Source organism: Vulpes vulpes, chromosome 1, assembly GCF_048418805.1.
Source record: "Vulpes vulpes isolate BD-2025 chromosome 1, VulVul3, whole genome shotgun sequence".
NCBI classification, from domain to species: domain Eukaryota; kingdom Metazoa; phylum Chordata; class Mammalia; order Carnivora; family Canidae; genus Vulpes; species Vulpes vulpes.
Window position 1 is genome coordinate 179,711,423 of NC_132780.1, and position 72,089 is coordinate 179,783,511.

The 72,089-nt window shown below is 34.1% G+C and overlaps 1 long non-coding RNA gene across 1 annotated transcript; it reads left to right on the forward strand.

The window, feature by feature from the left end:
- The first annotated feature begins 3,203 nt into the window (after positions 1 to 3,203).
- LOC140597718 (uncharacterized) lies at positions 3,204 to 49,358 on the forward strand. Its single transcript, XR_011999577.1, has 4 exons — positions 3,204 to 3,288; positions 11,490 to 11,596; positions 47,030 to 47,239; positions 47,767 to 49,358. It is a non-coding gene; the product is annotated as an uncharacterized lncRNA (long non-coding RNA).
- Positions 49,359 to 72,089: the final 22,731 nt, after the last annotated feature.

Here is a 72,089-nt window from a genome sequence, read left to right on the forward strand (position 1 = left end):
ATCCATAGATCCAACTGGGAACTGAAGTTTATATGAACTTGCTCTCATCTTCCAGTCATGCCTAATTTCCAACTATGGCATATTGACATTGCAACTGTAGGACATTCTGGAAAAATCTACAGCATGAAGATGGTTACCAAGGTTGAGAGGGAGAAGGGAAGGATGAAGAGGCAGATCGCAGAGTAATTTTATGGCAGTGATGCTACTTTGTACAAAACTATAATGGTAGGGCACCTGAGGGCTCAGTTGGTTAAGCTTCTGCCTTTGGCTCAGGTCATGACCCCAGGGCCCTGGAATAGAGCCCCCTGTAGGGCTCCCTGCTTAGTGGGGAGCCTGCTTCTCCCTCTCTCTCTGCTGCTCCCCGGGCTTGTGCTGTCTGTCTCTCTCTCTCTCAAACAAATTAATAAAATATTTGAAAAATGAAATACACATTAATAATAAGATACACATTATTTTGCATTTATCCAAACCAATAGAATCTATAGAACCAAGAATGAACCCCAATGTAAACTATGGACCTTGGGTGACAATAATATGTCATTGGAAGTCCATCAGATGTAACAAATGTACCACTCTAGGAGGAAATGTTGATATGGCGAAGGCTATGTATGTATGAGGGTGGAGGTATATGGAAATTCTCTGTACTTTCTATGCAGTTTTGCTATAAACTTAAAACTTCTCTAAAAAAACAAATCTATTAAAAGAGAAATAATGGCCTACAACCATTGCTTATCAAAAGGACATTTATTATTATTTTTATAAACAGGGCAAAGCATGTCTATAAAACTTCTCAGTAGAAATAGACAACTAAAGGCTGGGACAACCCCAAAACCCATTGCCCAGTATTTGTTACCATAAGGCCCCCTCAGCAGTGGTGAATTTTCAGGCTAAGTCCTTCCTCTAAACTTTGGAATGAAGAATAGCAATAGGTTGGTAGTAAAATATTTATCCTATTGTTTATGGACAAAACACACTTGACTATGTAATTTAGGCAAATGTCTTTAATCAAACAACATTGCTTCAATCAAGTTGACAATGAGTATGAGGCTGCCAGTAAGCACTGTTGTTCTTACCCTTTAATTCCCTTCATAAATCTCCACTATGTAGTCTTATAGTTTAAAATCCAATTATATATTAGAAGTCATGGAGAAATTCCCTATGTCAAACTATGATCTGCTTCTCTTCAGCCCTTTACATTTCTGAAGTCAAGCTTCTGAATAGATAAATGAGTTGAACTAAGTAGTTTGATGAGACCTAAATAATTTAGCTCTAATTTTCTGCCGCCATGGGGAGACATTAAGGCAAGTGGGTGAGTTTGGTTTTCAGTTGATTTTTGTGGAAATTACACATTCTGTGGAAATACATACTTGTGGGTGAAATTCCTCATCCGTAGACCCAACTGGGAACTGAAGTTTATATGAACTTGCTCTCATCTTCCAGTCACGCCTAATTTCCAACTATGGCATACTGACTAGAGACACTGAGTGTATGCAGATAAATCTATTTTAAAATCAAATGCCATATGGGGAAGAAGGAGCAAGAAAAACATCCTTAGAAGGGTGATGTAGCATTCTGTGGCATGGCTCGCAGTGGTGTGAAAGTAGCACCATATGCCATATGCTGATTGTTAACCATTTCATTAATTAATGTGTAACAAGAATAAAAGTCACCTCTGTCACTCAATAGTACCGATATGAAAGTCCTGCAGTTCTATATTTGTTAAGTGAGCAGTTTACTTTTCCACAAATAAAAACTAGGGTTGACCATTACACTAAACCTAAGTCTAACCCATCAAAGTCTTCATAGCCTATCTGGATTTTCAGGCTTTTTTTCAGATATAAAAACATGAAATCCCAAAGTTTTCATCAACATGGGCTTTTCTGAAGTAAATGAACCAATGACTAGAATTTTATGCATTTTTCTTCTTAATTGAGTTTTCTCAAACTGGCGGTTTTGTGGCTTTTTTTTTTTTTATTTTAATTTTTGTTTTTCTCAATGAGCTGACTTTGGATCTAAAGTCTGGCTACAAACTGTCTGAAGTTCTCATCAACTAGGCCATCTGCTCCAGCAAGCACCATACACATTTGCATCTGATAGATCTCTTTGAGTGTGCTCTGTTTCTATTTCCATCTATCAGGTATGAATGAAACTGTATCCTCTTAGTTTTGTTTATTGCTAATTTTCCTTGTGGGACATGCTATAAAATGCCATATAAATCTCATTGGACAATATATAAAAAATCATATGATAATTACATTTATCAGACTCCTTTGGAATCTAGCTAATGGATAGCATTTATTCCCTATAGTTTTTTTTAACATTTTATTTATTTATTCATGAAAGACACAAAAAGAGAGAGACACAGGTAGAGAGAGAAGCAGGCTCCCTGCAGGGAGTCTGATGTGGGACTCCATCCTGGGTCTCCAGGATCACACCCTGGGCTAAAGGCAGTGCTAAACCACTGAGCCACCCGGGCTGCCCATAATCCATATAGTTTTAAATTCAGTTTTACTTTAGCTTCTTTAATAATACATATAATCTTATAGGCAAGTAAAATTTCAGGTAAAATCTAGTCAAATCTAAAATAACCATTCCAATCTTAGTAGTTCAGAGTTGGCCCATTCATATAAATATAATTCCATTTGTTTAGTACATTTTGGGGTTTTAAATTTTGTTAAAACTTGGAATCATGATAGACACCTATTCTTTACTGTTTTCCAGTAAAGAAGTAACTCTCTGGCATGCAGAAACAATTTTAGGCATGCAGAAACAATTTTAGGCAAGAGAATATTTCCTGTATTCTGTAATGGAAAGATTTGAACTCATGCCGGTTAATCACTTTTATTTTGTCTCCCCTTGCTGTCTTTAGCACAGATGATGTTAAATTTCTTTCCTTAAGCCTCTTCAAGGCTGTTCATTTGGCCTTCTGTCTAAAATCTTCCTTTCTGTTTACCAGGTTGGGATGTTACTTTTTTTTCTGCAAAAGTTAAAATTATGGTTTTATTGACTGTGAGTTGAGGAAGTTTATATTTTCCTTTTTTTTCCTGAAGACAACAATTGATCAGAGAAGCACAAAATGATGTTCTAGCTCTTTTTGTCCTGATTGCCCAAATGGGCAATTTCTGTAATCTTAGACTTTGGCTCTCTGTACTATTGATTGTTTCAAAATGACTGCTGGATAGGAGTTGCAACATAGGTCAATGCAGAACTATTTCTTAACCTGAATTTAGCAATCTTGTTTTTGAGTTTGGCAGTGGAATTGAAAGACATCCTGGCTTCCCTGAGAAGGTATGGCTTACAAATGGTTATTTTGTTCTTGCAAAGGTAGATAACATTTTTATGAAGTTATAATGGAGTAAAGTTAAATGTGTTGAATTGGAAATGATTCTAATGCTAAGCTGCATTACTGAAAAGAAACCAGCAGACCAAAATTGCTTATCATTTTTTATATTTATAAATTCTTTTGTGCAACTGATTTACTGTGGCTTTTGCTATTTATGTTCATTCAGTTTCTAAGTGTCTGGAACTTGGAATGGGGCTGATGAGTCACATTAAGCGTTCTCATACTCTGGGACAGCAAAGATGTAACAGCACACTTAATTGCACTCATTTAACCATTAAGCCTTGTTTCCAAGGGCTCTGCCAGTTGTCAGGTGCACTATATTACAGTCCCACATGGCATGTGACATCTTTGCTACTTGCTGCATCTGGTTAGAGCCCTCCAGTAAATAGTGGTATCTAAGCTAGTGAAAGAGTCCAGGTGTAGGACAATGATGCTCAAGTAAATGATAGTGAAGCATTGGAAAAATAACCCTAGAGAATACTTTACATCTGATGAGATAGGACAACACTTTTTCATATTAAAATGATCATAGTCATATTACATAGTTGCATTGTTTATTTTAAGAAATGTGAGTTTTGGCCATTTTTCAAAGGATTATTTTTGTAGTTACTAACCATAAAGGATTCTGTTAATTTAAAAAATTTTCAGTGTAAATATTTCTAGTCAGACTTAGAGCTGGGTTAATGAATTGGTAGGCTTAAATTACTGGGATTTCACTAGAACTTAGAGATTTCTCGATTCATACTTCTTCCTTCCTCTCACCAAGAAGATGATTCAGTATAGATAAATGATCACTAAAACCTCAAGGTTGCTTTTTGCCTTTTCTTTAGTTAAAACTATAGCTACAGTTTTTACAAGCAAAATAAAAGTGTTAGTAGAGAAGATAAGCTTATTTATTTCTTCTCTCTGCATATCATTTTATTCAGAGGAAGCCCTGTCATCCCCACACAATCTAAATTATTAAAGTACTTAATGAAAAGAAATTCACATACCTGATAGACTGATTAAAAGACTGTATAATTTCTAGTCCATTTTTTACACTTTCAAGTGACTTCAGAAAACAATCAGATCAGGTGGAGAATGGGAAAAGAAAAAAGAGCCTCTTAGTGTATACAGGAAAGATTAGAGGTAAATAAAGTGTTGTTGGCAGCCAGGTGTTTTCCATCTTCATCAAGGAGAGAACAGCAGAAAAGGCTTAAGCTGCAATGGGAGGGATGGAAGTTAAATATAACACAAATGCAAAAGTAAAATGCAAGAAATAGCAACTGGAGAAAATCTTGGAATTTATTCCCCCATCCCCCAGAAAAAAAATTTCCTTCTCTCTCTCTCTCTCTCTCTCTGTCATTTTAATATTTAATACCAATAGAATCTATCAGACATCAAACATATGAATATAACTTTTAATCAACTTTGTGATGGAATTGATGGAAACTCGATAATTTATTAATGACATAGGGTAAGATACAATGCCCTGTAGAGAGAATACTCTGGTTTAGTATGCCACCTATTATCATGCAGCAAAAAATTGAGTTTTAGTGAAAATTATATTCAACTTTCCATTAAAGGGTAATATTTTCAAGAGGTTTTAGAATCTATAATAAGAAATATATGGCCCATGTTTATGGCTATTAAAATCTATATTTAAATTTAATTAATTTCAAACATTTTAGAATAAATAATAAATGAAAATGCTTTACTTAGCTATTTAAATAAGCATTGCACTAGAACACCTAAAATACAGGCAGGTCTCATATATGTGTGTGTATGTGTGTTGTAATATGGAAATGGATTTCTCACAAATACATTACTATAAGTTAGTCTGTCTAAGTACCTTTAATATCATCATGTTCTTAGGTTGTGTTTAATCAAGCTATAACCTATAATCACAATGTATAACAAAGTTTATTCTTTCTCTTTTGTCTCTTTATCCCAATTCTTCCCCCCTCCCTTCACTGCATCTTTCATATCGAACACATTTGATAATACATTTAGTCTAAGTTATTCACTCTACTAGATGGTGAGAATACAGAGATGATAAAAGTTAGTTTAACCTCCAAAAAAAGCTTATAGCCTGGTGGAGGAGACAGGCTTATAATAGAGTACAGTAAGATATGTGCTATAAAATTCAGAAGGCTAGAATGTGATGGACTATCCAAAATGGATAAGTAACACAGACTAGAGCTATCTATGGGGTAGAAAGTATCATTTTTTGACTTCAGTCTCTAATGAGGAACTATGTTGTGAATATGGACTTAGAGGCAAGAAGAACATCCTCTGTGGTTAGGTTAGAAGCTGACTTACCTAGTCTTACCTACTACCTGGTTTCTGGAGAAGAGGAGGAAACCCAGTGGAACAGAGACTAGAGAGAAGGTGAAGGCTTACAAGTGAGGTTTGTAGGTGTTTTGGAAAGGTACTTATAGGAGCTCCCACTTTTCACTTTATAAACCTCCAGTAGCAGGACCTTTTTCCTGGTGTAAAAATAGAAATATTTTCTCTACAACTTCCCCTTTTCCTTGTACAGGCAGTTCATGTTCTCCATAAAAATAACATATTAACAATCATATTAAATCAAAAGGGGTGATAAGAGTCCATCCTGTAGCACATCTTAATTTAAACACAAGAAACTGTTCCATTTTTAAAAATGTATATTTTTTATTTTAACTTGAATATAGTTGATACACAATGTTACATTAGTTTGAAGTATAGGGCATAGTGATGGGACAACTCTATACATTGTGCTTGGCTCACCACAAGTGTTGCTATTATCTGTCACCATACACTATTACTAATACCTTGGACTATGTCCCCTGTGATGAAACTTGTATTCCTGCTACTTCATACCATAACTGGAAACCTGTATGTCCCACTCCCCTTCACCCATTGTTCACATACCCAAACCCCTTTCCCTCTGGCAATCATCAGTTTCTTCTTTGTATTTATAGGTCTGATTCTGCATTTTGTTTGTTTTTTCATTTGTTTTGTTTTTAGGATTCTACATATAAGTCAATTTATATGGTATTTGTCTTTTATTCTCTAATTTATTTCATTTAGCATAATATCTTATAGGTTTTTTTTAATACCTTATAGGTTTATACACTTATCTCAAATAGCAAGATCCCATTCTTTTTTTATAGCTGAGCAATATTCCATTATATCCATCTGTAATCTATATAACATCTTTATTCATTCATCTATTGATGGACATCTGGGCTGCTTCCATATCTTGGCTATTGTCAATACTTCTGCAAAAAAAAAAAAAAAAAAAAAAAAAACAAAAAACAGGAATACATGTATCTTTTTGAATTAATGTTTTCATTGTCTTTGGGGGAATACCCAGTAGTGGAATTACTGAGTCATATGGTATTTCTAATTAAAAAAAAAAAAATTTGGAAGAACCACTATACTGTTGTCCACAGTGGAAAGTTCACATTCTCAACAACAGTGCCTGAGGGTTTCTTTTTCTCCACATCCTTACCAGCACTTGTTATTTCTTGTGTTTTTTACTCTACTCATTCCAACATGTGTGCAATGGTATCTCAGTGTGGTTTCTATTTGCATTTCCCTATTCATTAGTGATGTTGAGTGTCTTTTTATGTGTCTGTTTGCCATCTGTATGTTTTCTTTGGAAACCCACTGAATGGGAGAAAATATTTACACATGACATATCCAGTAAGGGGTTAATATCTAAAATATATAAAGAATACAAGCAACTCAACACTTAAAAAAATCAAAAACAAAAACATAATCCAGTTAGAAAAGGGCAGAGACCTGAATAGAGATTTTTCCAAAGAAGACATACAGATGGCCAATAGTAACCATTCCATTTCTCATCTTCCTGAGTCCCTATGGATTTTTCTTGATGGTTTTGGCAAGGATTTTGCATGTCCTTGAGACCCTGCTAGACAGAAAGTTATTCAATAGCCTCTCTCTGTCCTCTTGTACTTGAGGAAAGCACATAGGCCTCAAGAGACTTTCTAAGAGATTTTGCTGCTAGCAACAATGGGCAAGAGAAACAATAAATGCAAAGGGAAAGTTTAAAATTGTCAAGAAATCTAACTCTGCAAAAGTGGTTTCTGTTCTTCTAACTTGCTATATGACTTTGGGCATAGTACTCATTTAACCATGTATTTTTAAAAACTGACTGTATATCATAAAGTAGTATTTCCAAACCCATGATTTTATTGGATTATTGAATAAATTAAGTACCAAATCTTATTTATTAAAAAAAAAAAAAGAAAAAGAAAACAACTTTTTATTGAGGCCCTAACCTGGCTCTTTTGGGAAGCCTTTACTGCCAGGATTTAGTGCTCTTGCATTCTTCTGCAGGACGTGGCAAAACTTTGTGATATTTGTCATTCCATTTGTTGACAAGTTTATGTAGTTCCTCTAGCTGGCTGGACAATTATCTCTATTGGCTTTTTGTGTGTCCAGACTGGAGATGTATTCTGAGGAAAATGTTCTTTGCAGAAAGAGGAAAGCCTTCCTTTTCTTTTCTGTTTCTTTTTTCTTTCTTTTTTACTTTTTTTTTGGGGGGGGGGGGGTTGCGGGGTTTTTTTGTTGTTGTTGTTGTTGTTGCTGTTGTTATTCACATAGTAACATCTTTACTCCCCAAGGCCACTTAATATGCTCTGTGATCCAGGAAGTTTGGCTCTTCTCTAGCCCCTGTCACCATTCTTCTCTCACTTGGAAACTTTTAGGTGAAAAAAAAAACAACCCAGAATGAGACAAAGTCCTGCAAAGGTGCTAATGATGTGTCATTAAATAGAAAAAGACCAAAGTCTGTGAGTAAAAAAGGAAGGGAGGAAATTTCAACTCCTGGCAGTGGAGAAAAGGGGGACTATCTCTGGCCATGGTAAATCATTTATAAACAGAGAATGTGAGAAGTAGGAACTACCTGTAATCTTTATGCTATTTAGAAGTCTCATTTTCAAGAATTGTACAATGAAAATGAAATCGCAGTGAATGGATAATATTTCATAACTTTCATTAACTTCTTATTCTACTTTGAAATCATAGAAGGATAAAATTTATTCCACAAATAAGAAATCTGAGACCAACTCTCAGAAACTTATTCTTTCTATTGAGGAATATACTTGCTTTACAACCAGATGATGTAGGTTCACTGCCTTCCGTACGACAGAAGCTTATATTCCATTTGGAGAATCGATAACTTCTATGAATGGAGGTCACCAAATGACTTCTTGACTGAAATATTTTTACCATGGACTCGACTGAAATATCAACCTATGTACTATCTTGTCATAATTATTCTGTTAGAAGTAGAAAGACAACATGATTTGTTAAAATATTCAGAGATTCAAATCCCAGTTTTACAGTTTTTTTGTCTCTGAATAATAGAAAAACTATTCTGCTTGTGTGAACTTCAGTTTCTTCACTATAAAATAGAAATAATAAAATATGTACCTTAAAAGATGTTTTTTTTAAAGGTTTTATTTATTTATTTGAGAGACAGTGAAAAAGAGAGAGAGCACAGGAGCAGGAGCAGAGGGAGAAGGAAAAGCCGGCTCCCCTGCTGAGAAGGGAGCCTGACACAGGGCTCAATCCCACGACCCTGGGATCATGACCTGAGCTGAACACAGATGCTTAATTGACTGAGCCACTCAAACGCCCTTAAAAGATGATTTTGAAGATTACATTTAATATACTTGAAATCTGGGCAGCCCCAGTGGCTCAGTAGTTTAGTGCTTCCTTCAGCCTGGTTGTGATCCTGGAGACCAGGGGATGAGTCCCTCATTGGGCTCCCTGCATGGAGCCTGATTCTCCCTCTGCCTGTGTCTCTGCCTCTCTCTCTCTCTCTCTCTGTGTCTCTCATGAATAAATAAATAAAATCATCAATATATATATATAGATATATATATATACACACACACACACACACACAGACATGAAATCTTTAACACAGCACCCAGAATCTAGCAATAAATATTACATAGTGTCAGTCATCTATTTTCCAGTATGTAGTATTACTTTTCTAAGTTTCCATATTAAAATGCTAAAGTCAACTGTATGCCAACGATAAAACAAATAATAAATATTATCTGTTTATGTTTTATCCTGAATGTGTTTATGAAAGTACTTTTCTAAAGGCCCTCATTTAATCTAAGGGCCTGAAATCACAGCAGGCCTAAATTTTAACCCTTGATGCTAGAAATATTGAGGGACGGTATCTACCATGAATTCAGATCTGGTGACATTTACAAAGGGCTGATTGGAGGATGTTGAGTTTGGGAAGGACAAAATACTTCAGAAGGGATGAAGTCGAGGTCAAGATGCCTTGATACTCTACCAGACTTAAATCACATCATGCAAAATGATCTCAGAGTTTCCTTAATAACTGTGACAGTGGATAGGAAAACACCTTCCATGACAATAGAGAGCTAATGTAACAACTTTCATCTTTGTGAAAAGGAAAAAAAATAAAACACTGAGTACAAAACTGATGGAAGAACAAAAGGTAACTAAGACTATACATCATAAACACACCATGGGTTGTGAAGTAAAATTCAGTTAAAAAAAAAGTCTCCTTGTGTTATAAAATTATTATATCATGAATGCTACTAGCAGCAAAATCTCTTAGAAAGTCTCATGAAAGTTGTGTGCTTCCCAAGAGGACACAAAGACAAGCAAAACTCTGGTCAAAACCATCAAAATAAATTTTTAGGGACTTAGATAAGACAAAAAAGGGAATGCTGCACCCTCACATGGCTTCACATTCCTCACCATGTGAACACAGAGAGAGCTCTAATGTCTGTTCCTCTTCTTTTTTTTTTTTTTTGTATATTTTTTATTGGAGTTCGATTTGCCAACATATAGCATAACACCCAGTGCTCATCCTGTCAAGTGGGGGCCCCCCTCAGTTCCTATCACGCAGTCACCTGTTCCTCTTCTAATAAGGATACCAGATACCTACTCTATAGGAGTAGTGCTCTACCCTTTTATGACTTCATTTAACCTTGATTACTTCCCTAGAGGTCATATCTCAAAATACAGCCACACTGGGAGTTAGGGCTTCCATGTATGAATTTGGGGTGAACACAAATAACCTTTCCATAGTCCATTTATATTGGCTTTAATAAGTATATTAAGCTGGCTTCCCTTAAAAGCAGAACTTGGGACAAGAACTGGGATATAAGTACTGAGACAGGAATTTATGAGATGAGCTCAGGAAGCAAGAGTGAGAGTGTGGGGAGAGTGAATCTGAAAATGTTGATGAAAGAGTGCACTACAATGCTACCTTAGGCAAGGTTCTCCTTTCAACCATGATATCTAACTATTATAGAATATTCCAGAATTCTCTATCTGAAATACAGCAGACTAGAACATTTTTATCCACTCTCACCTCCTTCATTTGTTGAAGGACCACCGTGAAGCAGGTAAGAATGCTCTTGTGCACTGCCAAGCAAACCCCCTTTGAACAGAGAAGGCCTTAGCACAGAAAGAAGAAAGACATGCGATCTGAGCTTAGAATGGGATGCTGACAGCCAGCACAAAGTGAAATGGAACTGCCACCTGCATTACAGCTGATGCCAGAGGTGGGCCAATGGAGCACATGCACCAGAGGCATCTATTTAATGTTTGTCTTTGCTTATGTACAAGTGGGCAAAAAGTAAACTGGCCATATTAGCCAGTTAAGGCTAACATGTTAGCTCCAGCTAAGGAGTACTTTTAATGGTCATATTGCCTCTTAAAATTAGAGGAATAGTTTCTATATGTGAAGTTTTATTAGTATGAAAAAGGAAAATAGTATGGATATGAATTTCAGTTATCTATTATTATATACTGATTTTAAAAAACATGTATTTTATTATATTTCTCATGGTTCTGCAGTCCTAGACTATGCTGAATGGTCTTCTTGCCCCTTCTGATGTTTGCTAGAGTTTTGTTCTTCTGAGGACTACAGAGCTGCAGTAGTTCAACATGGCTCTCTCCCTGACTGGCAGTTGACGTTGGCTGTCAACTAGAAGTTTGTTTGGAGCTTTGGGCCAGAGCACATATGCACAGCTCCTCCCTGTGGCTTGGGCTTTTCATTACAAGGCATTTGGGTTTCAAGAAATAACCAGAAAGAAAGGAAATTGAAGTTTTCAGACTTTCATAATGCTCGTTTATACTCAAAACTCTTTGAAAGGTACTCCTTTGCATTGTATCATTCAAGACAATCACTGGACCAGCCTGGATTCAAAGAGAAGACCATAAACTTCACCTCCTGATGGGAGGAGGAGCATGCATGCCCAGGTAAGAATATAATTATATGCAACCATCTTTTAGCCCTAGCTATCACAATAGGATAACAAGGCCTGTGTATTTTCTTGAGAATTAAAACCATTCTTTTTCAGGGTTCTATTATTTTGTTAATGCTTTGCTAAATCATCTATTCATAGTAGATGTTTTAGAGGACCAAAATCCTCTTCTACACTGATTAAGAGCAAATGGGGAATATCCCAGCAGGATTTTTCAAAGTACAGTATTAGTATCTTCGTTAGAATCCCCACCATGCTTTTTAAATAATATGGATTCTTAGGCACAAATCACCTAATGAGTCATGGCCTTTAGAGCCGTCCAAGAAATCAGCATTTTAAATAATGCACACTTGGTATGTGATAAAAACTGCTACTAGAAAGACACATTCTATGTCTCCCTTTGAGAATAAGAGACAATCACTGGGGAATGACAGCTATTCTGTACCCTGAAATCTTGAATAGACATTTTACGTAGTATGGAATGAGAAGCATGTATGAAGTTCTATAAACTAGGCAGAGAACAGTGTTTTCCAGGAAGCAAGTCCATCAGTCCAGAGGGTGTTTAGAAGAAATAGGATTATGGTATGACTACATTAATCAATCTAAAGTCTAGAAGAAGACAGATTGTGAAAGATTAGAATATCATACTAAGTAACAAGCTTCATGTTGAAGATAAAGGGTAGTCATTGAAAGGTTTTAATAGGAAGTGTCATATTGAGATGTATGATTTAGAAAGATTATTGTGTCTACAGTTTAGGCAATGGGATAGAGATAGAGATCTGATTAAAGAGAACGACAGTAAAGAAGATAACTGATAATGGCCTAAACTAAAATAGTAACCCATGTAGGTAAAGGTAATTAAACCATTAGAGTTGTTTACATAAGAATAGATCACTTTCCTCATAGGAAGATTTGTACTCCCACTAATGGTTCTATGAGGACATCCAACCAATTTTGAAATACAGATGAATACACGTAATATCGAACCCATCCATAATCTTTAAAAACATACTCTCTGTGTTGCCAGATTTTATGGAAAATTGTACAATTAGGTACTCAGACATCAGATACTCTTCTAAAAAGACTTACCTTTTTTTTCCCCCTGCTGCATATCCAAAGGAACATCAGCTATCAATGTTCTGGGAAAGATACAAAGCCTATCTTCTCAGTCGATTTTATGGATGGGCAAAACCACACCCCATTTGTTTCACTTTGTTTTTCCTATTCCCTTTATGGAACTTTATGAGGTATAACCATAAAGTAATGGTTTTCTTATGTAGCTCGTAAACTAACTCTGAAGGCAATTCCAAAAGAGATTCAACACAGTTTTGAGCTATGGCAGCACTGTTAAAACGGAGGACAGCCTCCTCGGGTGATTACTCTGAAGAGGGCAGCACTCATTGGAATGTATTTCTCCAGCATGTTGGCTCTAAAAACACCCTTCTCCCTATCTTGACCCTCATACACCTACTGACTTTTTAAGTCTTCAATACAGATTTTTAAACTAATTTATGGTTATGCTTTATTCTAAAAGACAAGTGAGAGTTATATTAAGGAACCTGTTTCTTCCCTTTAAGCAAAAGTCAAATAGGTTTCTGTCTGGAGGGCTTTTGACAACCTCTGTATTCCTGACGGACACATAGCAGGCCTGTGGCTCATTTGCACACCCAAGAGAAAAGAATGCAGGGGAAGCATCCACACTGGGCTTAGAAATGCTAAGGGCAAAAAGCAAGATCCCAGCAAATCTTGGAACAGTCTGAGCAACATGAAATATATGCTGACTCCAAATGTGTATTTCCATTCTTAGAAATGAGGCAGTCCTGATCCCTTGAAGAAGAAAGTAAAGGAAATCAGACAACTTTTATTGACTTGCGGAGGGGCTATTCACAAGGGTAGCACACATAAATCTGTGCATGGCTCTAAGCCCTTGCTTCCTGAGTATATACAGACACACCATTGAAATGCTCATTCCTTCTCTTGGTCTAAGAAACCCCGAGCCACTCTCTAAACTTTTATTCTCTCACATACCCAAGAGGTTGCAAACATTACCGACGTCATTATTCTGTCTCCTTCCAAATGCCTTATGGTTCTACTCTCATCAAGGAAGTCCTAACCCCCCACAAAGATAGTGCCTCCCCTAGTAAACAAACTCCAAGTTGCACAAGCAAACTGTGGTATTACAAATTGATACCCAGATTCTTCCCTCAAAGAGTATTGGCCTCAAAAGTAATCAGGTTCCAGTTCTTGTTATTGCAAGCTCCAATGCAAACTTCTGAATTTTACAATGCAATTCTGGTCTTACAGTATCCCCTGCTTCAGTAGGTGGGAACACAGCATCTGTGCATTGTAAGGGTTTCCTGTTTCTTCTGGAATCTGTGGGTATCCACTAGAACTAATGTTACAACAGTTTTGTGTGCTTAAAAGCATGCCGTCATCCATACCCCTTTTCTACGCTCCTAGGAGAATTGAGCTTAGCACTGGAAAGTTAGTGATAGCAATTATAATGAATTATGTATAGACGACAGAGAAGAGTGCTGTCAAGAAGCAGAATTTTAAAAGCAAAGGTGGGTATTCTTCAATGCATACATACACACTGGATTGAGGTGAGAAAACATCGAAGTATAAATTAATGAAAGATGGCTTCAGACTTGCCAATAAATGAGATTTCTGTTCAAAGCACTCCTTTACTTTTTTATGATAAAATGAGATATGTATATGATAAAATGGAATATTCCATGCTGGGAAGATGTGAGGAAGTGAACTTAAGCAGCACTAATAGTCTGTTTATAATGGAGTAATTTAAATATTGTACCTCTTAAACATACATTCTAATTTTTATGAGTCTATTTTTTAGCATAAAAACTACTTCTTGCCTACTTTGTACGTTTAAGCTTAGATTCACAAAGAGCATAAAATATAAACATAACACAGATACATATACCAATACATACTTCCTATTCCCCTCATTTCCCTGATAGTAAATCTAGAGCAGAGTGATAATAAGGAGTACTTTGAAATGCAAACACCACATAAGTGCAAGGCAGATTTTTTTTTTTTTCCTTGAAGGGCTGAGAAGTCATATTAAAAATCAGGAAGCTTATAAGATAAGCAAGGCAGATGATTCCAAGGCGTATTCATAGGACAAACACGCGCTTGGGTGTTTTCAAAATAGTCATGCTACTGCTAAAAAAAGGGTGTTTCAATGACACACTTTGTTATCAAAAACTTCATTCAGCTTAGAATTGTGTTCCATGATTGGATTTCTCCCTTCCCATCTGACTTTTGGTGAATAGGCTAAATTTACTCAGAGAGTCTAACACCCTGCAGTGTGGTTCTCCCAAGCAGAGGGCTTCAGCACACTTAGGGAGGCTATTTAGTCAGAGTTTGAGAGCTCAGATTCTGGTGTCAGACTGCTTGAGTTTGAATTTCACTCTGGCACTTTTTAGTCCCTAAGAGACAGGAAAGTTACCTATCTTTCTGTGCCTAAGATTCCTCAAATGAGGCTAAAAATGGATTCTACTTTGTAACACTGTTATAAGGAACAAACAGCTCAATATATGTGAAGGACTTAAAACCGTAACACTTAGGAAGTATTCACATAACCAAGCACACACACACACACACACACACACACACACACATACATGCACATGTATGTTTATGAGCTACTGTGATGCTACTGGTTGAGAAGCTTCAGTGTCTACAGAAGTGATTTATATATCTGAAACCTGAAAAGTGGCCTAACAAAGGAATATGTGTTCTTGAGAATACAATAGTTCCTCCTTATTGGTGTTTTCAGGTCAACCACAGTCCGGATGATCCTCCTTTTGATGTATCGTCTATAGATCAATAGTAGCCTAGCTCTGTGTCACAATGCCTGTCTCATTCACTTCATTTTATCTCATCATGTAGGCATTTTAATTATTTCATATCTTCACAAGAAGAAGGGTGAGTACAGTACAAGATATTTTAAGAGAGGGAGACACCACATTCACATAACTTTTATTATTGATGTTCTATTAGGTTTTTTAAAAGATTTTATTTATTTGAGAGAGAGATCGAGAGAGAGAGAGAGAAAGAGAGAGAGAGAGAGAGCACAAGCAGGGTGAGGGGCAAAGGGAGAGGCAAATTCCACTCTGAGCAGGGACCCCCATGCAGGACTCGATCTGTGGACTCCAGGATCATGACTTGAGCAAAAGGCAGCCACTTAACTGACTGAAGTACTCAGGCACCCCTATTTTATTAGTTTTTAGTTATTGTGTTAATCTTTTTACCTAATGTATAAATTAAACTTTATCATAAATATACACGTAAATATATGTATATGAAAAAGCATAAATAGGATTTGGTACTATCTGCAGTATTAGGCATCCACTGAGGTTCTTGGATCATATCTTCCATAGGATGAGAGGAGGGGAACTACAGTATCTGGAAAACACAGAAAACACAGAATACATCTAACTTAGATGTTACCATTTCCCCCCAGTTTGCTGTAAGTTACTACTATTCTGGTCCAGTGCCAAGGAGAGCCAAACTTTATCATTATCTCAGGCTGAAATTGTTCAAAGTAGCTTTGTTCCCTATGACTTTCTAACCTAGGTATCACTGTACTGAGATAATTGAAAAAGTATAGGCTACATTTCAGATGATGGACAGAATTTTGCCTGCTTATGTGTCACTTTCAGAATCTTTAAGGCATTCAGAGACAAAGATGATATTTTATCAAATGCTGATCATTTTATTGTACTTAAAGGTTTTTATGAAAACCAATCTCACTACTTTGTATCACACATTTTTGAATGTTTGACAAATATTTATTGAGGATCAATTAAGAGCCAATCACTAGGAGAGATAACGAAAGTACACAGGTGAAAAAATTTGCTCTCCATCTTCTCTGAAATGTAAATATAGTAATAATATAGTGGAGTGACTCCTGAATACTGTTACTATCTACCTTACAAAACCAAGTCCATGATACCTGAAAAATAAAAGTCTACCCCACATTAGTTTACATACTAGGATGTATGCAAGTTGAATATTGATCAACTAAATACTTTTTAAACTAGAATGATTCTTAATAATTGACTCTATAAAGAATTGATATTATTCAAAGTATAGTGGTAAGATGAAGTTGTTGAATTTATGTTTAGAGGATTTTTTATTATTTATTCATAGAAGTTAACAATTATCAATTAATTTATATATTCATTAAACTTAAATCTAAGACTAAATTTTAGACTCCTAAAATTTGCTTTCATGTGATGAATAGCAGCTTAATCCTTTTATATTCAGAGATTTGATTTTTCAAAAGGCCATGATTACAAACATATCTTCATTCTCTTGCCATATGCAATTCTAGAGTGAAAGAAAATATTTCATCTTGAGATGTTTCTGGTTTATTTTAGTTTATATATTATGCACCCTCATATTTAGCCATTTTTAAAATGCCAGTTTTCTATAGGAAATCTTATTTATTTTTTGGAAAAGCTACTATATGCACTTCAAAAAGCTAGTAAATATACTTGTACAAAATTAAAATTATTTAAAAAAATCAGTACTAAATTTTATTTCCTTCCCTGCTCTCACAGCTCAATGACTCTTTGCAGAGAGGGTCACTGTTGCCAGTTTTTTGTTTATCCTTTTAGAAATTATCTATGAATTTAACACACACATAACTATTTTGTTTAAAAAAAATTTTTATTCATTTATTCATGAGAGACACAGAAAGAGAGGCAGAGATATACGCAGAGGGAGAAACAGCCTCCCTGTGGGGAGCCCCATGCAAGACTCAATTCCAGGACCCTAGGATCATGACCTGAGCCAAAGGCGATGCTCATCACTGAGCCACCCAGGCACCGTCCCACCCCTCCACCACATAATTATTGAACATAGTTGTTAATATATTACATGCATTGTTTTGCACCTTGCTTTTTCACTGAATATAATTTGGAAATCTGTACATAAGTTAAAGTAAAGTAGAAGTGCCTCATTCATTTAAAAGTTTGCAGTATCACTTTAGAATGACCCCTAATAAATTCATGTCCTCTGTGGTCCATTGTGCCTGAGTGTAGGCAGAACTTGCTTCCAACCAACAAAATACAGAAAAGTGATGAGAGGCACTGCCTTGATTCAGTTACCTTATGGCAAAAGTGAAGGCATGTCATTTTCCTGATTACTTTTCTTTGTATAAGAGTCTATCTTGGCAGACAGGAACTGGAGCTCCCTTTCTAGCTTTGAAGAGGTAAGCTGTGGTGCTGTGAGAAGGAAGGCAAATGGTAAGGGCCCGAGTGCAGGCCTAAGTGCAGAGAGAGGTCCCTGTCAGCAGATAACAAGAAAAACAAAAACTCAGTCATGCAGCTGCAAAAAAAAATTACTTCTGCCTACATTGATCTGCTTGGGGTTAGTTTTCCCTATCAAGCATCCAGGTAAAAAGATAGTCTGACCAATATTTCATAGCCTAATGAGACCCTGAGCAGAAAATCTGACAAAGCCATGCCTGGACTCTTGACCCACAGAAACTCTGAGAAAATAAATATGCATTTGTTTAAGTAACTGTGTTGACTTAAATTTTTATACAGCAATAGAAAATCAGTACACTTGTTGGATCGTTATATGGATGTGCCATTATTGATCGATTGACTGATTGCTACCTTTTTGAACTCAAGGGCAAGCAGAAAGTTAAATTAACAAAACTCCTTGTTTTGTGCAATGCTAAAATCATTAGTTCAAAGTGCTTTTCCTTTTATTCTTATTTTATCACTTTGTTTTAACCATAATTCTCACTCACATTCTCCTCCCACCAACAGGCAACCATTTAAATGAGTTTGATGTGTATTTCTTTTTGTTAGATTTTTATTTCTGACAATTATGTACATGAATTTGAAGTTTGCCTAGATGTTACTGAGCTATTTTTTCTGTTAGCCAGCATTGTTTTTATGAATGAGATGCATGTTTCTATATTAGCATCTATTTAATTGTTTCTCATTTAAATAGAATTCCATGATGTGCTTATACCACATTCTTTTCTGTTTCCCCAGTAATGGATATCTAGTGTGTCATGCTTTTCACTGGCACAGAATGTCTTAAAGATGAACATTGATGCTTCCATTGTGAGAATTTCTCTAGGTATATACCCAGGATTTATAGGGTCTTTTTTATTTATCTAATCTTTATAGATTACTCTTCAGAAGGAAGATGGCTGTCATTCCATACGATATACTCTGACCAGCAGTACAAGGAGTTCCTTTTTCCTGTCACAACCCAATTTATGAAATCAGAACAATCTAGGCACAAAATGGGACTCACCATGGTTTTAACTCCCATTTCCTTGAGTTCCAGTGAGTTTCAGTAACTCCACATGCTTATTCACCACTTGCACTTATCCATTTTTCAAGTGCCTACCCCTAACATTTGTCTAATTTCTGCTGATTTTCTCTTGATGTACATAGATTATACAAGCAAATTGTAGATTTTGGTGGAAGAAAAAGGTAATATGTTTCTTAATTTACTGTAGCTCATACAAAAAAACTTAATTAGTTAGAACTATTATAAAGTTCTGAGATTAGCAAATGGTGGTGAAGAACTGATACTTTGAGTTGGCTGATTTTCTTATTCACATTCCCATACCACATTGCTTTGCCTTTGATAACTATATAGTAATGAATGATAACTGTGTCCTCTTGAAGTTTGTCTTCACTATTGAAAGTCCTTTAATTTCCACTAGATTCAGCTATTTTTCACACACAACCTCACAAAAACTATCAGATTCGGTGGGGAGGGAATGGATTGAATTTGTAGGTTAATCACGGAGAAATTGGCACCTCACAAATATATGAAAAAGGTATATGCCTCCATTTATTTAGAGCCACTTTAATTTCTATTGGTGGTATGTGTAGTTTTAATCAAGAATTCTTACACATTTCTATTAGATTTGTTCCTAAGTATTTGATATTCTTTTAAATCATGTTTATTTTTGAATTGTTTTCTTGTGAACGTATAGAAATGCAATATATTCTGTATTGCCATGACATGTAGCAACCCGTCCAAATTTACTTATTATTGCTAATGGTTTATAGGTTCTTCTGAACTTTCTAAATACATAATCACACCATCTGTGGAAATTGAAATTTACTTTTAAAAATTTCATACCTTCAATTTTTTTGTTGGTTGCACTGCCTAAGTTTGCCAGTAAAATTGTGGATAAAAGTTATTATGGACATCCCTCCTTATTACTGGCTCTGAAGGGAAACATTAAACATCTCTCAGCATTATATGTAACATTAGCTATTGGTTTTTAGTAGATACCCTATAACAAATTGAGAAGAAAAAATTTCCTTCTCTCAGTTTCTTGAGGTTTTTTATTTTTTAATCAAAATAAGTGTTTTTTTTAATCAAAATAAGTGTTAGGGGCAGCCCAGATGGCTCAGTGATTTAGAGCCGACTTCAGCCCAGGGCCTGATCCTGGAGACCAAGGATCGAGTCCCACGTCAGGCTCCCTGCATGGAGCCTGCTTCTCCCTCTGCCTGTGTCTCTGCCTCTTTTTCTCTCTGTCTCTCATGAATGAATAAATAAATAAATAAATAAATAAATAAATAAATAATAAATAAATACTTTAAAAAAGTGTTAAATTTTTTTAAATATATTTTTTGCCTCCGTGGAGATGATTGTTATTCTTTTTTTTATTCTGTTGATAGTGTAAACTGTATTGGTTAATTTTGAATGTTATACTAACTTTAAATCCTCAAATAAATCCCATTTACTCAAGATGAATTATTCCTGTTTATATATTGCTGGATTCAATTTGCAAATATTATGTTTGGTACTTGTGTCATGCTCATGAGAGATATTAGTCTGTCAAATTTCTTTGTTGTAATTAGGTTTTAATTTCAAGGTTATGATAATTTCATAAAATTAACTGGGAATTATATCTTCTTCCTCTACTTTCTGAAATAAGTCATTTGAGATTGCTATAACTTTTCTTTTTCTTCTTTAAATGTTTGAAAGTGTATAACAGTGATACCATATGGGTCTGAAGGTTTCTTTGTAGAAAGATTTTTAACTACAGATTTAAATTCTTTACCAAATATAAGAATATTTCATTTCTTGTGTCAAACTTGGTAATTTGTGTTTTCAAGAAATTTGTTCATATTGTTCCTTTATCAAATTTATTAAAGACGTTTATTAATAAAGATGTTTTATTTCTTAAAATATTTCTTAAAATATTTATTTCTTAAAATATTTATTTCTTAATCTCTTAGAGGATCTGTGCTCATATCCCTTGTCATATATAATACTAGTTAATACCAGATAGGTGAAAATTCAAGAATTTGTTAAAACATTATTTACTGAATACTTAATATAGACTCAAGTGCTATTCTAGACACTGAGGATTCAGTAGTCAGAAAATCAGACAAAAATCCTGTTCATATGATGCTATGTTCTAATGAGCTCACATTAAAATCTAAATGTAAATTTGCCCTTTTACATAAATCCAAGATTTCTTATTGTTTGACAATTTCTTGTTTCCTCTCCAGTATGAAAAATGAATTGAGCTAATATTAAAAAGTCCATTTTTTCCCATCTCATATGATTTACAGTTTGAAACCGGATGTTTGTTTGTTAGACTTTCAAATTTAGTCTGTATTTGTTATGTTCAGTTGCTGTCCAGCTAAAGTGTTCTGTCAGTGTTTGGGTAGTGCCTGTAATTGAAGAGAATCACTTAGAGTGGAGAAGGATTTGGGAGTCCTTCTTTCTCCCTGAAGTTTATTTTGGTGGGGCAGCCCACTGTGGCATAATAGGATGTGTGATGATCAGCTGACAAGTTTGCCTAAATGCTGTGAAAATAGGAGTAAGGGCTGCTCTGCAGTCACTAAAGCATGCTTTCTGCCTGACCTGGTGATATCTCAAGAATTCATGATCTGTGTGCTCACATGGGCCAAACATGGGTTTCTGAAGCCATGACACTTGATATAGGTGATTCATTTCCCAGGCTTTCTTCCCTGGGCTCCAGTTCCAAAGAAAGGCTGTCACATTTACCCTTGGCTGCTATCAGCAGTTTACTCTGTGAAATCTTTTGAGTGTCATTTAATTTGGTAAATTTCATGTGTGTGTCTCTCTCTAATAAACCCTATGTCTTCTGCACTGCATTATGTAAACTTCCAATAACTTCTTTTTGTTCCTGCCCTAACCTCAGGATTCAGGGTAGAGCTACCCTCACCCTCTCCAGGCAATACTTAAGGCCCTATGAAGACATATTTATATTCTTCTGTCATTCAGAGATTTCAAGCAAGAGTGTTCCAGGACCCTAGAAAAACTCCCAAACTTCCGAGAACATTCTTTTCGGCTTTCATCTTTATTGGAAGAAATATTCATCAAAACCCGTCTCCACAATAGGTCAAGGGAAAGAGAAAAATGTTCCTATCTGTATTTAATCTTTGAAAAGTCTTCATTCTCAGAAGGCTTCTTTCACATAGGTTGCTTTGTATATGTGCTATAAGAAAGATAAAATAAGCAAATATATCCTGTTTACTCAAATGATTATGTCCTGCACTAGAATCTAGCTTAATAGAACTTATTTTCGTGCAATTTAGTGTGTCTCCTCTTTAAAATGAAGATAGGGCATGAATTACAAGAAAAAGAAAGTGGAACTGAGTTTAATCTCCCAAGTCATTGGTACAAGTAAATACGTTATATACTATTCCATTTCAAAGAGTTAAGAGTTAATATGAGCAGATCATGTTCAAAAAGTAAATCAAAAACAGGGTCAAGGTTCAGGTTAAGAAGCAGAAAGCAGTAAGAAAATGAGGTCATGAGCCAGGGAGTTCTTCAGGAGTCAAATACCTGCTGTTCAGTCTTCAGCATGGGCTAGGGGACAGGTCAACCTGCCTTGGAATAGGAAGTGATCCTTTTAAAACATGAAAGCTATTATTTCCTCAGTGGCTGAAGAATTTCAAAAAATGTCAGCTTGGACCAAATTTGAACATTGGTAAAACGAAAACTACAATATAGACACAACACATAAAACGGAGAGAAAAACCAGGGCCAGACATAAGTGTGAACTGGGTAGCTGGTGGAATATATCCTGCATATAAAGTTCTCCAAGAAAGTGGAAAGAGTGTGGTGCAAAGGAGAAAAGATAGGATCTGGAACAGAAGACATAAAATAAATTCTCAAGCTGATCCTGTAAGAGGCTGTGGTGGTTTGGGGCTTATAATTTGATCTCGTCAGGCTTCATCTCCCTCAGAAGTAAGAAGAGAGAAAACCAAACACCTATTTACAAGATCCTGTAAGAAATAACATAATTGCTAACAAAGCTAGTTATGGCCATTTTCTCAATTTGTTTTGGCATTTCTTTATATTTTAAATTAAAGATAGTTGGTATAGGAATCTGCTGTAGGAAGACAAAAAATTAACAAAATATGTAGCATTCTTCACAGGCTTTAACCACTAGAAGGAATGACATTTCCATGTATAAATAGTGGCCGAGTGTTGGTTTGTGAGGTCCTGGGGAACTTCCCAAGTGTGATCCCCCATTAGTGGAGAGCAAGGAAGACAGAAAAAAGAGGCAGGCCCACTCCAGATTGGTAGGTGGCAGGTTTATTAAGCAAGGAAACTTACACAGGGGGCTTTTCTTGGGTCACCATGAGAGGCAAATAGATCTTCATATCCCTCTGGCAACTCTTAAATGTAGATGCTGTAACTACCTTCACCCACATACACTATCCAGATGGTCCCAATGTCACATCACTATCTTGAGGCTATGACCTTGGAGCAGCCTCTGGGGGTGAGAAATCAAGCAGAATTCACATTCCAAGGACAGTGGAGGAGATGAGGATCCTCTGATCCTCTGAAGTTCAGCTCTTGGGTCAACTGTGGTCATGTCCTCTGGATGACCTTGCCCAACATGGAGTCCACAAATTCATGTCTTTTTGCAAGGCTTAGCTTTCATCTATTCCAAAGAATTTTTAATACAATTTCTTTAAAAAGGTATTTATTTTCCTCCAATTATTTATTCAATTGTAAGCTCTAGTTTTTCTCAGACCCCCACAAGTTATATGTATAAAATGAGTTCACCATTGCCATTACCTACCCCATTTCCTGGACTGCGAAAATTTCATTCTTCTACTAGTTTCCTTTCCCCACATAATTTTTTGAAACCCCAAAGGGATACTTATATTTTCCACAAATCTGTCTTGGTGCTTGCTTGGTTTTTAATTCCCCAAGATATTCTAGCAATAGTTCTAGAAATATAAAAGTTACCTAAGAGTTTCATTATCAACTCTTCCAGGCAACTCTGTTTCTGCTTACTGATAGTTTTTTTTTTTAAAGATTTTATGTATTTATTCGAGAGAGAGAGAGAGAGAGAGAGAGAAAGGCAGAGACACAGGCAGAGGGAGAGGCAGGTCCCATGCAGGGAGCCCAACGTAGGACTCAATCCCAGGTCTCCAGGATCACGCCCTGGACTGAAGGTGGCGCTAAACCGCTGAGCCACCTGGGCTGCCCGGTTTTGTTTTTTAATTTACTGATTGAGTTAAAGGAAAAAAAAAAAAAAACAACGAAAGGAGCAATCTGAAACCTGCTCTCAGAATGACCAACATCAGAGTTTATAGAGCTCACTCCTGATCTGGCCTGAACACCACACCACTATGCTTCAAATCTATCATCTTTCAGTTCAGGAGATATCATTTATTCTTTCCACCAAGAAAATGCTTTCCATTATTTTGCAGAGCAGTGAAGTTTTTCTAAAGACTTTTCTGTAGAAAAATATACAAATTTTATATATATTTTGCCTTACTTAAGATGAAGCAGAAAACTCCTTATGTCTTCAGAGTTAGCATAGTCCTAACCATCAAATATTTAGAAATATTAATGCACAGTCTCAGAATGCTGTGACATGATAATCATTAGTAAGAATCTACTGGTTAGACCCTGGAATCATTATGGACTCAAATTCCTAGTATTAAAGATTCTGAATCCCATTCCTGTTCTTTAGGTGTTCACACATTAGTTAGAAAGACAGACATGAACATAGATGCAGGGCAGGGCAGCACGTCATTTCTGGAACAGAGGCATAGACCAGACAGTTGGTGCTCAGAGGAAACACTAAGCATTCTTGGGGTCTCCGGAATAAAGTATACACCCCCAAAGTCTGTACCTATTGAAAGATGAAGGATCACTTAGCCAAGAAGAACAAGGTGTCTCAAACTAGGGGAATATCTTATGTAAAATTACAAAGAATATGTTATGTGTAATTGGACACAATGATCATTTGATGTAATATTGAGTATGTGGAAAATGTGGCAGGAAGTGAGGCTGCAGGGTCAAATCAGGGTAAAAAAGTAAAAGCTCTTCTACATTATGCTCTAAATTCGACCACAGTCTTCTTAGGGTCAAATATTACATTCTTGGTTTTCTTCCCCCCGTAATCAATTATAGTTAATGAGAATGGACCATAAAGTTTTTATTACTTACATTGACCATAGATACCGGAGGAAAGACCACCTTGGAACTGTAAGAAATTATATCTATTATTTTTATTAATTTTATTTTACGAAATATTATAAAATATTTAAGACATTTGTAGGAAGATAAAAATAATATAATATAAAAAATACAAGAAATACGCTATGACAAACATAATATAATTTAAACCACTGCTTTAATCCTCCTTGGTAGTATTTTCTTTACTCTTCACCCAAAAGTAATACAGAATTTCACTGACTTAAAATTTGAATTAACCTGAATTTGGTATTTTTTCTTCAGGTATGTATAAACTCTCCCTCATGTTCACACAAACACATACATATGTGTAGATGAATGCATGCATGTATACACATGGACAAATATAATTATGTGCATAGTTGCATGGTTTTTAAAGTGTTTAGCTATGTATACATTCTTCTGCAATTTACTTCTTGATTTTCCTCAATATTTTGCATGATTCATTAATTCAGATGAACACATGTAACATTGTTAATCATTTTCATGATTGAATAGTACTCTATGGTGGATTATTACATGCTATATATTCACTCTTCTGTTAGAAATTTCGGTTGCTTCCAATTATTTGCTCTAGTTAGCAATGCTGCTGTGAATATTCTTAGATATATTTTTGCCCATGTGCGTATATTTTGTTACATTCTATCAAAACTTATGTATTACATGAAATAAGGTATTTTTTAAATATCAAGTGTGCTATATAACTAAAATGGAAGACCAATGTTTTTCTTAAAATTGTATACATATATATTCCTATGACCTCAAACCTCAAAACAAAAGACTTAACAAATTGCACAGTGGTCTTCAAAGCTTGTCAGAGGTTATAATAAAACTTAGAGCTTTACTTCATTGGGTAAAACAAGGTACACATCCATTCTTCAAGTGTGCCTGAAGATTTACCTTTATATCGAGGTTACCTTTATTTCTAAGATCATTACTTACAATATTCCTTATCAGTTTTTTCCTGTTCTATATTTAATGAAGTCTAAAGACACTTAAGTGTTTATTATTCCAGGAGTGGTTGTTTCATATAATGCAGTCTCACAACTCACATCAAAAATCAGTCTAGTGGGTTATAATTTACACATTTTAGGATCTATAAAAACTGAGAGGATCCAGTTATCATGCTCTTAATTGTTAATATATTTTTATAATATCTTCTAGGTATAACTAACCTTTAGCTATTACAATGACCATACAAAATACCTCCCTTGAAGAATAACAACTCAAAGCTAATTTTTTTTCTATGTAATTTTATGAGAACAGGTGAAATATCACAGGGATCTTCTTCAAATATCTACCATAGGAGATAATTTGACACATGCCACATTTTGGGAAGCATTAATCTTTTCTTTTATATCCCAGAGGGAAAATAGCTAATGAAAATATTGTGACTAACCTTATCCAAAATGCTCTAGTTTGATTTTCATGCACCCACAGCTAAACCATAGATAGTGAAGTATTAAATGTAGAATTAACTAAACCAATTTAACCAAATATTTATTGAGTTACTTCTTTGTGCCACACTCTATTCTAGGAACCCTATACAGGGAATAATACAATGATGTCTGGCCACATGGAGCTTACATTCTAGACTATTGCCTTTTACAGCTCTATATAGGTCTTAGATAATATCCTAGCATTCTGCCTTAGGTAATATTGTATAGTTTTAAAGAATACCTTTCTTAGCATAAATAACAGCATATTTGAGGGCAAATTCTTTTCAGAAATGTTTCTAAAAATTTTGTCTTCTACCAGTGCATTGTAAATATGATAATGGCTGATAAAAAGGAAAAATGCTGACAATATGTAAAATAATAGATGACTTAAAAACTATAGACAACATAACATATTCAAGTACACAATTTTTAAAAAAAATTCCAAAACCATATACAATATATAAATCAGAGAGAATGTATGTGCCACAGAACTTTGTTAAACGGATGACAGTTCCTCAGAAAATTAAACATATAATGTCATTATGATTCAGTACTTTTAGGTATATACTCAAGAGAATTGAAAACAGGGATCCAAGCAGATATTTGCACACCTGTGTTTGTGGGAACATAATTCACAATAGTCAAAATGTGAAAGGAACCCAAATATTAATCGAAGGATGAATGGGCAGACTAAATGGTGTACATACATAATGGAGTATCACAAGTGTTAAAATAGGAATGAAATTCTAATACTCACTTCAACATGGATGAACCTTGCAGACATCAGGCTAAGTGAAATAAACCAGACATACAAGAACATACCTTACATGATCATATTACATGATCACATTACATGTAATATTAAACATTACATATTACATACTTAGAATTGTCAAATTCACAGAGTCAGAAAATAGAATGGTAGTTGCCCAAGGCTGGCAAGGAAGGAAGGTGGGGAGCAATTGTTTATAGGATATAGTTTTTCAGTTTAGGAAATTGTTAGTGGTGATGATTGCACACCATTGTGACATACTCCATGTCACCGAACTGATCACTTAAAAATAAAAATAAAGTGGAGGGAAAGCAAGAAACTACTGACAGACTTTTTATAAAAGGAGAGAAGCGAAAAGAGGCTGGAAGGCAATGGGGATCCAAAGGAAGTAGTTTGGTTTTAATATGAAAAAGCCAGTGTGTTTTTGAAATATCCAGAGTACAGATAGTGAAGAGAAAGAAAACCGGCAGTAACTAGGGGAGCAGAGTTTGGTTGGGAGAGGGGCAGGAACTCTAAACTGTATCATTTTAGGAAGCATGAAAAGGTCATAAACCCATAAAGAAAACAAGGTAGCAATAAGTAACTGATAAGAGAGTCAAGATAGTGGACGTCTAAGGGTGAAAGAGTGGTGTGGTCAGAAGTGACACATAAGGAGCTTCCGGGGTAATTGTCCTGCTTCTTGATCTCAATGATAGTGTGCTTTCTATAAAGGATTGAATGTGTGCTTTATAGTTATTCGGTAAATCTCATATTTAGGTATATGTGTTCTATTCCCTAATATCAAAAGTAAAACAAAAACAAAAACAAAAACAAAGGAGGACTAATATCCCTAATGGACATAGAGTACTTAGCAGATTACTAAGGAAAAGATAGACAGTCTTGTTTATTTTAATAGGCAAATTATGCAAATAGCTAATTGGTAAAAGAAGAAATACAACCAGTCACTAAACATCCAATGTGATGTTCAACCTCATTAATCATTTCAAAAACTAACTGGAACTTAAAATTTAAAAAAATAAAATGGAAGAAAAACATTTTATGGGTTTGGCTTAAAGTTTTAGAAAGATGGATACTTTCCCAGGCTGGTGAAAAAGTTGGCAGTGAGACATTTTCTTTAAATGGTTGGTGGGGACTCTGTTCAGATTACATATGGGTAAAATAAGTGATCAAGCAATTGTACTTACAGGAATCTGTTTTGCAGTAATTAGACAATTATCTCACAAATTTACAGGGTTTTTCACCACAGAATTTTTGTGTAACAAAACAAACAGCAACCGAAAGGAAACCACCAAAATAGCAAAAATTAGGAAACTGGTTAAGTAAATTATGGTATGTTCATGTCATGGAACATACTGACTAGAAAATAGGTCCATGAAATATATATATATATATATATATATATTTTAATTCAAATATACTGTTTCCCTAATGCTTTTTATATTGCTTTAATTTTCTTCTAAAATTAAACATAAGAATCCAAACTTCCTTCTCAATTTTTTTTAAGCCTGCAGTTAAGTTTAATGCCCAAGACAAAGAAGATCCCACTAAATTATGTAGCTATGTTTAAGTGGCTGAGAGGATTGCAGACCTAATTCTATTAAGGAAATAAATAATCTATTTCCAGACATTTGTCTTGATTTCTCTCTAGAAGAGGCTAACTTTACTCATTGTCTGGGTGCTGATGACAAATAAAAATTCTTAAATGACACAATAAAGAATGACCAAATAAAGTATTACAATCAGAAATGACAGGCAATTTACCTCTGAGAGTATTGTGAGGATAAAAATTTTTTATGCGCTATGCCTTGAGTGCTTCCTTGAGTTATAAAAAATAATTACATTTTAGAGACTGGATTTTTAAACCACCCGCTGATTATTTATCTGAGGATAATGCCATTTTCAAAATTTCTTTAAAGCTTGCATATATTCATGATTAAATCACCCATTTTGATGATCAACTTAGCAAAATATGAAACTGATATGATTACTAAATCAAATTAACTGTTCTGATGGTTGCTCTCATCTGCTGGCTTTCCTTGCAGGTTATTGGAGTGTTACTTAGCCTCAGATATGTAATGTGGCCTGATTTTATGAATGCAACTTAAAGTATTTCCAAACATACTTGAAAAACAGTAGAACTAGCAAAATGTGGTTCAGTGAGAAATGTGATGTGTGGTGACTTAGTAATGTGTAAATTTGGATAGGCTGAATTTCATTGTCCAGAATTTACTGTACATTTCCAACTAAGGTGGACCATAAAAGGGATTCTTGTGAGAGATTTCGAGAGAAGGGAAGCAGCAAACATTTTGTATCTGACACATTTGTCATTCATCTGTTGACTCATCTTCTTGACAGTGGCTGGGCCAATTACCGCTCAATGTTTCCCCTCAGTTTCTGTGATACCTGTGTCAGGTGGGTGCGCTTCCCTCAGCGATAAAGTGTCTCAGCTTCAGCGGGATACCGGACCACCAGAGTCAGAAGCAGCCATACTGAAATGGTTTCAATCTGTCCCAGTGGGCCTCATGACATTTTTGTGGTTCCCACTTTTTTCTTGTCCTCTCCAACTTTATATCCATCTTCCCTTTCCATCCATTGCCTTGGAGACTTCAAGCTTCATCTCCAGGCACCAAGGCAACAGCTTTGCAGAGACTGCTCAACCAGCTCCCATGACTTTGTGAGGCCAAGTCCCTCTAACAAATAACAAATCTGTAGATGGAAGATAATAGATATATAGATTGATCAATATCCTAATTGTTCTCACTTCTCTGAATGAACCTTAACTCATACACTATGATATGGACTTAAATACTTTAACTTTGATTTTCAATTTTTCATCAGAAAAAATGAGTTTATTTAATGAGTTATTATGAAAATTTAATTTTAAACTAGGCAAGAGTAATTAATACCTGTCTTATTAGGTACTAAATGAATGCTGAGTAGCTTTGAAGGTGTGTTGAAGAAAAGAGATATTCAAGAATAATAATGAAGTGAAAAATAAAACACGATGTCATTTTGCTCTGTTCCAAAAATATCTTCTCTATTGACAGGGAAGAATGGCATGATTCCATTTCTGCCTGCAATTCTCACTCTTCCTCTCACTATATTAAAGACAAAGGCATTGTGTCTAGAAGTTTGATGTCAGTTTTATTCAGTGGTTGATCCTGTAACCCTATCCCATCAGTACAGATTAGTTTATCGCATTAGGTAGTTAATAATTTGCAATATCAGAATGCTGACACTAAGAGTTTAGCAGACGTGGCATACATTTCAGTGGACCTGGAGCACACAGGTAACAAACCCCAGATGGTAGAGGTCGAGCTGCAGGCTTCAGGCCAGAAAGAACAGGCTCCTGGTGATGGCACCATTAGAGGGGTACATAGGAACAGAGATCCTGAGAGCTGGGGATGGGAGTCACAACAGCGAGCAATTCTCAGAATATCCAATGGCAATTTGAAAGTATTTTGTTAGCGAGATTATTAAAACCCAAAAGTCCAGAACATAAAAATAAACTTTTAAGTGAGGGCATAATATATCATTAATAATTTAAAAAAATATTCTATTTATATCTTTATGCTTATCAAGTTTATAGTCTGTGTTTTTAATCATGCATATAATAGTATAATATAACTAAAATTTGGCATATAAATGTATTATAAATAACATTTATAAATCAATATTCATATAATTAATTACATGTTCCATATATATATATATATTTTTTTTTTACTACAAGTTTCAGATATATACTGGTTTTGAGTTCTTGATGAGACCTCTTATTTTCCTTTGATGATCTCTGTAGTGTCTCCAAGACATTGCACAGTAGTATATAAATGCATATGCAGTAAACATTGCTAATTAATAAATATATAAAATGAATAATTTTATATTACTATTATTAAATGCCTCCATATTATTAAAAGAGTTTAATGTTGCAGCAACTGGTGTTAGTAAAATACTAGAAAAGACACTGGAATGACTTCAGGAGAGCAAGGGTTTTTTTTGTTTGTTTTTTTGTTTATTTTTCCCCTGTTTTGTTCACTAATATATCCTAATGCCTAGAACTGAGCCTGGTATGTTGGGTATATTGTAGGTGACAGAGTCATTTGTTGAATGTTGCTGTGTCAGTCAAAGTTTGCAACATATTGTATTTTGACAAACCACTTTTTTTCTATTTTCTTTCTATTTTCTCTATTCAACTCCAGTTATATCTTGATAAAGTGAAAGAAAAAAAAAAACAAGTAGCGACACTGATTTTAAGACAGTTGATTTGGCACACAGGGCAGTTTCTTCCCATCACTAAATTTGAGAGTGATAGAAAACATTTTCAGAAAGCTAATAAGTACCCAGTTCCAAGTATAAAGTGAAGTTTTGATGGAATAAGAACTCTAGGCTACAATATTGGGCAGGAGAAATATCTCAAAATAGCTGGCACCAAGGATAAAGAGATGGCAAGCATAAGAGAAAAAAGGGATGCATAGAAGATGAGTCAAATAGTCTTGATTTTTTTTCATAGAAATGTGGAAGAGGAAGAGAAAATGTCTGTAAAGTAATGATCTCAGAAAATAATAGCAAAACATTAACATGATTAAATAGCTAGATATGTAATACATTTCCAAAAAAAACTAGATATGTAATACATTTCCAAAAAAAAAAATGATAGAGCAAATTCAGAAACTACAACTGTCAGAGAAAAATAAAGCACTTCTCCTCCAAAGGAAAAAGACTCACTGACCACAGACTTAATAGTAACTCTGGTAGAAGGAAAATAAAGGACCAGCATCTTCAAAGTGCTGAACCAAGAATTCTCAACCCAGTCAAAGATCATTCAAGAGTGAGAGGGAAAAAAATTTCAGACATAGAAGGACCCAAAAAATTTACCTCACTAAGAACTCTTCTCAAACAAAACAAAACAAGACAGATAAAACAAAACAAAACAAAAAAAATACTAAGACAAAGAAATTAGTAACCCATTTTCATCAAATAGGTACTGACTGCAAAAATCACATTTTAAAATGATAATATTCAATTTGACTCCAGATGATTTAAACATGGCAGATGAGAAGAGGCCCAAAAGGTAGAGAGAAAGAAAATCTAAATTAAATGCTTTACGATTTTTGGGCAACTCTAAGTTTAAAAATATTGGCTAATGTTTTATGTGAAACCACTAGAATACAAATAGAATGCATAATTCTCAAAGTGGTAGAACTGGTAGAAGAAAAAAAGAAACTTAAGAATAATGTAAGCTTATATAATCTTACATTTTATAGGAAAAAAATCCTCCGTTTAATTCTTTGACCAATATCTCTCCATTAGCATCTTGTGTTCATAAAGACACGTATTTGTACATTGGAAAGCCTGCAGAAGCCAATCTTCCCTGGCCCTCTCTGATGAGGGAAACCAGATCTGATAGCCTCGTCCATAGTCATATAATGAAAACAATCCATAAAAGAGCAATAGGAAGATCAGGACTTAATACCAAAGAATGCAAATGACTTCAAAATATATTCATATAATTACTGATTATATGATAGGAGCATTTTAACTTAAAACATATTATTTCCACAAACCCCATCTCTCAAATTCTCTCAAATCAGACTTTAGTTGTTAACAATTCATTGACCCACTCTACTGATGCATTTCTGTCTGTTTTTTAGTATATATGAATGAAAACTCAAAAGTAAACATTTAAGATTTGCAATAATATGAAAGGAAGGTAGGAAAGGCATTTTTAAAAAAATAAGACAAGTTGGAAAATTGAACTCCAATAAAAAAATGAATTAAATAAATAAAAAATAAAAAATGAGACAAATATATTAGCATTTTTCTCAATAATTCTCAGAACACTAGATTTACATCTAGAGTATAACAATTCTACTCAATGTAATACTTTCAATATTAACTGAAATGCTTATGCAAAATGTTTGTAGCCTTGAGCAAAATAATATAAGAGGTACCATTTTAAATGCCTCAGGAAAAGATGATTTTAGGCATTTTAAATGTTACGTTAAAACCATTTATATATTTCTAAATGTGTTTCTAGTTGGGCATTTTTCCAAATACATTAATTTGGCCTTTCTCAATGTCAAGAAATGAAGGGAAGATTAGTCTAAATAAGAGATTGTAGCATTAGAGTCAGTGTTTCAAATGCAGATGTAAAGTTTATTTGAGTCTAGTAATAATGACAGAAAAGATCTTAATGAGCTATTTAAAATGGGATATGGGTAATATGAAATATTCAGAATGTGATCAACGGGATCAACGGGAAATGCTGACATAAGCAAAATCATTTATATTTAGAATAAGATGGGGCAGAGACTTTATTTTTTTGTTATCTGTTTTATTTATCTGCTTTTGTTTTCTGCTTTTTTTTAAAAAAACTGCTCTATTTTTGTGATCTGTGGGATGCCTATTTTTCTGGTTATCTTTTTAATTGTAATAAGGGCTAAAATATTAATAATAAGAGCTACTTTTTTGAGCATTTCCCAGGGGTCAGGTACTCTCATAGGATTTGACTTTTATGAGCTCATTTAGAGTTCTACCATTGTCTTGATTTGTTGTAAGAGGAAGCGGTGCATTCTACTGCCTCCTTACATCCTTGAGAACAGATACTACATTGGGCCGGAAGCGTGGGTTTGGGAGTCCTCATGTACCACCCGAGGGAATATGGATGCTCCACTGTCCCCAGCTTAGGCCTCTGCATTTGCTCCCAGACAAATGTCCCAGAGGATTCTCACAAGGCTACAAAGTGGGACCTGTATGAAAGGATGCTCATTGCAACATTATTTGAAGTGTCAGGTTTTAGATGTGACTATGGTCCCACTACTAGAAAACTGTGGGTAAAAGGTGGTAGGATTTCACAATTGAGTGCAGAGTTAGAAGTATAGGTGATAAAAACAGACAAATATTCATAGGTCTTAAATACATAATGCTAAGTGGAAAAGGCACAAAATGCCTACTGAAAGAGAATGCTAACAATAATAACAATACTGACCACAAAGAGTACAAAATAAACACATTAGAAGGTTTTTCTGATTAGAAAAGTAAATGGGTGGAAGAATGGGGAAAGAGAGGATGAATACTTAATTTAAATTTTAATTAAGGGCAGCCTGGGTGGCTCAGTGGTTTAGCGCTGCCTTCAGCCCAGGGTGTGATCCTGGGGACCTGGGATTGAATCCCATCAGGCTCCCTGCATAGAGCCTGCTTTTCCCTCTGCCTGTCTGTGTTTCTGCCTCTCTCTCTCTCTCTCTCTCTCTCTCTCTCTCTCTGTCTGTCTCTTGTGAATAAATAAATAAAATCTTTAAAAAAATAAATAATAAATTTTAATTAAAAAAAGACAATGAAGGAATTTGCATGAATCAAGGAAGATAGAATGCCATACATGAAAAAAATGCATTAACCCAGTGCTTTGTAGCTGAGTTCTAAGATGGAAAAAGGCATATAAATATAAATAAAAATATTCTATTGCAAAATTATTGAAGAATATTGTCTTCCGTCCAGATAAAAAGTATAATACCCAGAATTGGCTTGGAACCAAGGTAATCCGAAGTAATAATCGGTTTTAGTGCAAGTTAAATTTATGCAACCATTTTTAGAGTAGATTTTTATGAATGCACATTTTGTTTAGTCTAGCAATTTATCTTCAAGGATTTTGTAATAAACAAATGATTGGAAAAGTAGCCCAAGATATATGTGCATGACTGTTTACTGAAATAGTCATAGAAAGGACATTGATTACTTTCATATTGTGTATTAAAAATTGTAAACAAATAAGATAGATGAGGTTCAAATTATAAATTTATACATTATGTAAAAGAAGGCAATACCCAGCAACTTAAATATGTTGCAAAAATTGATAATTACATCACATATTTTAGATAAGCATTCCACTTTTGTTCTTTAGAATAGACTAGCATTATGAAAATTATTGCTTAATTGAGGCTAAATAGATTGTTTGCGGTATGCCTAATTTCCATCCCCAGATCCATAGCATTTTTGCATCTCCTCTGTAATTATTAAACTAAAAAGTATAAAAACACAATAAATTAATAAATGGTTATTTTATGAATGCATACCTACATAGAATATGAACATATGTACTTGAAAATGTGAAAAAAAAATGATGCTTTCCTCTAGTGGAATTATGTTTTGTTTAATTTTTGCTTTTCTGGATTCTCTATTTTTTTCCTACAAAGAACATGACTAATCTGTATAATGTAACAGAACATGCTAATTTTGATTTTGTCTGACTATATGGGGGTTTATTTGCAGATAAGAAGTGGGGACAAAGCACAAAGACACAATTTACCAAATTCATCATGAAGCCTCTGAATTTAGCCTGCAAAGTTTCTAAGTTAGAGGCTTATATATGTGCCATTTTATTGGCACCACTATTTATTAAACAAATTCTTTCCAGTGGTGGTCAAATCTCAATCTTTCTCTCTAAGGGTGGAGACAAATGGACAGCTGTCTTTTCTTCTGAGTAACAGACAAGTCAAATAAAATTGACTGCATGTGTCATCAGTTAATCAATCAAGGAATAAGAGTCTATTGATTGAGAAAATCCAAAGTCTCTTTTCCCCTTCTTCTATATTGTTTTTCTCTAAGTTGTAGATGAAATGGATTGAGAGAATCATTTGATTTGTCAAATTATAAAGATGTAGTTAAGTCGGTGGTCGTGGCTACAGCAAAGGTAAAAAGTCTGCATCTAGGCATATGAAAGCTTAGTGATATTATTCAGTAAGTATAATAATATGTCTTTGTCTAAATAAGCCTTTTCTTTCTTTTAGAATGCAGATTTGGCTTTTTCAGACATCTTACTATGAAATATTACAAACACATAGGACAGTTTAAAGAATTTTACTGTGAAAGTCATAACCTCACTGTTTAAATTCTATAAATCACATTATGCTTTTTACTTGTCTGAATATTGAGTAATCTCCATCAATCCTTCTTATTTGTAGTACACTTTGAGGTTGCAGACATTATTATATTTCCAACCAAACATATTTCAATATGCATATTATTACCTAAAATTCATTTTTTTTGCAATTTTTCCTTTTGAGTTAAAATCTCTTATTTCAAAAATTGATCTCCCCCCAAATAATTGTCTCTTCGAAATTTGAGGATTACAGTAGCTAAATTTTTATCTTAAACATATCTAAGCTAATGTTCCTAGAGGATTATTTAGAGACACTCCCAATAGCAGATTCATTTTTGTCTTGTAATCCAAGTGGGAAAATTTAAAAAAGAAGTCAGCAGAAGGAACCACCCGCGTTATCCCATTAATAAGTCTGCAAACCTAGCTATATTTGTGCTTGTCTTCTCTATTCCTCGTTAGAAGTTCACTTACTAGCATTTTGCAAGATGTGTCTGTTTTGCAGAATTTGATTTATTAAATTTGTGAAGAATAAGGCTATTTCATGAAATACCAAGAAATTTAAGAAGAGAGGAGAGAATAAAACTGTTTTTATGCTTAGAATTCTCAATATGCTAGGGGAAGATTATAAAACATAAAAATCCAAGATGAAAATTTGTGTTACCCAAATCTATTATTTGCTAGATTGTGTGTACTTATATGTAACACACAACTAGTGTGTGTTAAAACTAGTTACAACTAGTTTATGAACTTCCAAAGTACAGAAAAAGAATTATCTGATAAGTTATGCAGGATCACATTTTACTAGTCCATACACTTTTTGAAAGTTTTCATTGACAAAGTCAAAGAAGGTTGAATGGATACAACCAAAAATAATGATAGCGTGGAAACTCTGATGGTCAGAATGGGGCCTACATGTGTTATTTTTAAAAATACTTTTTCTTAAATTTCTTTTTTTTTATTCCACAGATAAGAAAGATCATACAGTATTTATCTTTTACTTTGTTATCTATTTCACTTAGCAAAATGGCCTGGAGGTCCATCCATGTTATCACAAATAACAAGATATTATTCTTCTTTGTGGCTAAATAGTTCATCATGTGTATGCGTGTGTTAATGTATGTGTATTTTATATCAATATTTAGTTTCTTTATTTCCTAATTTATGGACACTTAGATTATTTCCATATGCTGGCTATTATAAACAGTGCTGATACAAACATAGTTGTGCAGATATATTTTGAGTTAGTATTTTCATTTGTTTTGGATAAATACCCAGAAGTGAATTGCTGGATCACATAGTAGTTTTATTTTTAATTTTTTGAGGAAGCTCCATACTGGTTTCCATAATGGCTGCAACAAATTACATTCCTACCAACAATGCACCAGAGTTCACTTTTCTCTGCATTCTTGCCAACACTTGTTATTTCCTGTCTTTTCAATATTAGCCATTCTAAAGGGTGTAGGTGATATTACACTGAGGTTTTGATTTTCATGCCCCTGATGATTAATGATGGAGAGCATCTTTTCATGTACCTGTTGGCTGTCTTTGAAAAACGTTGATACAGATTCTCTACTCATTTTTTAATCAAGTTGTTCAAGTTTTGCTTTGAAGTTGTATGGGTTCTTTACATATTTTGCATGTTAGCCCCTTGTCATATATATGATTTTCAAATATTATTTCCCATTCAGTAGGCTGCCTTTTCATTTTGCTGATGGTTTCCTTTGCTGTGCAGATTTCCAGTTTGATGTAGTCACACTTATTTTTGCTTTTGTTATTTTTGCTTTTGGTGTCAGATTTAAAAATTATCATCAAGACCTGTGTCAAGGAGCTTACTGCTTATATTCTCTTCCAAGAGTTTTATGATTTCAGGTCCTACCTTCAAGTGTTTAATCCATTTTGAATTACTGTGTATGTGTGTGTGTGTGTATGGTGTAAAATAGTGGTCTAGTTTCATTCCTGATATGTGGCTATCCAGTTTTTCATAAACCATTCGTTGAAGATTGTCCTTTCTCCATTGTATATTCTCGGCTCCTTTGTTGCAAATTAATTTATCATATATGTGGAGGTTTGTTTCTAGGCCCTTTATTCTGTTCTATTGGTCTATATATCTGCTTTCATGCCAATACCATACTGTTTTTAATTACTACAGCTTTGTAATATAGTTTGAAATCAGGAAGCATGGTGCCTCATCTTTGTTCTTCTTTCTCAAGAGTACTTTGGCTATTTGGAACCTATTATGGTCCCATACAAATTTAGGATTACTCATTCTATTTCTGTAAAAACTGCTACTGGAACTTTGATAAGGATTGCATTGAATCTTCAGATTCCTTCGGGTAGTATGGACATTTTAACAGTAGCAATTCTTCCAGTCCGTAAACATAAAGTATCTTTCCATTTATTTGTGTTTCTTTAAATTTATTTAATTAATGTCTTATAGTTTTCAGTATGCAAGTCTTTCATCTCTTTGGTTAAATTTATTATTAGGTATTCTATTCTTTTTGATGCAACTGTAAGTGGGCTTGTTCTTAATTTCTCTTTTATTAATTTTAATTTATTTTTTCTTAATTTCTCTTTGTGAAAGTTTATTACTAGTGTATAAAAACACAATGGATTTTTCTGTATCAATTTTGTATCCTATAACTTTACTAAATTTGTTTATTAGTTCTAAAAGTTTTTTCATGGAGTTTTTAGGATCTACTGTATATATTATCATGTCCTCCGCAAATAATGAGAGTTTTAATTCTTCCTTTCCAATTTGGATGCTTTTATTTTATTTATTTTTTCTGATTGCTGTGATTAGGACTTCCAATACTATGGTGAATAAAATTGGTGATAGTAGGCATCCTTGTCTTGTTCCTGGTTCTAGAGGACAGGCTTTCAATTCTTACCACTGAATATGATGTTAGCTGTGATTTTGCCATAAATGGGCTTTGTAATGTTGAGGTGCATTCCTTCCATCACATTTTTGAGAATTCTTATCATAAATGGGTGATGAATTTTGTCAAATGCTTTTCTTGTATTTATTTAAATGGTCATATGAAATGTATCCTTCATCTTTTATCCTTTATCTTTTAGTTTCTATTTCATTTATTCCCTTCCTTCTACTAACTTTGGATTTTATTTATTCTTCTCCTGGTTTGTTGAGGTATAAATTTACGTTGCTTGAGACTTCTTGGTTCTTAAAGTAGGTATTCATCACTATAAACTTCTTTCTTAGATCTGCTTTTTGCTACATCCTACAAATTTTATTATGTTACATTTCCATTTTTGTTTTCTCAAGGTTTGTTTTTGATGTCTCCCTTGACCCATTGGTTATTCAGTAGCATGTTGTTTAATTTCCATATATTTGTGAATTTTCCAGCTTTATTTGTATAATTACCTTCTAGTTTCACGACATCATTGTCAGAAAAGATGTTTGATATGATTTCAATTCTCTTAAATTTATTAAGACTTGTTTTGTGACCTAACATGATCTATCCTTGAAAAATGTCCACATGCACTTGAAAAGATGTGTATTTCACAGCTTTTGGATGGAATGTTCTGTATATCCATTTAAGTTCATCTGGTTTAACATTCATTTAAGGCGAACTGTTCCTTACTGATTTCTCATCTGCATGATCTATTCATTCATGTAAGTGGGGAATTAAGGCTTTCTACTATTGTTATTATTGCCTATTTCTCCCTTTAAGTTTGTTAATATCTGCTTTATATATTTAGGTGTTCCTATATTGGGTTCATAAATATTTATAAATATTATATTCTCCTTTTGGATTGACCCTTTATAATCATTTAATGTCCATCTTTTTGTCTTATTATGGTCTTGAAAGTCTATTTTGTCTGATATAAGTACAGCTACTCCAGCTTTCTTATGGTTTGTATTTGCATGGAATACCTTCTTGTACTCCCTGCACTTTCAGTCTGTGTATCGCCTTACATCTAAAGTGAGTACCTTAAAAACAGCATATAGAGGGGTCTTTTTTTTTTTTTTTTAATTCCATTTAGCCACTCTATGTCTTTCAGTTGTAAAATTTAGGCCTTTTTCACTTTAAGCAATTTTTGCCATTTAAAAAAATTTTTTTGACATTTTGTAGTTCTCTGTTTCTTTCTTATTTGAAATTTCCTGGGCTTTCTGGATTAGGATGTTTGTTTCCTTTTCCAGCCTAAGATAAGTTTTCAGCTATTATTTTTTCAAATAAGATTTTTGCTCCTTTCTCTCTCTCTTTCTCACTCTCTTTCTGGGATCCTTATAATGTTAATATTAGTCTGCTTGATTTTGTCCCAGAAGATGCTTGGGATACGTTCACATTTTTTTCCCTGCTCTGACTGGGTGAGTTCCGTGTCCCTAGTTTTGTGTTGACTGATCTTTCCTTCTTCATGTAGTCTAGTGCTGAATCCCTCCAGTGTTATCTTCTAGTCCAGGTATTGGATTCTTCAACCCTGTGACTTTTACTTGTACTTCTTTTTTTTTTTTTTTTTTTTGTACTTCTATAAGGAAGCATCATATGTCATTTAGATTGAGGGCTTGCCAAAATTACCACAGAAAATAAGTGTTTTGGCTCTGACAGAGATTTTTCCATTCCTTACAGTATCAAATGAATTCCTGATTATTTTTCTTGAAGTAAGGAATTCAAAATATAACTAGACTGTAAGCACATCACAGACCAGAATGTTGCAGATTTTTTTTTTACCCAATTGAAAAAGATGTATGTTTTTATAAGAATTAATTTCCTTTACACATAAGGAACAATATAATTCTGGATATAATATGGTTGATTAATAAAAAAGTTCATGCTGCCATCCATTGATTTTTGCTATAGTCTATGAAAAGGTACCTAAAGAAAAAAAGTTCAAAAATGAGAGAGAATTACTCCAAACTATCTTACCCACCATAAAGGTCAAATTGCTTAGACAAACTTCCTTAGAGCTGAAGAGCAGAGTAGATTAGCTAACAAGCCTTATAGCTTTCTATGAAGTTTTTTCAGATTAAAAAAAATATCAAGAATAAAAGTTACTTCTTATTTTCAAAGGCCACTCCTTGCACATGTTATAGTAATCTTTTTACTTATAATTTTTTGAGACATTCTTTCATGCAATCCTCCCCTTTTCTTACTTCATTAAACTCTTCCACTCTACTAGATTTTTCTTAACATTTAATCAGTGTGTTCTTCTATATCCCATCATAACTCCTATTATCCTTAAGTTACATTCCGATTTTTCCATTCAGTCTAACAGCCAAATCTCACAGAAAACCATATGTGCCTTTTTCTCTATTTGCTCATCTTGTATTAATTTTCATTTCAATTTTCCCTGTAACATTTCTGTTAAATTACACTTATTACATTCCCATGATTGTTGTCAAACATCAGAGATACTTTTCTACCTTCATACTACTCTACTTCTTACTTAGCTCTTCACTCCTTCTCAAATCCCTATATCCTCTTGAATTCCATGACATCCATGATCTTCATGTCAGGGATAGATGATACCAAAAGATAAAATTAGACAAAGACCAAGAGAGTACACAGATGAGGGTAAAGACTGATAATTAAGGAGTCCCAGTCATAGTCATAGATGCAAAGGGGAAACGTGAAGTTGATTTAGTATTTGTCTCCCTTTTAGCTTCTTATATATAACCAAAAATAAGAAAATGGAATCTTTTGTTACATTTTAAATTTATGTTTTATATATAACTTTCCCCAATTTACTTATTAATTGACTCAATAAAAATTTTTGCAAGACACTGTCCCATTGCATTTACTAGACAAAATTAAAGTTTAATATATATATATAGATATGCCTCAGAATTACAATAAAATGTTATATGATTTTCTTATCTTTAGCATTCTAATGTTATAAAATATCTGAAACATATTAATCCTAAAGAGCAAAAAAGTCTAATTTTTCTTTTAAATCACAGAGACCGTTTCTAACCCATATTTGGTATATTCTAGTTGTATTAACAGCTTGTAGTATAATAGTAAGTTGCTATAGCAACATATCTTAATCCTTTAAGAATCACTTCTACAATTTAATGCCGGTTTTGTACAGATAGACAAATGACTATTTTTGATTCACATTATTGCTAAAATTAATAGTGTATCAATCAGGAATACAAAGTTTTTCCAGAAGTATAAAATGAAACCAGTAATATTTAGCTTTATTCGTCCTTAATATCTTTCCACATTGCATCTATTTAAAATGAGGTTTTCACATCATGTATTCCATACCTGCATTGAAATTCGCCATCTGGTAGGGTCAGCATCATTAAAGAAATGATAAACCAGACTGGTTTATCACTTGGTGATATATTTGACACAGTATTTTTTAAAGATTTCTTTATTTATTCCATCACGTGGTGGTCTAATATTCTTTAAATTTACAGAGTGCTTTGTTTTTTATTTTTTGTTTGTTGTTTTTACACAGCTATAATGTGTCTCTTGCCCATAATTTGTTAAATCTGTTAAAAAATTCATTGAGAAAGGCATAACTATGGACAAATAAATATGCCAAAAATTGGAAGATGTGAACTGCTTTATTGAACATTTTCAATTAATATTTTATTTAATATACAACACTAGTATATTTTATAATAGATTTCAAAATTATAGCAACATAGAAAAAATCCACTTAAAATTCTAGCTTTCGAAGATTATCACAGTTAACATTTGGGTATAGATCCATATGAAATTAGGTTTACATTGCACCTACACTATAGCAACCTGCTGTTTTCTCTTAAAAGAAAATCATAAACATGTCTCTATAGCTTTAACTGTTATATTCTAGACTGACATGTATTATTTCCATAGCATTTGATTCCAAGGATGTACAGTCTTTTCTTTTTAACCATTTTCTTTTATGATCCATTTAAGTTGTTTCCAATAGCTTTCTTTTTGACACAATATCCTACCACCATATTTACACATTAGTCTTCATTTACCTTCTATTCACTTAAAGGATTGGTATGTCAAACAACAAGCACATTCTTTACTTTTATTAATTATATTTAACACAGTTCTTTTTAGATTTCTTTATTTATTTTAGAAAGAGAGCATGAGTGGGGCCAGAGGTCAAGGGAAAGGAAGAGAAATCCTCAAGTAGACTCCCTGCTGAGTGAGCATGGAGCTCAACTTGGAGTTTGATCTCAGGTCCCAGAGATCATGACCTGAGCACAAATCAGGTGTTGGACAACTAACTGACTGAGCTACCCAGGTACTCTTACTTGATGCAGTTTTAATTAAATGTTAATATATATATATGGGCTTTAGAGTTAAACCTATTGAATTGAAATTGAATTTGACACTTAACAGCTCTATAACCTAAAAAGAGTTATTTAATCATTTTATGTCTCCACTTTGTCATCTGTAAGATGGGAATAAGCACATTATCTATCAGAAAGATTTTCAAATAATTAAATCAGCCAATACATGAAAGAACTTATATCAATCTCTGGCAAAAGGTAAACACTCCAAAATGTTCATAATTATTAGTATTTGCTAAACGAGCTGCCATAATTAATGCACTGATTTATAATTGAAAAGAAAATGTATACATAGTCCTATGTTTGTACAACATGATCAATACTATGTATTGTTACTTCTGTACACTTTTATATTTAATAGTCAAATAGTACTGAATTTTTTAACATCTGTGTTGTGTTTTGTTGTTGTTGTTTGAAAGATTCTTTATCTTTCTTTCTTTCTTTTTTTAATTTAAGTATACTCCACACCCAGCATTGAGCCCAATGTGGGGTTTCTCACAACCCTGAGATCAAGACACGAGCTGAAATCAAAAGTCAGTCGCTCAACCAACTGAGCCACCTAGATACTCCTGATTTGAAAGTTTTAAATAATATCTCATAGTTACTTTATAAATTGGATGTCAAAGAAATAGTTAAATTACATTTGACTTCCCTCCATAGTACATGGTTAATTTTATAGCTCACTATAGTGACAATTTTTTCATAGTAGACAATTTGAAAAAAATATTTTTCATATTTGTCTAAAGTATAGTTACAAGATTGAAAATTTTAAGCAGTGAAAGGCAATTAATTGTATTTAGTTATTTTTTTGATAAGCTAAAGGCCAAAGAGTTTTAAAACTTATTTAAGTAAACATGGCCAATTAAAGTAGGAATTAGATAGAATAAACTTCTACAAACTTCCAAGACACTCCTTCTACTAAACTATAATAATTACATTGAAAAAAATCAACAAACATTTCCTTATCCTTTTAAGTAAGCAGTTTCACTATATCTGAAATGCTCTGTATAAGCCAGATGTCTGCAATGTAAGAAAATTATGTTGATATTAGGTTAGAAAAGTCCTAGAAATGGATAGTGACATGGGCAAGAGGATAGGCTCTGCATAAAAAATTTCAATAATAAGAACTCAAATCTAAAGATGATGGCAAGGAAAAATAAAATTGATGTTTTCTGATTCTTGAAAGATACATGGAGAAAATAAACTCAATTATCAAGTAGTCAGCTAATATAAACAGTGAAGTCCTCCCTTATGTCTTAACTATAGAATAAATATATACTACAAAGCATAGAAAATAACAAGGTCATGAAATTTATAGTACCAAAGGATTATAGACAGGTTGAAAATACGGAGTCACAAAAATAAATATACAAATGGGGAACAGATCCTTAACATACAATAATATGTTAAGGAAGTTTGATGTTTTCTGGACAGCAAAGTCTCCTAAAAAGACAGCTAGTTGCCATGTGTTATGGACTGAATAGTTGTGTCTTCCCAAAGTTCATATGTTGAAGCCTTAACACTCCAGTGTGATTGTATTTAAAGATAGGGTCCTTAGGAGATAATTTAGGTTATATGAGATTGTAAAAGTGGACCCCTAATCCAATAACATTAATGTTCTCATACAAAGAGAAAAATTGACCAGAGCTCTCTCTCTGTGAACACATGCACAAAGGAAAAGGCCATGGGAAGACACAGCAAAAAGGCAATTCTCTACAAGCCAGGATGAGAATTCTCACCAGAAACAAAATCAGCTTATCTTGGACTTCCCACCCTCCAGAACTGTGAGAAAATAGTTGTGCTGTTCTAGCCACGCCCAATCTATGGTATTTTGTTACAACACCCTGACCTGAAGTCATCACTGGTCCATGATAGCATGCGACCTTAATATTCCTATGCATCCCAACTGCTATAGATTGATATTTGCTTTTCCCAAAAATTCATATGTTGAAATCCTAACCCCTAAGCAGTTTGAAAGTTGGGCCTTTGGGAGGTAATTAGTTCCTAAAGTCAGAGCTTTCATAAGTGGGATTAGTACCCTTATAAAAGAGGCTCCAGAAAGTTATTTCGCTCCTTGCACACCAGCAATGTAGATTAAAGCCAAAACTTATAAATCTGAACTTTAAGAATAATAATGGCCATCCTGTAGAGACTCTAAACTGACATTGGAAAGATGACTATGAGGAATTTTCTGGTCCATTGCACTAATTATATCGTTGGCTTTCTGTAAATTATCTGGATAATTTTAGCTGGTTGTCACCCTTAACTGCAAATGGAGTTGAAACAACCTTTGAAAGAGAAGTATGATAGGATTAAAATAATAAGAAAAAAAGTGAAAAATCTTTCCCTAAGGAGAATTTATATATTAAAGTTTGCAAACCATTATTTATAAATTTAGAATTAGGAAGATATCTGCAAATTTTTCTATCTGTAATATTTGGTAAGTCTATGAACTTCTATAGCTTTTTTTCCCACAGATAGTCTTTTGTTTTCTCATCCAATTTCTTCCAGAATTATGAAGATAAAGACATATGGATATACTCATTAAAATAAATTAATTGAAAATACATTGATAAATCTGAGAGATAAAAGCAGTTAAGGTGACCAGCTACCAGACCATATTTATAATTCAGGTCATTTGTATTTTTCAAATACTAATTTAATGTAATTATTTAACAATTTGATATAGGTGTGTAAAGGATACAATGATAATTTTTAAGAAATCTTTTAAGAACACATTGGGCATTATGGTAGTTAAAGTTAAATTACAGTAAGGAAATGGGAAGTGTTCTCTGTCAGTGTGCCTTCAGGGAGCAGAGGATTTTATGACTTGGTTTTTAATGACCCTCATGATTCCTGAGGGGAGTCATAATTTTTTAATCAGACACAGCTGCCATTTAATAAAAGCCAACTTTGCTAGACTAGGTCAGTGACAGTATGTTTAACGGCTTCCTTGATAGTTTTGTACACGTTTTCTCTTAAGCTTATCCACATTTCTGGACATTCTTATTTTTTAAAAAAAAAAAAAACTAACCTCATCAAGCAAGGAGATAGATTCTACAGGTCAGAGCAAAGATTTTGGTGATAGATACTTTTAGACACTCGGTCTCAAAGCAAGTATGAAACTATCTTATTAACTTTGCCAGCCTTTAAAAATTTTTTTTGAATCTTTACTTTAAAGATGTTGGGAAGCAAAATCAAATTTTTAATATGAGGGATCTGAAGCTGATATGTAAAATTTAGGAAAGTTCACTTAACAATTTTGTCAAGCTGTTTCTACCAGTGACACTATCTGTCCCTTTCTATGTTCAACCAGTGTTTATATAATAGTGTTCAAGATCTTACCTCAAATCTTATTGGCAATGATTTTCCTCTGAAATGTCATCATTCTTCTTTCTCTCTTTTAATGATATACTTAAATTTACCCTGTGTGTCCCAGCATGGTGCTATCTTTAGGAAGGTATTTGCAAAACACTTTTAAGAAAAGATGATAAAATATCAGGTATATTATTATCATGTCATGACTTGGGCACTAAGTGATGAAATTTCCCTCTGTGGTAACACTGCTACTGATATTATTTTAGGTTCTGTTCTCCTTCTAGGAACAGAGAATTGCACTAATTCCTGCAAAGTTAGGAATGAAGACGTTATTTGTTTTGTTGTTAAAAGATGACCACCAGAAGAGTGTGTCAGTCCTAGGTTGGAGTATTTAATTGCTGTCGCAAAGCCTTCAAACTCTTTCCCTCCGTGGACAATCATAGATGCATACATCGAAAGGGCAGCATCCTAAGATGGTAAGGCCTCTGCTTGGATCTTAGGCCACTTTGATAAGAATTCTCTTGTGAATCTGCATTTTACATGTAGCTTAACCAATAAACTTATTGTTTGTAAGTAACTGAAATTTGAGGTTGGTTGTTTTCTGGTCTGTCTTGGCTGACCCACGTTCTAAATTTAATTTATTCCTAGTCTTCAAGCTAATCATGAGAATTATTCCACTTGCAAACTAGGCAACTAGAGATGGCTGTTCATGACTTTTGTATAGGTTCATTAAACTGGGCATTTCAGTCTTACCCACTACTTGAAAGTGTGTTTTCATTTTAGCTATTTTCTTTAGACTAGTGTGATAAATTATGAAAAACTGACATCATGAGCTAAGCTTAATACTCATCAAAATGATTCTTTCCATGTCATCCTAGATGGCAGTACTGATAATGAATGAAGGCTGGGAACTTAATCTAATTTTACTGAACTTACTGTTGAGAGAATTATATAACTCTAACCTTTCCACCCCTGTTCCTGTGTCCTATTTTACCACCTGCAGCACTATAAACGGAAGAATCTTGCCGGATGGGAGCCATCTGCAAAATAACTCATCTCTTCAAAGGGCGGCTGGATTCAAGTGCTATCATGTCTTCCAATGTGCAGTATATTTTAGTTATTGCTTTTAAATAATCTTTAGTTTTCTCTTTTGCACATTGGTGAAGACTTTAAATAGCAGATGTCAAAAATCACTTGATTCTTTTGCTTATTGAATTTCCAGAAATGCTCAGTATGAAGATATGCTTCTACAGTGTTTGTGTGAAATAATGTAATTCAATCATGCTTTCTCTATAGATAGCAATGGTCCACGTATGAGAAAAATTCAGAATGCATTATCCAAAAATTAGCTTCCATATATCTGATTATACTTAGCTCTTCTGGAATAAACAAAAGTTGATGCCACTGATGCCGATGCCCTAATTCTTACTTTACCTGCTGTGCATGAAAAATAGACACTAGAAGGGGAGCACAAACAGCAGTAATGGTACAAAGATTTCTTATTTCAATATTTACCTTTTGTGGGCAGATCTGGGAATTTTCCTTTTCCTTTAATGAGAATTGAAGATAAGCTGGCTTCACTATGGCAATACAAATGTTAAAATTATCACGAATGCTATGCCATATGTCACTTAGATAATAGTAGAAATAGGTTGTTGATCAGTAGATACATTCTCATTAGAATCTCACCATTTTTAGCATAGAACAGACGAATTTTCTTTGGAACAGTTTGTTCTAAGGATGGTTTTCTTGGCTGTCATAGGAGGTTTTAGAGTTTCATGAATTGTCGCTATAGCATTCTATATGAATTGAATAAAATGTCTATTGTGTTTTCCAAGGTGAATGCTTCCTAACTTTCACAGATATTTCAGTATTTACTTAGTCTATATCACAAATTAATGCTAACAAAAAAGACATGACTTACTTCTTAAATATTTTCCACACACAACTTCACGTTACTATCTTTTTATGGAGCGGGTAACCCCCAAATTCTCAGGTTGTAAATGGCTTGCTTTCTGGGGGACTGAGAAGAATGCTTGTTGGTGCTTCCTTACCTGGAGAGATACGTCTATAATTATTTACAGGTGTACACTGACTATTTAACTTTAGAAGTAAGTTTGAAGTAAGGAAGATAACCTAAGGAAAATAAAATGTCTTATACACATAGCTAGCTATGTGTTAACTCTAGCTAACTCATAGCTAACTCTAACTAGAGTCCCATGCAGAACTACAATATAAATAGAACCCTATTTACCTGTTTGTTTTTATTACTTAACATGTCATTGCTATATTTATTTAAAATTGTTGTTTTCTATATTCTCTATATTCTGTAAGATTAAATATTTGCGTTATTTTATTTTTTCACTAAAAGTAGAATATTATTGTTCTAAACGAAAGCAACAGAACTATTAATTACATAATAGTTTTGATCAAACCAAACATTTATTAACATAAATAGAACTGGAAAAATTTAAATGGCTATGCTAATAGAATAGACAGCCTTCACTACCGAAAGTTTGATGTTGATAGAAATACCCAAATGCTTAGGTTTGAATTATGATTTCCAATAAAAAAAAGTTTAGTACAAATCTGTTTTTTTTTAAGATTTTATTTGTTTATTCATGAGAGGCACACAGAGAGAGGAAGAGAGAGGCAGAGACACAGACAGAGGGAGAAGCAGGCTCCATGCAGAGAGCCTAACGTGGGACTCGGTCCAGGGTCTCCAGGATCACGCCCTGGGCTGAAGGCTGTGCTAAACTGCTGAGCCACCAGGGCTGCCCTAGTACAAAGCTGCTTAAATGTGTTGAAATGTAAGGATGTTATTTTTTACCATTGAACTCAATGGTCGTGAAAAAGAACAACAGTTTTGAATCTGGTGTATCTAAGTCAAATTCTGATTATGTTATTTAAAAGTTATGTAGGCTTTCAGTACTTGTTTTTTTTTTCAATTGTCAAAGGGTGTTTGTAATAGCATTTGTTCTAGGGGGTTTCTTGAATGTTACTTAAAGCACTTAGTATAGGGCCTACTTCACTCGCTGTTATTTTTATTTTATTACTATTACATTGTATCATACGACAATGTATCATTAAGGCATTGTATCATCAATACATTATTATTACATGATGTCATAGGACAGAGTCAGCCTATGAGAGTTATTGAATTTCCCCCAAGTGCTCATTTTCCTATTGAAGATATAACATATCTGTTATACTTCTGCATTATCATAGTCCATTCACTCCTCAATTCTTTTAGATAACTCTGACATGACCATTCCTTTCTCCTTTATTTTTAATTTTCCAATGCCTCTCTTCTTTCTTTACTCTCATATGAGGACTGGGCTTCCTATTCCACTTAGAAAACTGAGATGATCAGAGGTGGGTTTCCTTATGCTTATCTACCCGAAGACCACATGCCAGCAAATGTCCCTCTTTCTTCTGTATTAAACTCTTTCTTTTCCCCTAAAACTTTTCCATTAGTACACAACCATATTTTTAAAAACTTTTTTCATTTTCATTCAGCAATATCTCTCATAACTCTCCCTTCTTAGAACAAAAGCCAAAAAACTCCTCTAAAGAGTTGTCTTGTAATCACTGACTCTTTCATTGCTCTGCTCTCATTCTTTCTTAAAAACATGACAAAAAAAAAAAAAATTGGGCGTCCGCCACACAACTTGACAACATTGATCCCATTGACTACAGCTGATGCTAAATCCAAGATTCAGTTTTATGTCATTATTTAAAATACAAGTCTGATTAAAAATAGCCAACAAAGGGATCCCTGGGTGGCTCAGCGGTTTGGCACCTGCCTTTGGCCCAGGGTGCGATCCTGAAGTCCGGGGATCGAGTCCTGCGTGGGGCTCCTGCAGGGAGCCTGCTTCTCCCTCCTCCTGTGTCTCTCCCTCTCTCTCTCTCTCTCTCTCTACATCTATCATGAAAAAATAAATAAAAATCTTTAAAAAAAATTTCCAACAAATTCTCTTTCTTTGAAATGTTTCCTGATTTACTTCCATGCCCTTGCTACTTCCTCCTTTTAAAACTTCATTACTTGACTTCCAAGTGCTAACTATTATAATGATAGGTCAGTCTTTATTTTATTATTATCTGTTAACATTAACTCCCTAAATAATCCTACCCACTACATTGACTTAAAATTCTAATATATACTTATCATTTAAGTTATATCACCTTGATTTTACCTGCAACTGCCTGTTCACCAGCATCATTTGGATGACTACAGATAACCTGAATCCTTTACCAGCCTTCCTTTGGACTGCTTTCTAGTCTCAAATATACCTTGTATAAATACTCTAAAAAAATAGCCTGCTAAGACTGAAATATTTTGCTACTATATATATATATATTTATATATTTGAGTATTCCAGTTAGTAATCTAAATTGAGTCCCAGCAAATAGCCAATATCAGCTAGTAACCACATGAATGAGCCATCTTAGATATTTAACCTAATTGAGTCTTCATATAACTGTAACTATGTGAGAGACCTCTTACAAGAATCCAACTGATCTTAGTCAACCACAAAACAAAGAGAAAAAATAATAGGTTGTTGTAAGCTACTAAGTTTTAGAGTAGTTATTTTAGGTTTGGTTTTGGAGTCTGTTATCTGAGGATTATCATCTATGATATTGGAATAGTTTTGAGACCAAAATAATAAAACATAAACAATTTTAAAAAGCTCATTCATTGATTAAACTGTTTAGTTACTGATTTATTGATTTAAATTGGCTTATCTGGAAACTTTTAAACTAGTTCTATTAATTTTTAAAAAAAATATTTTTCTAGAAGAACATAGAGCATTACAAAATCACTCAATATAAGCAGAAACCTTAAATAAAATGAAAAGTGTATTTATATTGATTATCTGAATATCATATATAACACAAGCTGAAAAAATTTTCTCAATATAGATATATAATCGATAGAAAGATGGGTGATTAATTTATTTTTTCAACTGTTTTTGCCTCTAATTTTGTGTCACTGGTATTTTTCTGATGAAATATTGTGTTCAAAATATGACATGTTATTTTTCATAAAATATTCTAGTTTCCTCTTAAAGTTTTATTCTATTTTTAATGCATTTGAAATTGTTAATTCCTTCTGTTTACTTGTCTGAAAACAAATTATGCAAAATGATATTCTCAATTCTATTTCATTGAAATGTACACATGTATATCAATCTATTGTAAAGATCCACTTATTGCTACCTTGCAGTGTCTTTATTAAGCTATTTTTGTAAGATAAAACTTGCCAAAAAAGTTGTATCTATTTATGATTCTTTCCAGCATTTTAAATTTAAATTTTAAATACTATAAAACCTTAGACTTTTTCATTTTCACTCCATACCCAAATAGAATACGTTCATTCAATGTACACTGAACTCTATCAAAATATTATTCCCACAAATATAAATATTTCAAAACACAAGAATGCAATGCTAGAATAAACTTTGTATACTGAGTTCTTAACATTTCTTTGTTTTTCCTGTGTTTTGTATGAATAAAATTTACCATCTTCCTGTCTGCATGCTATACTTTCAATAACTGACTTGCTAAAAGCTTCAGAAGCTGAAGATGTAGGGTGTTGCAATAATTGAGTACTTTGATTAAACATTTCTAATTTTTTATGCAACCAAAATATTACTGAATAGTTTAATACAAAGATAGGAATTAGATTGATTAATGAGTAATTCTTTATAGACCTAAATATATCCATAATCAGGTTAGTGTTGTGCAACACTAACATTCCAAACAACCATGATGAGGTAGTATCTGTTCAATAACAGTATCATCAGAAAATGTAGTAAAGCTGAGTATATATATTAAAATTATTTTTAGTAACTATGGCTTATATTTCAGTTGCCAGAATAAGTGTAGCTTATTTAAATACACATGAATTATATGTGCCCTTTGACCAAGTATGATAGCATAGCTGCTTTATACATTTATTATTTTTTTAAGATTTAGGGATCCCTGGGTGGCGCAGTGGTTTGGCACCTGCCTTTGGCCCAGGGAGCGATCCTGGGGACCCGGGATCGAATCCCACGTCGGGCTCCAGGTGCATGGAGCCTGCTTCTCCCTCTGCCTGTGTCTCTGACTCTCTGTGTGTGTGTGTGTGACTATCATAAATAAATAAAAATTAAAAACAAGATTTAATTTATTTATTCATGATAGACACAAAGGCAGAGAGAGACAAAGGCAGAAGGAGAAGCTGCTCTCTGCAGGGAGGCAGATGCAGGACTCAATCCCAGGACCCTGGGATGACGAACTGAGCCAACGGCAGATGCTCAACCACTGAGTAACCCAGGTGCCCCTTCAAAGATTTCTTAATGTAAAACTTTGTATTTTCCCCATAAAAAATTGTATTGTAAATGTTGAATTTCATCTGAATTTATGCATTCACAATTTTATCAAATATTTCAAAGAAAATTTCTAAAAGCTCAATTATGATTCCATAAATTGTATGAAGCAATAATAACCACACACCATTACTGTAATTAACTTTCTATTCTTTCTACTGTAATTTTCTATTTGAAGTATCTGATGATGTTGATTATCAAACTTGCATCATTTAACTGATGAAAAGTTCTGTCAATGCAATAACAGTTCTAGCTTCACTTTTTAAATAGACAAGAAAGCTTAGAAATAAAGATGAGAGAAATTAATTATGAATAACAGCTATTTTCTCCCAAAATGTTATGTTTTCAGAGTGATATACCAGCACAACCTTATGTGGCTGCTTATGGCCCATGATTTTCAAGTAGGGACTTAAAACTGCTTCTTGTATTTGAAGTTAAGGCTATTAATCTTCCAGCAGGTTAGGTCTTCTTATCTGATCAATGATAGCATCGTAAACCTGTGGTAAATGGTAAATGTCAATAAGAGTTTGTGAAAGTCACATATACTGTTACTTTCCTGGGACACAGAAATCCAGAACATAATTTTCATGTGGTTCTGGCATTCACTAAGATAGAATGAATGACTTAGAAGGAGTGATCATTTCCAATACTTTGTAAGGGACTTTCTTGTTCTCAGAGAAATCTCTGTAGTCATTGGTGACATCTCCTATGAAACCTGGCACTCTTGTTATGCTTGCCAGGCTCAAGCCCGGATCTATGCTTCCCTCAATTGCTCAGCCCTGACAAGGATTGATTTGTAGATCTTGTTTGTGTAGAACTTATTTACAAAAATGAAAAAAAAAAGAATAAAGAAAAAAGAATAAGAAAATTATAACAAAAGATCTAAAAGAAAGAAAAATGAAAAGACAAAAAAATCCTTGAAAGAAGAAATTTTTCTCATAAAAAATAAGAAGTTTAAATAGGAAAGAATTATAAAAACTTAAAAATAAAAAGTGAAACAGTAGAAACTTAAGGAAAAAAAACAAATTTCTTATAAACTGGTTCTCTGCTGCTAAATGATTTCATTAGAACATTTAATAATGAATTTTCAAAACCCTCAAGACTCTTGGTTTATCAGTAAGTGCTCCCTTATGTTGTTGTCTCAAAAGGGAGAGGATATCTGCTCAGCATCTGGGAAGACTGGAAGAAAGAGTAATAAGTTGTTGCTCGTTGCTTTTTATGTTTATCCACGTTAGAGTGAAAACTATGCCCACTGTATGTGTCTTATTCACTACTCGAGGAAGCTAGTGCAGAATCTGGAAATATGAAAAAGAAGTCTACCAAAACCATCTCACATTATCTTAGAGTAGCAGTTAGTTAATAATATTCTTTTAAAAAAATGTAAAATGTCTGCATGTTGGTAAATTGAACATCAATAAAAATAAATTCATTAAAAAAATGAAAAATGTAAGACAAATCTAAATCAGGATACCAATAGAATAGTGTCAGTATCAACTGGGACTCTTCCAGGACAACTGGGATGGACATAGGATCACTTGTTTCTCAGCCTCAAGTCTACAGTCCTGTTCAATAATGAGTAAAATATTGACATCATTTATAAATCCTTTACTGGCTGCTTCCATTTGACCTCAATTTTCCTCAGCTTTCTTTAAGCATTTATGTACTTAGTTCTTTAGAGCTGGATAGTGTGGCATTTACTTTGTATATTTTGCCATTATATATTCTCCATTCAATCTTTTCAGTTTGTGTTTGTCCTGTTACCCTCGCTGGATTCTCTGTGTTCTTAAGGACTCTAACCATCCTTTGTAAATCTCCACATATAAACATTGTTGATTTACTAACTACATGGCTCTAATTTGATGTTCACTGGAAATTAATTTACATTTGATGAATATAACTTTTAATTATAAACATTTAATTAATGAGCAATCCACTTTAAAAAAAATGCCTTATGTCAAGATTGGAAGTAAAGAGAAATGCAGTGTCTGTCCTGGACTGCTCTCGTTGGAAACGTATACCTTCTTTTGGCAAATCTGTTATGTAAGGGGCTCAGTTTATTCATCTGAAGTGGCAGCTACCATAGATATTTTTCCTGATCTTTTTTGATAGTTTTAAGTCCAGTTAATCTGAGATGCTGAGAATTCTTTGTAGTCTTTCTTTAAGCACAAATGGCACACTAAAAAGGAAAACAAAGTCTGCAATACTCAAGCCATCCCCCATTTTTTGATCCCCTTTACAGAATTTTGATTTACTTATCAGTAATTTATTTTTAACTCACTTTCTAAAATGATGAATTGGAAACTTTAAAATTAAGTCATTCTTTTACAGACACCACTGGATACCCATGACTGGAAAACTTTTTGATGCCATACAATTATCAGAAAAATAAAATAAAAATGAGTACATATTGCTAATACAGGCATATTTAATTTCTTGTATGTAATATACATGGACTACTCCACTAATATATTTGAGTGCAGAAACTTAGTTGTCTGACAGACAGATATACCTTTTTTCCTTCTTGTTAACAGAACACTCATTTTACTTGGATAGTGATGTACTGTGTCCTTGAGAATTAATCATTCTGAGTCTCAGCAGATCATGGCAGCACTCTGCTGCTGCCAGTGGTTTGGTCTGAAAGTAATCATGGAATCCGTCAGGGCCAATGAAACATAAGAGGATATCTGCTAGGGATCTCCAGGGAATATTTTATTCTTTGAAAAAGGAGTATTGCTGCAAAGGAGAGGATATCTTTTTGAGTTGACCATCCTTGAGCTAGTCTTTGGAGGCAATTGCTTAAGGACATGATGCCTAAAGATCCTGTAACCATCATGGAGCCAACCTTCTACATGGTAGAAGAATAGAACACCTTCTACAGGATAGAAGAGTAGAACAGAAGATTCCTGAAGAAATTACTGGGCTGCTGAGCCAACTGTAGCACTGCCTAACTCTACAACTTTTTGTATGATTAATGAGCATATCATTTCAAAATTCTTTGTTAAGTCTATTTCTTTCAGGCTATTGAAACCAATATGAGTATGTGGAGTAATAACTAATTTTTTAAAAAATGTTTTAAAAAATAAAATGATTGGCACTAATAATATTTTTTCAAGAGTATTTTGCTTACATTTATCTATAAAAAGTCCCAAACCATGCTTATTCTCTCAAAAATATGTTTAGTGAACATACTGTCATTGAATATGCTTTATCTTTTTTGAAAATATTATTTTAACATATTATGATATAACTCTGTAATGTTGTAGTTCTAAATTTCATTTATTTGAAGGCTTGTTTTAGTGGCTGTTATGGGGAGGAATGGCATATTACTAGATTATGGGGTCCAAATGAAAGAAAAACATTGTTGGCTCTCCTTTCTAAATCTAATTATTGAATGGATAGTTCCAACTACCCATTGTACAAAGTACAGAGATCTTTTATTGAAATTTGGTTTGAAAATGTCCAGTAATTGTTCTTAAAAACTAATTGGAAGTAATTTCATGTCCATATTTTAACGAGTGTGTCCAAACCTACCACAATTCTTCATTTTGAACATTTAAAATAGTGTACAAAATCCTGCCTTGAAATTTAAATATATACCTAAAAGACTTTTTTTTATAGTTGACATAGTTATCTCATTTTTGGTAAAAAAAAAAAATCAGTTATGGAAACACTTTTAAACACCTATTTCCAAAAGTGCTTTCTCTAGTGTGTCATTCTTTCATTTTGGTTTTCTACTTTCCCATTTCCTATTAAACTATCAACTTTGCCTATAAAATGACATTAAATATATATTTATTCATTTATCTTTCTTTTTGTGGGGAGGTGTGGAGTGTCATCTTGTATAGAGCATGTTATTGACTCACTTATACGCACATTTGCAAATTTGAAACACTTCTTAGTAAAGTAAAATATTTAGGTCTGACAATTCTTCCCAGTATGTTTCTATGATGTAATATGATAACTCCGGCATGATACAAAGATTCTTTTTTTTTCCAATTTTGATCAATTACAAAATATTATTTAAAAACATGCAAAATCTGCATCGAAAATGTCTTTGTTTTTGTTTATATGAAAAATTAATCCCATGTAATACTTTGGCCATTTCTGGCTGCAACTTGCAAGGTGGGCTCTGCACTCAGCACAGAGTCTGCTTGAGATTCTCTCTCCCTTTCCTTCTGCCCCTACCACTCATGCTCTCTCTCTCTCTCTCTCTCTGTCTAAAATAAATAAATAAATCTTAATAAATGAATAATTATCCCATTTATTTACTGAGAATTCCATATTTTTTTTACTTTTCTTTTTTAACAGTTTTATTGACATTCAACTCACATATAATTCATCTATTTAAAGTAAACTTAATATTTTTATTAGTAAGTTCATGGGATTGTACAATCATCACTAAAATCTAACTTTAGAAAATGTTTGTTCTCCCACAAAAGCCCTAAGCAACCACTAATCTACTTTCTATCTTTATAGATTTTCCTATTCTGGATATTCCATATAAATTAAATTATACAATATGCAATTCTTTCTGACTTTTTTTGCTTAGAGCAATATGACTTTCAAGGTTCATCCATGTTGTAACATACATCAGCTCTTCTCTCATTTCTATTGTCAAATATGATTCCTTTGTATACATAAAAGACATTTATCTATCCTCTCATCAGTTGATGGACATTTGAATTATTGAAATATATGCTATATATTGTGTAAATTTTCATATTCTTATATGATTCTACCTCACTGTGCATAATTGATTGGCCTAAAATGAGGTTCTTAAAAAATTCTGAAAGCTACACCCCTCCCTATGACTTTTGAAAATTTTCATATCCTAAATATAGGGGTTAGGTAGCCACATTTCTCAACATGTGCTGCTCAGCATACAGAGAAGAGAGAAACAAGACGAACTAAAAATCCTAGAGGCATATTCTTGGCTGGTTTTAGTGTTGAGAGGTCTAGCAGCATCCTGCCTTTCTTGTGTGCACCTTTCCTTTACACACACACACACACACACACACACACACACATGCATCAACACCAAGAAACAACACAATATTTTCTCCCTGAAACTTTACCATTTGGTAAAACAAGATGGCAGTGTAGAGTTGGATCTGAATGAGGATGTGTCAGCCTGAGAGTGAGTGCTGTGGCTTTTTCCTGCTTTTTTTTTTTTTTTTTTTTTTTTTTTTTACTATGCTAAACTTCTCTCCCATAAAGTCAAATGTGGAATTCCAAGAGATTTATTTGTAGAGATTAAGGGAACCTATAAAAACTGAGCTTGACATCTTATTTCCTGGTTAGACATCTGCCTACACAGTAAACTTGCCTGTCTGCCTACTGTGCTTATGTGAGCAAGGAAAGTGAGAAAAGCAAATAACTTCAGGTAAATAATGAGGTGGAGAGAAGTATAAAAAAGGACATCTGAGCTTCTGGAGACTTAAGTGAGCACCACCAAAATTAGCTTAGCTTGAACCAGCTTGCTGCTATACCACCCAACAGGACTGGCAGGACTGGCTACCATGCTAGAGCACTCCAACAGCAAATGTCTACTCCACCAAAAGCAAGAGTTGAAGTGCAGTTAAAAGCTTAGCCACAGTAGATATCCCTCTTGAGTGGCATATGCACAAAGGGACTCCAAGGCTCTCAGGATGATTCACACATTAACCTGCCTGAGAACCAGCACTAGGATGCTTGCTGAATGGAGGGCATTGAGATACCAGTTTTGAATGGAAAAGCAGTGATGACCAAGAAACAACAGCAGGAGCCAGATGCTTCCCTTTACAGCTCCTGAGTCCTCACTCCAACTAAGGGGGGAAGAAGGCAAAGTCAAAAGGAAGGGGAGAAGAGGTGAAAGGGCCGATCAAAATCTCTCTAGCCAACACTCAGCAGACCCAGAGGGAGTGGAGGAAATGAGCAATCAACTGGATAGGTAAGTAAATTTTCACTCTGGACGGAATTGTTATACTTAAAAGTGACTGGAGAATCAAAAGAAAAATAAAATCATTTCAAGTGTAGGTTTTACAGTCACCGGGTTATACATGCAGCATTTCCCCCCAACATTCTCAATAACGCATTGGTGTGTGTGTTTGTGTGCACGCGCACACATTTTGGAGAGGAAGTAGACAGCTTCCACCAAAGTACACAATAGTACAGACAATGAGATGTAACGATCAGAGATCTCGTCCAAATGCTCATTTGTATAAAGTTAGAAAACAAACTCAGGTAGCATGGTCTGCCAAGGTAAGATAACCTTCTAGAAGTCATGGGTGGCCCTTGCCCTAAAGGATTGGTACACATGCCACTTCAAAAAAATTTCCTATGATTATCTTTTTTCCTAAGTTTTGTCCATTTTCTGAGAAACCCCTTGTAAAAGCATGAAATAATGACTCTTTCTGATATAACATGAATTAAAGTTTATCTCCTGTCCTATGCTCAGCTAGGAAAATCAATGACATCTACTCTCACCACTAGCAAGTGTTTACAGGTTCTCAGTAATTTAGGCTATATGCTTTGAATGTTACCCTTTTCAAATAATCAGGAGCATCACTGGCTTGCAATGCCTTGCTTAGATACTTCACCTTACCTTAAATGCCTTGGGGAGATGATACAACTTCTACCAGGCAGGATTTTCAACTTTTTTTAGGCGCTCATTCAGGCCTGGCCCTGTGATCACCTTATGTCCTGTTGACATTCTCGAGAAGTTCTTGAATAAGAATAAAGATGGGAGGCAGCAGGAAGAGAGAAGAAAATGTAGTCCTGAGCAGGCCACACTAGAGTTTTATTAAGATTTGCAAAATTGAAAGAGTTGTTAAACAAAGTATTTGTGATGTTAAAACAAATATCTAAACTTTATTGTTCACATAGTTTTAAGATACATTTTTTTATAATATACAGGATATTTTTGCCATTTTAAATACTGCCTTTAACCTGCATTCTTTTATAAAAGGCCACATTTTAAAAAAAGAGGTCAGTATCTTTATTACAATCCTGTACAATACATAATTAACTTATAAATGATTCAGCTCAGGTAGCATAAAGAAGAATTATAGCACAGGTCTTTGTGAGTATGTGTTAATGTTATGGTCATTGCTACTGCAGGCTCCATCATACATTGATGCTCTTGAGAGTCTTCCTGGCTTTAGATCTGAGATGTTATCTATTCGATTCTAAATCAGAAGATATTTTATTCTTAAAATCCCATATGGTTATTAATGGAAAGGCAATAAAGCAAAACAGAGCACATGTTTTTTGGTAAAATACATCTATATTCGGATCTCATGATCTCCAGGAAGTAAACAGTAGTTTACAGAGATAAGAAAAAAGAGTAAAACTTGGTATAGGAGGAAACTCCCCGAAAGATGTAGAGGCAGAGAGACAAAAAACAAAAAGATGAGTGAGGAGTAGAGTAGATGTGAGGCAGAGGAGAGAGAGCAGGTGAGAAGGAAAGGGCAGGAGGAGGAGAGGATGGGTGGAAAAGAGGAAGAAGGGTCAGAAGAAGAGGGTCATCTTCCCATGGAGTTCAAGATTTTAAGTGAGAGAGTAAAGATGAAGCTTTTTAAAACGTTCACTGTTGGGGCACCTAGGTGCCTCAGTTGGTTAAATGTCTCTTCTTGGCTCAGGTCATGATCCCAGGACTGAGCCCCACATTGGGAGGTGGGATTGGGGTATGTGTGGAGATGGGGAGGGCTCTCTGCTCAGCAGGAAGTCTGCTTCTCCCTCTCCCTCTACCTCCCACTCTCCCTGGTTGTGCTCTCTCTCTTTCTCTCTCTCTCTCTCTCTCTGTCAAACAAATAAATAAAGTCTTTCCAAAAAAAAAAAAAAAAAAGGTTTACTATGCATATTTTTTGGATGGTAAAAAAGGAATCCATTGTGTTATCTATTGTTTTTAAACTTCACACTGGTAAATATTTAAATCTTTTCACAGTTTAACATTTAGAATGTACATTTTTAGGTTATTTCCTCTAAGAATACATGAAATGTATTTTTAAATAAAACGAGATTAGAACAAAGGATCAAAGCAACTCTCTTTTCTAAGTCAAGAGCATTTTGTTTATTATTTTATTTCATTATATGGTTCTCTAACACCATTTCAATTAATACAAAATATTCCAAAGTACTGGAATTCCATTTCCATAAGGTGATTTTCTAGCAGGGGAGGAGGGGATTTGGTTTTAAATTTACTTCCTGTACTGTAACTGGACAATACTAAAAAAGCCATATATGAATTTCTGTGGGCATATTTTTAAATTACTTTCTTAGCATAGATTACTTAATGTGAATTTAAGTTAATGAGTTTGAATTTTAAATCTTCTGTGATTCATTACCAAATTGTCCCTTGGAAAGTTACTGATTGACTATCCTATTCACAGTACATGAAAAACCCCACAAAGAGATGTTTCCACATTTCTTTACAATTACTGAAATGCTGAATTATTTTACTTCTCTGAATAATGTGCAATTGAAAAAAATGTGTTGAAGATTAAAGGAGACTATAATAACCTAAGCGAGATCAAAGAATAAAAAAATCTCTCTATGAGTGATTTCCTTTAAATTCATTAAAAAATATTATAAAGGTACTGTAATTGTTTGGATAGGAAGAACTGATTATTAGTACCAAAGGAAGGCCCACCGACTTAAAAACCAGCTATTTGACTTCAGGCCATATTCCCTCCCCATCCCCTGCTTTGCTTCCCATCACTATCTGCACAGTACAAACAAATTACTGGTGGACTTATATGGATGTTAAGCTTCTGCTAAAATTATCCAAATCAGCTCTTTGATATACTTCGCTGTAATGTTCTGTGTACACCAGCTTCAGCTTACATAAGAGAAGTTTTAAGCTATTTCCAGGGCAGAGAAATTCATCTATTTGCATTTCATATGCACTTCCTAAACTATTTTGATATACTTACTTCACAGTAAATGCTAAAAGTATAATAAATACTTAAGTATCAAGGCAAAATGTATCCATAACAATTGTATTTTAAGGTCATAAAACGATAACTCCAAGTATAATCATTCCAATTGATTTTCACAGGGGGTCCTTTGCCTAAATATTCAGAAAAGGAGAATCTTGAGTTATGTAACTGATTAGACAGAAATTATGACTTACAAAGGAATATCTTAGTGTTTATTCATTCTTTGAGATCAATCCTAAAACCTGAGAGTTATAAGTAAATTTGTTTTTAGTAGTTTTGACATTTGAGATTTGACATTTAACAAACATGAAATGATTTTGATAGAAATTGTTTTAATTTCTTATGCAGATTTACTTTGCTGTTTTTTTCCCAATTTCTCTTATCTATGTCTCAGTATTTTTCTGCCTGATAGCTTCATATTTAAAGCACAAGCTAGCAGTTTGCCCCTAATAAATCATGCCTCAAAATAGAATTTACCCAGAAAAATGAATCTGGATTTTAGGAGGCATATGCTTTACGAAAGGAAGAAAGGGAAAGACCTAAATTGAAGATGAAGATGGTTTTATAAGCATTTAGCCAAAGATAGAAGAATTGCCTGACTGCAAAATATATATCTTTTTGTTGAAAGAATATTAGAAACCAACGAAATATTTCAGGTAAAATGATTTAAGATAAGTGTGGCAGCCAAATTTAATGTAAAGGAAAGGGAGAGGCCAAAAGTGAGAAGAAATTTCAAGTTGTTCATAATTAGAGAACAAGGTAAATCAAAAACCTTTGTACGCTGGGTGTAATTTTTCTTTCTGCGTTGTTTAAGCATTTAACTTTGGTCTTTAAAATTAAAAAATAAAAATTATTTCAGTAGTATTTAACTGTCATAATTCACTTGTAATCACATTGTGTTTTGATGAATGGCTGGACTTTTTACTGCCAGTTTATGAGAACTAAATTTCAATTACATCAGAAAATAATATATCTTCATTTGTAAGGCATTTCATGTAAGAAAAAAATAAGTTTTCCCTGATCTATATCTAGTCGTACTTTTTTTTCTGTTTGTACATAGATAAGATTCTCTGAGGCACTCATGAATATTTTGGTGGCTCCCAAGGGGGTCTGACATTTCAATATTTCCTGACACGCTTGGAAAAGGAGCATTTCAAAAAATTAAAGACACTGATAAGCAAACCCTTCATTAATAAAACAGACTATTAAGTTTGCAGCTCCTGTACTTAAAATTTTCCTATTTTATCTAAAATTAATTTGCAGGTACCATGAACCCTTTTGAAGTTTGAAAAAAAAAGAGATTAAGTTAAGGGCAAGATTTTAAAAAAATGGCTTCATCTACAGTACATCTCTGCTCTACAGATCATTTTCTCCTTTATTTAATAATTAATGCCAGCTACACCAGCATGTTTAAATCCTCAACAGATAAGAAATAATTAAGTTAACACCACTCAAAATGATATGTAACATCTCAATTAGTGAGAATTTTTAAGTGGCAACAAGGAGAATGAATTTATTGAAAGCTGCACTGTAGGATATTTTTTTTTTCCCAATGAAAGTCAAAGTCACATTCATACAGATGCAAGAAACACTACACTTAGTGAAGTTGTTGTATCATCTGCTAAAATACACGATGTTACTGCCAGCAATCTAATGAATGCTCAGTGGCATACAGACAGTACTCTTCTGGAAACCCCAACAAAATATATTCCAAATTTGAAAATTAGGCATTTCCCTGGATGTTGAACTTCTCTTCATTTTTCCCTCTTTTCCCACAAATACCAAAGTGCTTAGCTAGAATAAAGAGGTTTAATAGTCTCTACCCTCTGCTCTAAGCTCAAGGAATTATAACAGACAAGAATAATAAAAATATCTCATTCTGTATGTGTTCGTGTGTGTGTGTGTGTGTGTATCTGTGTGTGTGTCTTCTCTGTTCTCTTCTCTCCCACTTTCCTTTCCTCCCTTTGCTGAAGGAGCTATGTGCCCTATATACTTCTGGAAAATCATCCATGTGCCTTTGTCCATGAATGCCATATATGCCATAGGAATCAGTGTAAACAAACAAAAGGGACTATTAAAAAAGTAATTTTCCTACAAGTACACATCAGCAAATACACTCCTTGTACTATTTTTGGACAACTATCTAACATTTTAATTGACCCAGAAATTGGCACAGTTTCATTTGGCTCCCTTTCATTTCATGTGCCTTATCTGAGAAGTGGAGAAAATGACATAAAACACAAAAGTCCACTAAAAGCAATAGCACAGAGAAATAGTTTCCTCTTTTACCTGCAACTGTCTTCAACGTCCAACACTCATCCTAAAAGTCGTCATCATGTTTACATTTCCCCAAAGCTCAATGCATGTCAGGCAGATTTTTAAATCATTCCCAAACAATTATGTCTAGTTGGTTTTCCATTAAAGAAAACATGGAAATTCGACCCTGCTAGCCCAGAGGTTGAATTTGTATGATGCCATGGAGTGTACTTACTCCCTCCCTCCTGTCCCTAGAGAAAGACCTAAAAGTGTACATTAATCCAAAGTCATATCATTGCAGTATTATCATTGTCTGAAGCCATTCAAATTACTCCTAAACCAGATTCCCAGTCTAAATTGGGTGACCCAAGAAATACTTTGGGTAATTTCAGAGAGTAGGCTAAAAGGTGAGTGGAAGCAAATCTCCGCTGCCTCAGGTTTGAGGACATAGGTGAAGTGAAGAGACAGCGGCTTTTGTGAGTTACTAACAGCAGGACTGGCTGACATGCATGTAACATGGGATGTCCAGACGTGGTCAGGTCCATCAGAACTGCAGGGAAATGTGTCACAGAAGAGATAAGAACAGCTCTGCTGCCTCCTCTCATTACCTGTTCCACTGACTACAGCCTCTCAACTTACCACTTAATAACGTATCAAAAACATACCAAGCTGAGGATAGGTTCTATAAAAGAGAGATTTTCCATTTGAGTTTTTTTTCCCTTCCCCTTGACCAAATATTTAGGGATATTTAATTTTCGTACCTTCCCTTAATGGTTAACGGTTTATTTTCCCAAAATAACCATAAGGCACTCTACACCAAAAAGAACCTATATACTAGGGCACCTGTGTGGCTCAGTGGTTGAGCTTCTGCCTTTGGCTCAGGGCATGATCACAGGGTCCTGAGTTCGAGTCCTGAATCAGGCTTCCCTCAGGGAGCCTGCTTCTCCCTCTGCCTGTGTCTCTGCCTCTCTCTCTGTGTCTCTCATGAATAAATAAATAAAATCTTTAAAAAAGCCTATGTACTATACCGTGTTATTTGTAGAGTAATATTTATTTATCCAACTCTGCAGGATATCTACCATAGCCTCATGAGCATTCCAGATTCACCTATCTTGCATGCACCATATAGTATTGAACATGGTCTCCCCTTTAACGTAGAGACTTTACCTTATTCATTTCCTTATCCCTAGCTACTAGCACAAAGTCTGACATAGAGCCTGTGCTCACCAATCATATTTTGAAATAAACTGAACTAAGGCAATATATCCCATTCATTTATTCAGACATACAAAACATTTTTGATATATAGTGTTTTTAATTCATTAAATAGGACATCTAAAGGTAAAGGTAGTTTCTCTTTTCCTGAGTACTTCTCAGGACTAAGTGAAACCATTACCTAAGAAGTACTCAAAAACTAGCCTGAAGTGTCATAGTGTTTTTTAAGATTTTATTTATTAATTTGAGTGCAAGAGAACACAAGTAGGGAAGAGAGGGAGAAGTAGGCTCCCCGCTTAGTGGAGAACCAGATGGGGTGCTCAATCCCAGGACCCCCAGGATGGTGACCTGAGCCAAAGGCAGCTAGTTAACCGACTGAGTCACCTAAGCACCCCTGAAATTGTGTAGTTTTTTGAAATGCTGACAAACTTATGTAGGTAATAGTTTCTAGAATTAGTGGAAGTAAAATATATTAGCAAGAGTTGCCCAGAGAAATAGAACCAATAGGAACTCTGTATGTGTGTGTGTGTGTGTGTGTGTGTGTGTGTGTGTGTGTGTGTGTGTATAAACAGATTTAAGGAATTGGCTCAAATGATCCAGCAACCTAGAGACCCAGGAAAGAACTGACATTGCAGTTCAAGTTTCAAAGCAGTCTGGAGGCAACATTCTCTCTTCCTTGGGAGATTTCAGTTTGTTTTCTTTTAATACCTTTAATTGATGGATGAAACCCATTAAGGAGAGTGATATTTACTCAAACTCTATTAATTTAAATTTTGACCTCATCCAAATACCTTCCACAGCAACATATAGACTATTTTTTGATCAATTTTCTGGGTATCTTGGTTTCACAAAGTTGACGCAAAAATTTAAGCATCGTACAAAATTTTACAATGGTATGAGAATTTCTGAAAAAAATTTAATAATCCCAGTTGGGTGAAGGAAATGCTATGTATAGAATTGATTACAAACCCAGACATAAAAATTTAGCTTGACAGTTTGCACTAACTGAACATTTGCTAACTGTACTTTATCTGCATCAACTCTCTGTGCAATTTACATTTGTGAACTCAGGAAAGGCTGGAATTTGGATGCTGTAACAGGGCATTCAAAATCTTCTCTCCACTTTTTAAATTGTTCCCACTTCTTTACATGCACCCTAAGCCACCGAACACTAATGATCCACAGAAAATCTGTTAACTTTTGTGTCTCTCTAATTTTGCAAAAATTCTCTTGGCCCATTCATTGAAATTACAATCAGAAATCAAGATTATTCTCAAATGTCACTTCTAGGAAATCTTCCATAAACTTGCTTGCAGAATAAGTAGCTTCCTGCCTTCATCTGTGTTTTCATAGTATATGGTATACATCTTTATTAAAATCTTATTTTATTTAAATTAGGTATGTATAAGTCTGTCTTCCACAATAGTTTATAAACTCTCTTATGTTAGGAGAGTTCTTTGAAACTGTAAAACTGTAAGTGTAGTTCCCAGATCAGCAACATCAAAATTACCCGGGAGCTTGGTAGGAATGTAGAATCTTGGTCCCATCTCTGACCTTCTAAAAAACCATATGTATTTCAAAAATATTCCCAGATGACTTTATGATATTAAAATTTGATAAGTCCTGTCTAGGAGTTGGCTTTAATAAACATAACTAAGGCAAGATTTGTGCATTGAAGGAACCTCTGTTTTACTGAAGAGATTATTACCAATTCCTAGATCAGGATAAATTCTTTCATGTTGAGCATTTGTGAGAGCTATTGCATATCACCACTGATAGTCAGACTCCCCTTTGTCTTCCTATCTCTCTCTATTCCTGAACTCTGTGTTTTCCAGGTCACGGCTTAGATACCAGTCTATATACGATTAAACATCCACTAAGCCATCAGATAAGTATAAGCAAATCCGATAAATTTCTTGTTTACTCCCCTCCCACTGCCTAACCAAATATGATCACAGTCAGTCAAAGTTTCTGTTCGTGTGTTGTTTTATTCTTCTGTTTCTAGTGTCTGTGGCTACTGTCTAATTACAGACTTGGCCTATCTGTTGAAAAACTATCAATTCCTGGTTCAGGTATCCATTTTTTGGACTGCCATGAAACATGAATGATGGTACATTGCACTGTCATTTTCTGTTTGTGTCTCTAGTTAACCTGTGGTTAACTGTGGTAACCTTGAAAGTAAACCTTGAAAGTAAAAATCACTATCTGTTATACAACGTTACCTCTAGCATCTTATCCATAATCCAGTGCCTGATAGGTTCTCGTAAGTATTTGTTGATTTCATCAATGAATAATCATGGGAATCCAGTTAGATAAATAATAGCCACATTTGTAGGAAGGGTAGATTTGAAAGACAGAAATCACCCCATTAATTTACATAAAACTGAATTATCAGAAGTAGTTCTTTGATACAAACATTGTTTTTCCTCTCAATAAACACGAGAGAGTTTATTTAAATTTTTCGATTGTGAAAATCACAAATTTAAATTCAATTTTTTGAAATTAAATCCATCACTCTCTTCTCCATGTATCAGAATGCAATGATTAGGAAGCAGGCATTGAGGCAGTAGTGAGGAGGAGTAGAAAAATAATGTGTTGCTAATGAAATCAGTGGAATGCCACCAGATTCCTATTCAGTTTCTTCAAGCACTCAAGTGGTCAACCAAAACTGACAAGTTAAATCTATTAATCTCATGACAAAATCCCTTTCCCGTATCTATTGAAAGACATTCTTGACCAAATTTAAAGAAATGCCTCCTTAAATTTGATCAAGTCTTTCCATTTTAACTTTAAGAAACATCTGCAGAATTTGATGTTTCTCTCAGGTACTTGTAGGGGGCTTAGTTTTAATATCATTCCTCTTAATGTGTTAGCTATTATTTTTACATAAATAGTTTAGCAGCAGGCTACATATTAAATCCTGAAGTACACTGTATTCTTAGTATTTCTGAAAATAAATAAAAGCACACAGAAGAAACATTTATGAAAAATGACACACTTTCCTATACGTTCAGCTGAAAAAACAGAGGTTTATTAAAGAAAACAAGAGATGCTTTCTAGTGGTAGAAGATAATGCCCCACATAAACATGAATAAGATCAGTTCCTTGAAAAATCTCTGGATCTTGTTATGGTCAGTTGTAGAGGCTTATGGTGACAACTTTAATGATGGATTTATTATGGCTCAGGTCGTATTTGTACAATGCCTTGAAAACCAAGCACCTGGGCACAGAACTTTGCTGAGAGGACATTTGTATGACAACTGGCATTGGGGAATGGCTGCAAATCTGCAGGCTTGTAGGGCATGACCAATTTTAGTAAACTACTTGAGTCAGCTCTGTTCAGTGTCTATCTCTAGGCACTACAGAGATGCCCATCACCACGCTCCTCAGTGCTCAGAGAAAGATATTAGAAAGGCTGCCAAATTATCTTGACCTAATTAACTGGAACTCAAACTGGGGCAGTATTTTATGTAGTCTAAATTACTGTGCACTTGGGTCTGGCTATTTTCAGCACATGGTGATGACTTCTTATTATTTTCCACACACATGGCATTGTATATTTTGTCAAGGATTAAACATATTTGAATTAACCTTTCCAATTAGTGCTTAATAATTTAAAATATTCCCATATTAAAGATGAAAAGACTGAGGCATGAATAGAGTACAATATCTGTGATGGTTAATTTTTAACTCTGACTGATACATCATCGAAGCCTAGTTGGATGCATTATGAGAAAGACATATAGAGAAAGGCTAACATTATAACAATAGAGGATCGTAAACTTTCTCATAGCACTACCGGATATATTTTCTCCTGTGTGGCAATGACTACCTATTGATAATTCTCATCTGGATGGAATCATCTTCCTCCGAGGTAACATATTAGGATTTGTGCAAATGTGCCTATGTGTGAATGGTTTTAATTTGCAGAAGTACCACACAGATAATTCTGATACCCTCACTCCTCATCTCAAGTGAGAATCATACCCTGATTCATTTCTGGAGGGTCTGAAATTATGTCTTTTATTTATTTATTTATTTATTTATTTACTTATTTATTTATGATTATATGTATTTATCCATGAGAGGCACACAGAGAGAGAAGCAGAGACATAGGCAGGGGGAGAAGCAGGCTCCATGCAGGAAGCCCGATGTGGGGCTCCATCCCGGATCTGGGGATCATGCCCTGGGCTGAAGGCAGATGCTCAACCACTGAGCCACCCAGGAGTCCCAATGTCTCCTAATTATTTAGTTTAAACAAGTAACATTTTGTTTCATGTAAATAAAATGGCAGGCCGCCCGGGTGGCTCAGTGGTTTAGCGCCACCTTTGGTCCAGGGTGTGATCCTGGAGATGTGGGATCGAATCCTGTGTCGGGCTCCCTGCATGGAGCCTGTTTCTCCCTCTGCCTGTGTCTTTGCCTCTCTGTTTCTCATGAATAAATAATTAAAATCTTTTTTTAAAAAATGTCATTTTCAGAAATAAGTGTCATTGATTTGTGTTTACAGTTGAAAAAAGTAATACTCCATTTTTCTTAGCACCTATTATTTGAGAATCACAGAGTTCAATTTTTGTTATTGTTGTTGTTGTTTTTAACCCAGCACACTAGGCTGTTAGTTCAGTAGATTCTATCAAATTGTAAATTTATGACTCTCCGTCTTGAATGAAACTCCTTCAATTTCTTAAGTCATAGCTGTTCTCCACTTGCCAAGAGACAATATGGGAAGTACTCTATATAGATTTAACTATTTTTCAAGATTCTAGAGGGACATAATTGTGCTTTAACAGACAGAAGTGTCTGAAACATTCTCCTTTATATGCTAATCATGAATCTTATCATTTTCAGAAACTAGATCTAAACTCCTGCTGCTTAGAATGTCTTCCCCAGTGGATAAAATAGACCCAAATTGCCCTGTTCATTTCTTTGTTTCGTGATCTTTGTACAAATAAATTACAAATATTTGTGTGTATAGTTATATAGCTCTTACTACTTTCCAGGTATTGTTTTAAGCCCCTTGTTAAATCCTAACAAAAGTCCTAAAGATAGTACTATAATTTCTACCACTTAATAGATGAGAAAGCTGAGACACAGCACTATGAAGTAGCCTAATGATGATCACACAAATCAGTGAGGGAGGACGCAGACTTTGAACCCTGGCCAGAAGATTGCCGTGGTCACACTCTTAATTACGTAGATGCATCTTTAAGAAGAGAGTCATTTGTGTTTCATTTAATTTTTTTCCACTGAGATAGATAATATTCTTTCCTAGAAAAATTAATAAATGCATCTGTTTCAAAGCTGCCATTGAGATATTTTAGGCCTACAGAGCTACATTAATATGTATTTTATGTAAGATTTTTATCATTTGATTCTGATAACTTCTGGAACTTGTTAATTCTCAAGGTCACATTATATTTTAATTCTGTCCTTCAAGGTGCTAAATAACCCTTCCCTTTCAGTCTGATGTTATTAACTAAGTAAATGAGCATGTTTTGAAATGATTGATGGAATTATTAAATAGCACTCATCCTAGGACTAGCCCCATTAGTCATGTTTCCCAACTTTGATATGGAACTATTTGGGCTACAACTGTGAAACAAATTATATACCTATTTAGTGGTAATAAGGTAGGTATCTCAGCTTTCTCAAATCCTTTCTGGAAGTAAAGAGTGTATTTGAAAAACACATTTCAAAATTCAAAAACAGCCATAATCTTTTTCATTTATTGATAAGATTATCAAGTTAAGCAAAAACTTTCATAAAGTTTATATAATTATCAATTACATATTAAATTACCATAATTATTAGTACTCAATTCTTCATAATTCTTAACTTTAATAGAGGAGAAAGAATCATCTGATGGGATTTGTTCACACATGAAATTATTCTCATTATTTTATAGCACCTAGTGGTAATAGAGGTTTATGTACTCAAAATCAAAACAAGGCACAAATTCCTCAAATGTCTATTATTTTTTGTTTGTTTAAACAAAAACAAATATGTGTTTGGAATTGGATGTTTTTTTTTTCCCTCAAATTACATTTGTCTGTAGTTCAAAATATAAATACAATAAATTTTAAGTTTGTAAAATATGTTTTTAAAAAATCCACAAACATATCTGTCAGGGGTATGCTATTCCTTTCATAAAATACTTTCGCTTTCTGTATAGTATATCGAGTTTTTACAGTAAAATAGTGTCAGTATAATACAAATTCTTTTTAAGCAATTTTTTTTTAAACAGAAATATTTACAGTGTTCAGTTTTCTGGAAAACTTTCAAATCATCTTGACTTTGTTGTTGTTAGTATAATATTTTTATTTATTTGGTTTTTTGTTGGCTCAATTTGATTTGTTTCTTTTTTTTTTTATAATTAGAATTCATTGCTACATTCTTCTCCAAAATCACTAGATGCTACTATATCTACAATTGCACTGCCAAATTAAATCAATGAAAAGGTCGTTTTACTCTCTACATTTCCTTACGACTTTTCACTGCGATCCTATGATCAGGGTTTGTGTGAAATGAAGGCTTTCTAGATCAACATGTAGTATCCCTTCCCCTATATT